The 71,889-nt window shown below is 46.5% G+C and overlaps 3 long non-coding RNA genes across 3 annotated transcripts; 2 read left to right on the top strand and 1 right to left on the bottom strand.

Moving 5' to 3' along the window:
• Positions 1-30,280: 30,280 nt before the first annotated feature.
• LOC139078108 (uncharacterized) lies at positions 30,281-35,202 on the bottom strand. The gene is made up of 2 exons (XR_011530870.1): positions 34,834-35,202; positions 30,281-32,851 (listed from the first exon to the last, which is right to left on the bottom strand). It is a non-coding gene; the product is annotated as an uncharacterized lncRNA (long non-coding RNA).
• Positions 35,203-39,615: 4,413 nt separating this feature from the next.
• Positions 39,616-44,970, top strand: LOC139078106 (uncharacterized). Its single transcript, XR_011530868.1, has 3 exons — positions 39,616-39,798; positions 40,540-40,714; positions 44,760-44,970. It is a non-coding gene; the product is annotated as an uncharacterized lncRNA (long non-coding RNA).
• A 72-nt stretch (positions 44,971-45,042) lies between these two features.
• LOC139078107 (uncharacterized) lies at positions 45,043-62,997 on the top strand. The gene is made up of 3 exons (XR_011530869.1): positions 45,043-45,104; positions 46,144-47,506; positions 60,103-62,997. It is a non-coding gene; the product is annotated as an uncharacterized lncRNA (long non-coding RNA).
• The last annotated feature ends 8,892 nt before the right edge of the window (positions 62,998-71,889 follow it).

Genomic DNA, 71,889 nt, shown 5'->3' with positions numbered 1-71,889 from the left:
GAGTGATCCACCCAAATAACGGGATTGTAGTTAAAATGAGTTGATTACTGAAAGGAAAAATATTGAAAATAATTATGATGATGTAACCAAAGCGGGTTCATCATTCTTAGCAAATGAGACAGGAAAGCAGGCAAAAACCTCTTTCTATTATTAAATTCAACATGGACGATTTAGTTTCACACAAAACACGATCTATTATGGTAAATTTATGTTGGTAATTTGAATTCATTGGCTTTAAAGTTTTGTTTGTAATAAACATACGCATTTATCTGGCTGTCATTTGTTGTTTAGAAGCTGTATTTATTAGCTGTTTATTCTGTTCTACTTTTGTACAAATATACATGACATAAAGTAGTAATAATTCCATGAAAATGTTTTCTTTACAAAGGCTGGTACTTTTTCCAGGTTTGGTGGACCCTGTTGTAGAATTACAACCAAGCAATCATGTCTGGTTATCCACTGCTGGGTCCCAACACTGAGGACATAGCTGGATTTGGGCACTTAGCACAACATGTCACAGAAGAGGACAAGGCCAGGACTCCTTCCCCCCTATTAATAGACAGGAGCCCATGTGGGGACACGAGAAGCTGCAAAGGAGGAGCACAGGCTGACCTCCTGATCTCCACACGGGGTGGAACGGGTTCGCGGCCTGTGGCTGCCCTCACTGACATGCACAGCACACGCAGTGGGGGCCCCTGCAGCCTGGGAATCTGAGAAGCTAGGAAGGGTATTCATGTGTTTCATGCTTCCAGAGTTGGGCAGAGAGGTGCTGTCCCCTGTGTGGGCCACGTACAATCAGTCTGGGATGGACCCAGAGGGCAGAGGCCGTCACCTTCCAGTGTGCCCCCAGCTTTGCTTCCCGGACGGCCCCTCGGCCCCAGCCCCATTCTCACTGACTCCACTCGGAAACACCTTATTAGAAAAACCAAACACCTTTTGTCCTTGGCCATGCCGAGAGCCCACGTTGGAGCCACAGTCCACATTTAGTGGGTCTGTGTCATCCGCCTGACGAGGCCAGGGATGTGGTCTTTTTTCAGGAAAATATAAACTGAGGAATGTCATGGTTTCAGACCAGAACCTCAAGCACAAGTTCTGGATAAAGTGATGCATTAGATCAGGGGTTGGCAAAACATAGCCTTTGAGCCAAATCCAGCCCACTGCCTGTCTTTGTAAATAAAGTTTTATTGGTACACGGTCACACGTGTTCGTCTTCATTTGGTCTGTGGCTGCTGCTGTGCTGCCATCACAGAGTCGAGCAGTTGCTACAGAGACCTACGCCCCGCCAAGCATAGTCTGTTTATTCTCCAGCCCTTGACATAAACAGTTTGCTGGCCCCTGCACTTTAGAAATAAAAGGAAAATAACCCCTGCCCAGGAGACCCTGGGAGGATTCCCAGACAACAGCAGCACAGGGAGCACTCCGGTCCTGCTCTGGCTCCCAGGTTGTGAAGCCGTCGAAAGCTCTCTGAGCGTTTCTTGCTAAAGAACTTCAACCTTGGCGAAAGGACTGAGAGCAACTGAGTGACAACTCTTTCCTGGAGGTTATGGGTGGTCAACGAGGTGGGCTTCGGGACTGCACGGCCAGCCCAATGCCTCCTGCACGGCTTATTAGTTGAGGGAGCCCGGGCAAGTTACAGCCCCTCCCCTCTGCGCCTCGGTTTCATTCTACACAAGATGAGCATGAGAAAAATGCGTGTCTCATGGGTTTTTATGAAGACAAAATGAGAATTTAAGAGTAAAGTGCTCAGAACGTGGCCTGGCATTCAGCAGACATGAGAGTTCCTGAGTTGGTGGGGACCTCGGAGAGGGCACCGTCATTCCATCTATCAGAAGAGGAAGTTGAGTTCAGAGAGGAAAGGTGGGTCTCCCAAGGGGACACCCTCGATTTGTGCCCCACTGGGTCTGGGACTCAGGGGCCAGTCACGGAGACTGCTGAGGTCTTTCGAGTGTTCGCTGTGCGCTGGGCCGGGGCTCACACTACATGTTGAATTGCCCTTAATGCTCCCAGCCGCCCTGTGAGATGGGAACTTCGTTCACTCCAATTTTACAGATAGGGACACAGAGATGAAGTAACCTGGAGGTTCTGGAAGGCAACCTTGTCCAGGGTGAGCTCAAGGAATTTCCCAGCGCTACCCTCCACCACCCCTCCACACAGCTCCACCTGCAGATTCCCTGGGGAGAAATGTAGCACTTCGGAGTCCTGGGATAAGGGAGGTCTGCAGGAATTCAACTAGAAAATACATCTGGCATAAACTCTCCCTCTGGATTAACCGGGCAAATTGAGCCTTCCTGGCTGCCCTTCTCCTAGGTCTGGCATTGCAATGGGTCCATCTAGTGGTCAAAGGCAAGGATTTCCAACCGTTAGTTCTCTGAAAAGCAACTGGACCAGAACCCTCCTAGACTGTGTCTAGTCTCACTGACCCCAGTATCACCAGGTCAAAGGTAAACTAGCCAGATGCTGGCCTTGGTGCTACCTGGCAGTGGCTGTGACCGTGAATGTACTATGAAAGGAGGACATTTGAAGCGGCCAACTCTCCATCCTCTGACAGGTACTTGTCCTTGCAGAGCCTCGGTATCCCAGTTCAACCAGAGGCAATTTTGTCCCCAAGGAGACATTTGACAACGTCTGGAGGTGTCTTTGGTTGTCATGATTGGGAGATGCTTCTGACGTCCAGTGGGTGGAGGCCAGGGATGCTGCTACCACCCTATGGTGCACAGGATGGCCCCCACCATGAAGAACAATCTAGTCTTGGACGTCAATAGTGTCTCCCGCTCTTGAGAAACCCAGCTGTGCCCTCCTCATCAGTGGGAGTGGTGTGTGGGTAGGCAGGAGGATTGAGTGAGGCCGTGTGTGCTCAGGGCCTTTGCACGTGTTATGCCTCCTGCCTGGATGGCTTTTTCATCCTCTTCACTCTCTTCTCCCGTAGTTTTCCTTCAAATCTCAGCTCACGGGCACATCTTCAGGGAAGCTCATCTGCTTTCCTCTTTGTCTCTGTCTCGTCTCCCCATGGGGGGCTCTGAGACAAGGATTCGGGGAAGAAGTTTATTTGGGAGGTGATCCCAGGACACATCTGTAGGGGAGTGGGGGAGAGAGCAGACGTGGGAAGGGGGCAATGAATGGGGAGTTAGTGAGCAGTTATGACTGCGAGCAGCTGATCCCTCCTCTCTGGGGAGAGGGGTGCGAGGGCTCATGCCAAGTGAGCCTCAGAACCTCCCCTCTAGGAGAGGAAGGCAGGTATCCATCCTGCAGCTGCTCCCGGGCACCATCGCCCACATGGCAGCCTGCCTGCACGCCGACAGGAAGCGACGGGTGCAGCCGTGTGTCGCCGGCCTGCACGTGGCTCTGCACTTTCAAGGGCATTCAGGCTTGCGCCTCCCACTTTGTTCCTCGGAAGCTGATGGCTCACTGTTCTCAGCTGAAGCTCCAGAGACTGGCAGCCGGGGGCCTGGCACAGTTGATGACCACCCAACAGGATTCTGGAGCTGTGATATCACCACAGAGGCAATTCTAGCTCCTTGTTCTCTGTGGCCACAGTCTTAGGGCCGTGGAAGTCTGGAGGTTCAACGGCAGACCATCATGAAAATTGTTACATCACATCCCTGGCTAGACCCAGCTTAGTTTGCTTAGTAAGAAAAGCAATATTTTTGTTGAATTTCACATTTTCTACCAAGTAATGAATTAACCTTTTTGAAACCACAAAGGGGACTACAGTAAGAAAATGAAGCCATAGCCTGTCCGAGCTGGCTGCAGCACACAGGCCATCAGAGAGATAGAGGGAGAGGCCTGGATCAAGGGATGGAAGCGAGAACACAGGAGCATTGAGGACCAGCTGATCCAAACCTGTGATGACCCACCGGGAATGGAACGGACCAGCTTGTCGTCTCAGCTGGAAGGATTCCATTGTGGGTGAAGTTAGTCCTGACCTAAGGAGCCGGATTCTAGGGGAACTGGGCCTACTCTCGTCCTGTTGTCATGGGGACTCCATCCAGCTTTTAGCCTCAGGGGACTAACTGTGGACACCATCTACGAATGAGCGGCTAAGACAGTGTGTGAGGAGGCTTACAACTCTCTGTGTCAGTGATATAAACACAAGTCTGATTAATTAGGTAAGCCGACTAAACGACAGGGCGGGCTGGCTGAGGATGTAGAAGACTGTACTGATTATTCTGATCAGTGGAGGACTAACGTCCAAGACGTCATTTACTCAGATTTTTCTAATTTTGTGAAAAGTCGACAATCCAATAAACATTCATTAAGCACCTAATGTGGCCATGAATCCAGGGCTGCGTGTATGGAATGGAGCAGGAATAACATGCATCTGACGCAGGTGCTGCCCCGGCCCCGCCACCTGCCCTCTGCACTGGGGGAACTACATTTCCCAGGCTCCCTTGCCTTCCTGGTAGGCTTAGCCAATGGGAGGAGGCATGGCCAAAGACTGGCAGGCAGGAGGAGGAGATAGGCCAGGGCATGTCTCGCCCTCTCTTCCTGCTTCCCTAGGGCAGAGGCCATCTCACCCACAACTCCAGCTCCTGGGACAGGTGGTCCCTCTCTCTGTGCTGCCTGCTGTGCCAGGCTCGGCCTGGGCAGAGATCCCAGGCTGTGCTCACCCCACGTTCTCCCTCTGCCCCTCCAGCGAGGGGTGATACCAGCTTACTGGCGTTGCTCCTACCTGGGTTTGTCACCGTTTCTTGGTTGGCTCCTCTGCTCTCCCACCCCTTGTCTAACAAATTCCCCATATTAAATCCTCTCTGCTTGAAATGCCCAGTGTGGTTCTGTTTTTGTGGAGATCCTGTGTACCCTCCCAAATTTATATCATATCCCTACCCTCTCACCAGGGTTCAGACTCCCCAGCGTCCTCTATGCTCACAGACATCTACTTCTTTCTCACCCCAGGCCCTTTGCATTCGTTTCCCCTCTGCACGAAGTGCTGTTGCCCTCCCTGGCTTTCTCAGTGACTGGCACCTTCTCATGCCTCCAATTACAGCTAAAATGTTACCTTCTCGGAGGCCTGGACCCATCCTGCCCCCACTGAAAGTTACTCAGCTCTCTCATGGCGCTGTTTCTTTCTTTCACACCACGTAGCACAATCTGTAATGATTTTATTTGCTTGTTTGTATAGTTATTTATCGTCTGCCCTCTCTACTAGAACATAGGCTCCATGTTCCCAGCATTTAGCCCTGTGCCTGGCACATAGCCGATACTGAATAAAAACCGTCACATGAATGAATAAATCAATGTTTTGAAACAGTGTGAACTCATAACAAAATCAAAATTAGAGAAGTTTCAAAAATGGTGATATTCTTTATTCATTTTGGAGATGAAGCTGGGGCCGGGGGCATCAGTGGTAGAGTCTGTGAATTCACCCGCTCAGAATGGAGCGGAGTGGATCCTCACGGACACGCCTGCTCCTGGACCAGGTCGTGTTTATGCTGGATGGTGAGGTCTCCCCATCTTTAGCGCCTGGTTTTCTCTGGGCTGGCCTCCCGGCAGCGGCCGTCTGAATGGCGATGGGTACCTGCCTGTCCACGCGTCAAGGGTTACAGACATCTCACTGAGGAAGGGGCCATGGTTCCCGTCACCTGAGTGTCAGTCAAGCCTGTAGCAGAAACTGTGGGCGCCCCACCTGCTCCCATCCGCCTGCCTGTGCGCACGCAGCCAGGAGGCACGGTTCCCAGTAAATGCACAATCGCCCCCTCGGGCCCCCACCCCTCTCTTCTCTGCCTGGGGGCTCCGGCACCGCAGAAGCCAGAAGCGTGAGTCATTGCCAAGGGGCTGGGTGGGGGCGAGAGGTGGGGTGGAGTAGGAGTGCATGACAAAATGCCCTCGCCTCCAGCTCTGGTGGGACTGTCCCCAGGGTGGCCACCATGGCTTCTCAAACAGTCCTTGCAGGAGTAGGCCGGCTGCCCACAGCGCCACCAGCTCAGTAACCCAGGGTTATCCTCTTCCCTCTCTGCCTGTCTCACTTGCCTTCTCCCTTATTTGTGCCTCCTGGGGCCACCTCCCAAGTATGCTCCCTGCACCCGAGTCCTTGTCTCCAAACCGAACAGGACCCGGTCCGTCCCCAATTTCTTAGCAGCCCTTCCTCTTTGTTCCATGTAAAGATCTGCTGCTGTGGAAGCGGGAGGTGGGCACGAGCCATTAGCTGTCCCTGCTCCGCTGCTCAGCGTCTTCCTCACCAGGAGACAGAATCCGCCCCTGGCAAGCGTGTCCACATCTGGACAATGAAAGTAGCGGTGCCCGCGCAGGCTGGCCTGCAGTAGCAGCAGGAGCCAGTGAGCATGCGCGCCTCAGGCCGACCCCGGAGCTGGGAGTGAGAAGCAGGGGTGGGCGCGGCGCGGTGAGGTGGGCCACCCCCCTCCGGGGCCTCCTCAGGCTCGCTAGGTCTGAGAAGCGCTGCCCTAGGGCCGGCTGATCGGCTGATCGTGACCGGACCGGACCTGCAGCTCACAAGCCCCTCGTTCCGCCCCTAACCGCCGGGGGAGGGTTCCAGTGGCTGATGATGTAGCAGTGTAGGATGGTTCTTATCAGTTATGATAGATGCCCCTGCGCTTACCAATTTCTTCGTATTAGTTGGCCAAATTGATTCTTAATGTCACAAACCAGTTGTTGAGAAGAACAGAGGAGCCGGAGGCACCTATGCAGACAGCCAGCCCTGATGGCAACGGCGGCCTCATCAACACTCTGTGCATCCGTCAGATGCTTCCCCACTCTGTGCACGCTGTTCCCCGGGGAGCTTCATTCCCAACGCCAGCACCTGCATCTTCTCTGCTCGTCCGGCTTGAATGGGGAGCTGGGACATCTCTCACCCAGTGATGGACAGATGCCTGGGTCCCTGAGACCACACTCAGGATCAATGCATCACCAGAAGGATTCACAGGACTCAGAAAAGCCGTTATATTCATAGTTATGTTTCCTTACAGTGCAAGGATACAGATTATCAGCAATGGGCAAAGGCGCCCCCAGTGGGGTCCAGGAAGGCTCCAGGTGTAGGCTTTCCCCTTGTCCAGTCCCTGTGGTGCTGTGTGGACAGCACTTACTGTGCCAGCGATGATGTGCTCGACATGCATGTTTGCTGACTGACTGGGGAGGCTCACCCGAGCGTTGGGTTAGGGTTTTTAGTGGGGGTCCATCACTTAGATGTGGTTGATTGCCCATGTGGCTGACCTTAGTCTCCAGCTCTCAGAGGTCAAGCTGATACATGTGGCCAAAGGCCGCCCGTAAATCACGTCACTAGCGTAAACTGTCTGGTGTGGTCCAAGGCCAGGCCAACAATGGCACTCTCACCAGCAGGATGTTCCAGGGCTCAAAAGCTGATTCCAAGTCACTGTGTCAGGGCAAAGCTTCCCTCGGGAGAGCTCAAGGCTTGACTGCACACGGGCCATAAATACTTCAGCGCCCAAATCCCTACTGAGGGCTCTGGAGGTGTGACCAGCTCCACCCTGCTCCTGGCAGGACTGAGCTGACAGTACCCGCCATGTGACCCGACTTGATTCTTCCCCTGGCTCAACCCCCTTCCCTTGCCAGTCTCCCCTCTCCCCTCCTCCCCTCTTGAGCTCTGGGAACACTTCCTAATGAATCCGTCTCACGCAAATCTTTGTCTCAGGGTCTGCTTCTGGGAATTCCCAGAGAAGACACCACAGGAGTCTGCCAAGTTCTAAACTTCCCACATTTTCTGTATTTTGTGGCTTTGTGGGTGAATCTCTATGGCTTTAAAACCTCCAGGGGCAGTTTCTCCACACCTCACTCCTGCAGGTATCACTGAGTCATGTTGATGGTAATGACCCCTTTGCCAGCTTTTAGCCCCCCTGCTCACATGGAGTGCTACTCCCTGCAGTCCCCTCATACCTGGATCTTTCCAGGAGTTCCCAGCAGCATCTTGGTCCCATGCGGTCACAGGCATCCTTTGGACCTGGCCATTTCTGCTGTGCGCCACTCCCGTATCTCTGCACCTGCTGCTCCGAGCCCGCAGCCTGCGTGGGTACCTTGGACATCACTCCAGAAACCTCCAGGTTTGAAGCCGAGCCAGCTGTGAAGCAGCGAGGGCTGCCTGTCTTCTCTCTGGTGTTACCCTGTTAGAGACAATGCCAGTTCTGAGATCTTGCTAAGCTTGTGAACTGACTCCTTCAGCTCGTCCTTGAGGCTGGCCTTCTCCTGCAACCCAGCCACTCCTGCCATCCAGACTCTGGTGGGGGGCCTCTTTCTTTCTGGGGCCTTCACCCTCCCACAGACAACTTCTCCAAAGGCCCAGGGGTGGCCTGGGTCTCATCTCAAACTGGGATCTTCACAACATAGAGTGGGCATGACCCTCCCCTTCCTGTTTTTGTCACATTTCCCTCCCTCCTGGCCAGCTCCTCGGCTCGTGCTGGGCAGCTGTGCGCCAGGCCCTCCAGCCACCCCTCGCAGCAGGGGTGTCTCCCTTTTGCAGCTTCTGCACAGCAGAAGGGAGCCCCTATCTTCTTTTGAAATTACGAAACCACTGTGAGTGTGTGCCCTGCTTCATGGTTACAGCTCCTTTCAACCCTGAGAAATGCACAGGCGGGACGCTCCCTGACTTAATGGTGAGAAGAAAACCCAGATCAGACAGGGAGTGTCCTGTTCTATGAGCTTCCTAAGGCAACCATAACAAAGTTCCACAAACTGGGCAGCTTAAGGCAGCAGAAATGTACTGTCTCCCAGTTCTGGAGGCCAGAAGGCCAAGAACAAGGTGTCGGCAGGCCGTGCTCCCTCTGACAGCTGCGGGGGAGGATCCTTCCTTCCCCTTTCCAGCCTCTGGTGGCTGCCGACAATCTTTGGGGTTTCTTGGCTTGTAGATGCACAGCTCCATCTCTGCCTCCATCCTTGCATGCTGTTCTCCCTGTGTCTCTGTCTTCACATGGCCATCTTCTTATAATAAAGACACCAGTCATATTGGATCGGGGCCCACCCTACTCCAGCATGACCTCATCTTAACTAATACACCTGCAATCACCCTGCTCCCCAATAAAGTCACATTCTGAGGTATGTAGATTACGACTTCAATATACCTTTTGTAGGAGACACATTTCAACCCATAACACTACCTAAGGTCATAAAGCCGGTGAATGGAAGCTGAATTTGAGGGACGAGAACATTACTCTGGGTCCAACAATACATGTGGTCACTGCAGAGAACAAGGTGCTCTGATATGAGAGTGGTCCAGGTGCCAGTGGCTTCTGAGGCATTGGAATAATGAAGAGAAATCCTTCTGTTTTGGTGAGGAAGATTGTCCTTAGCTAACATCTGTGCCCATCCTCTTCTACTTTGTATGTGGGACGCCACCTCAGCACGGCTTGATGAGCGGTGTGTGGGTCTGCACCCTAGATCTGAACCCATGAACCACGGGGCTGCGAAAGTTCAGTGTGCAAACTTAACCACTACACTATGGGGCCAGCCCTGAGAAACCCTTTTTAAAGTCCAGAACTTTAGGGTCTGGGCCCTGTGGCCAAGCGGTTAATTTCACGTGCTCTGCTTTGGCTGCCCGGAGTTCGGTGGTTTGGACCCTGGGCACGGACCTATACCCTGCTCATCAAGCCATGCTGTGGCAGCATCCCACATGGAAGAAGTAGAATAACCTGAAACTAGGATATATAACTATGTACTGGGGTTTTGGGGGGAAAAAAAAGGAAGATTGGCAAGAGATATTAGCTCAGGGCCAATCTTCCTCACCAAAAAGCATACTTAAAAAAAGAAGTCTAAAAATTTATACCACAGTTATATGTTGTATCACTTAAGGTTTAGTCAGGAAAATAGCCCACGTCAGGTGGCTCATAGAAGAAATTCAATTTGGGGAGCTAGTTCCAAATGTGTTGGAGTAGCCAATGGGTAGGTGAGCATCCCAGAAATCAGCTGCAGCTGCTCGTGAGATTAGAGCTGGAGGAGCCAAGGCATGAGGCGGTGTTAGCACAACCAGAGCCAGGGCTTCCCAGCGGCACCTGGGACTAAGGCAGGGCCACCTGGCTGGAGCTGGACCAACGAGGAGAGGCAGCCACCACCGGGGTCTCCATCAGATGCAAGGCATAGAGCAGAGGGGAGAAATGCCCCGGCTTGTCCCTTCCTCTCACCTGTCTCTTGGCAGATCTTCCCATTGGCCAAACCTAAGTGGAAACTAGCTGGCCAGAGAGCTTGAGAAATACCGTGTGCTGGGAAAGATTGTGGAATGGATCTGAGAGCAAATGGCGAATGGTGGGCACCTGTGTTTTGTAATCACTGATAGAGAAAAGACAATGTTAAAAAACCTAATATAAACTAGTTGCACTTTGGGTGATTAAAAAGAAAAACTTGAAGAGCTATATGTACTTACAAACAATAGTGCAAATGCGTGAATGGCCTAGTATTTGTTTAGTCCACTGTCGAAGCTTGGTGGGTGTGTGAGGAGGTGAGGAGGCCATGGCATGCATTCTGGGTCCCTCCCCAGAGGTGGGCAGGTTGGTACTTTCTCTGCTAGAAAATTAAACAGCTGAAACCTCACCCCTAACAGCTTAAGATGATGCACAGAGAACAGAAAGCGTAATCCCCTCTGTGCACGTTGTGCTGGTGCCCTTTGAAAATCTGATGAGCTTTTTTAATTACCATGGACCCTTCCGGCACTTAGCTGGTAAATAGCTAAGTCTAATTAATACAGTCTACGTGCCTGGGAACACTACTTATCTCACGGTCAGTCCTCTTGGCTGCAGTGGCCGCAGAGCCCAGCCCCACGGGACTTGCATTCTCCCCTGGCCGTCCCTTCTCTTCACTGTAGTATATCTCCACCTGGGAAGAAAGCGGATGCGTGCTGGAGTTAGGTAAACCAGAGTGGAGCGCAGGTGAGGGGGCCGGGAGGCTAGCTCTGTGATGGGGGGTCATCTTCTCCTTGGGGCTGTGGTTGAACCACTCACTTCCAAGCTTTTGGGAGCTCTGTGTCTCCACCACACAGAACCTTCTGGAGAGCTGGCAAAGTCTGAACAAGCTCCCCCGGGGCTGGCGTTTGTCTCTGTTTTGAACACAGTCTCATTCCCAGTGCAGGAGTGATGCCCAGCATGTAGTAGGACTATGATGTGTCTTTGGGGACAGGATGAACCTTAGTGTTTTGGCCAAGCAGCCAAATGATCAGCTGATTCTCTCACAGAGGAACAGAAGTTGCACCGGGAGGTGGCGGGGTCTGTGCAAGCCCCCCAGTGGCTGGTGGGGAGGGAGTGAAGAGACTGTGTCTGAAAACAGCTCATGCAGCCATAAGTGCTTGTTATCCTGCTGTCAGGAAGGAGAAGAAACCCCTAAAGTTTAATTTTTAGCGTCCCAGGTGACCCTGCACAGAGAACTGGAAGGCCTCGGGAGAGACCTACGTTCAGACCAGTGCTGACGTGCTTTCTGACTGTGCAGCTGGCTTCCTATTGCACAGGCTTGCAGGTGCTGTGCACCAGACCACGTGCCCTGACACTTACCAACACGTCGGCACAAACTTCGTGAGGGCAGTTAGCCAATGACGCCACTGCAATCCCTCCGCCTGGCGCTGACCCGACAGGGGCTTGTGCTTTTGCTTCCCATCGGTCCACGAACCCTCAGTTTCTAGGAAGTGTCATTGACATTTACACAATGTATTGTCGTTTTGATGATCTATGCTAATAAAGTGATGCCAGACGCATAGAAGCGGGTGGAAGACCAATTACACAAGGCGGAATGCTCTTGTAGCTCCCCTCTGAACCAGCTGCAATGAAGCAGCATGGGCAGCAGAGGGCAGCAGAGGATGGTGTTTCATGGTTCAGTCTGGACCTGGCAGGGCTCCCCACCCAGCCCTGCAGGAAAGCCCTGGTTCTCCCACAGGCCAGCTCCACCAAAGTGTGGCCTCATGTCCACCGGGCACTGAGCTGGAGAAAGTCTGCTTGTCCCCAGCTCAGGCCTGTGGAGAAGCTTGCTGTGGGAACTGCCTCTAACTCCGACTAAGGGGAGACAAGTTACAGGTGTCCCCGTTCCCCATCCACATGTCCAGGGAGTAGACATCCGCACGTCCAGCTGGGGTTATCGTGGTGGACAGGCCTCCTTGTGCCCCCTACAACTGGTGGGAGTGCCTCGGGCCCTCAAGCAGCTGCCTGTTTGATGAAGATGAAGAGTCTCATCTTCTGATCCCCTGGCACCCCTGGAATCCTTGCCTGGAAGCTTGGGGTCCTGCCCGCACGTGTGCCTTGGACGTCCTCCATACTTGGGATGGCTGGATCCGGTCAGACCCACCTTCCTCCTCACCCACATTGGTGCTGAGACAAGCGCTGTGAAAATACTAACGTGGGCAAGAGAAAAGATGACGGCGACATACACGCCCCCAGAAGGAGGAGAGGTCCACGGCAGCCTAGCAAGAAAGTGACTCACATTTTGAGCAAAGTTCATTGGGTTTTCCCCCAGATTTATTGACGTATAATTGACAAATAAAATTGTATATATTTAAAATGTACAACGTGGTGGTTTGAAATACATACACATTGTGAAGTGATTACCACAATCGGGTTAATTAACACATTCATCGTCTCACATACTTACCCTTTTTTTTTTGTAGTGGGGATGCTAAAGACCTACTCGCTTAGCAGCTTTCAACTATACAATACAGTGTTGTTAACTATAATCACTATGCTGTACACTAGACCTCAGAACTTATTCATCTCATAACTGAAAGGTGGTGCCCTTGGACCAAATCTCCCCATTTCCCCACCCCCGCCCCTAGCAACCATCGTTTACTGTCTGTTTCTATGAGATCAGCTTTTTAAAAAACTTGATTCCACGTATCAGTGAGATCACATGGTATTTGTCTTACTCTGTCTGGCTTATTTCACTCGGCATAATGCCTCCAGGGTCATCCATGTTGTTGCAAATGGCAGAATTTCCTTCTTTTTATGGCCAAATAATATTCCACTGTGTACACTGCATCTTCTTTACCCATTTATCTGTCAGTGGACACTTACATTGTTTCTATATCTTGGCTATTGTGAGTAACGGCTTCATTGTTTCGTTTCTGAGGCTGCCTCGGCCATTGGCTCCGATCTCCAGTGCTCCTAATGACCTGTGGAGCCCTCAAGGGTCATAGGGCCCTGGTTCCTTGCAGACACCTCAACTAACCCAAGCAGTTTCCTTCTTCGTCCGGACTTTGTGTTTTTATCCATGCCATCACCATTTTCTGCAATTTGTCCAGCCTTCCTCTCTGCCTGGAAGGAGGGCCTGCCTGGTCCCCACCTCTAGACACTGTTACAGTAGCTGAGCTGCCATCTTGATGCTGTCCTCTTCTTCCCGGCCCTCCCTGGGCAGTGAGGACACGCTGTGCCCAGGCTGCCAGACGGGATGCCAGAAGCTTGATGGCTCAGGATCAAGTTGGTCCTGCCACTGGTCTTGGTGACCAGGAAGTAGCTTGTACCCCTGTGTCCTGTGGTTGGATGTCTTGTCCTACACCCCAACTTCCCCATAACCCTGTTCTTGCCTGGGTACCAACGTGCACTGGTTCCATTCTGCCCAGGTCATGTGTCTTCATGCCTTGATCCAGAATGTACTTCTCATTATTCAATGAACATTGTTTCATTTACAGAGCTAAAGTGGGTGCCAACTGTGAGGATGAGGGCAGCTTCTACTTCCTGGGGAACTCAAAGCTTTCCTCAGGCCACGGTCTACTTAACAGGGGTCAGATTTGGGGGTGGGTCACAGATCTAGAGAGAAGGATGCCCAGAGCCCTAAGGAGGAGGCTGGGAATTCTAGCCCAGTGACCCCCACCAGTCTAAGCTCAGAGGAGTGAGGCTCCATGCTGAATGCCTATCTGGCAGCAATGATCGTCTATCCTTTCTTTGCAAAATAATTCGGAATTCCTCTCTGGGCCACCCTATCTTCCATCATTCAAGCAAGTTGAGTTAAACTGTTCAGTTTAACTTTACATCTTTGATCCCCTCGTGCCACCATGTTTTCACAAGGCTTTTGGCCAAAAGCTATCCTGAGACGTTCCGTCGTAGGTTCTGCGTCATCATAAAGTCCTCAGTGCAGCTTGAGGGTTGTCTCAGCTCAAGGTAAATCCAGGACTGCCTAATGCTCAGCCCCTCCTAAACAGTGTGAGGGTATCCGTGCTGGTTCAACAGTGCACCGGAAATATGCAGAAATTGACATGCTTAAAGACGTGAAGCCCAAGAAATGCTCCATTAAAAATGGCGCATTCTAAGACAGCTCAAACTCAAAACAAATGAAAAGTTCAGGCTGGGATAATCCACCAACATATTCAAGAAGAGGGCTATTTCTGGATTGGCCACACCTGACTACCCGCTTCGTTTCTTGCTGCTGCCGGGACCAGAGAGGCAGAGTGAGGAAAGGGGGCAACCTGTTGGCGGCTAAGTCCAAGTCCTTTGCCCACATGGTTCCCAAAGCAAGTCCCCTCAATTGCTGCTGCCTTTCTGTCCCCCTCCAGGTCTCTGCCCCTTGTTTTAGGCCAGCGCGATTTGACAGACTTGCTGCCATTGTAGAAATATTGCATATCTGCATTGTGCGATGTGGGAGCCATCTGCCACACGTGGCTATTGAGCACTTGGAATGTAGCTACTGCAACTGAGGAAGTGCACTAAGTAATTACCATTTGCTTAATGGTCATTGATTTAAGTTTAGAAATCAAAATGGAAATACCCATGCAGGGCTAATAATGTCATAATGGCTAGTGTTATTTCAGATGATTAACAATCCTTGTTCACTGTCATTCGCTCAGGTGTTACATCTGTTTTAATTCTTGATAGTTTCAATGTGCTCACACATGGTCCTTTCTGCAATCTGACCTTTCAGTTCTTTTTTCCCCAGATTTGTTGAGATATAATAGACATATAACATCGTGTAAGTTAAGGTGTACAGCATGTTGATTTGATGTTCTTAAACATCGCAAAATGATTCCCACCGTAGCATTGACTGACAGTTCCCTCATGTCACATAGCTACCATTTCTTTTTCGTGGTGTGAACATTTAAGATCTACTCTCTTAGCAACTTTCAAGTATATAATACGATTTTATCAGCTATAATCACCCTCCTGTACATTAGGTCCCAGAACTTATTTATCTTGTAACTGGACATTTGTACATTTTGACCAACATCTCACCATTTCCTCTACCCACCAGCCCCTGGTAACCACCACTCTACTCTCTGTTTTATGAGTTTGGCTTTTTTAGATTCCACAGGTAAGTGATATCATACAGTGCTTGTCTTTCTCTGACATTTCACTTCACATAATGCCCTCAAGTTTCATCCAAGTTGTCACAAATGGCAGGATTTCCTTATTTCTCATGACTGAATAATATTCCACTGTGTGTGTGTGTGTGTGTGTGTGTGTGTGTGTATCTCACATCTTCTTTATCCATTCATCCATTGATGGATACTTGTTTTCATATCTTGGCTATTGTGTATAATGCTGCAATGAACATGGGAGTGTAGGTATTTCTATGAGGTCCTGATTTAATTTTCTCTGAATATATACGAAGCAGTGGAATTGATGGATCACATGGCATTTCTACTTTGAATTCGTTGAGGAGTCTCCCTACTGTTTTCCACAGTAGCTGCCCCAGTTCACACTCCCACCCGCAGTGCTCAGGGCTCCCTTCTCCACACTCTTGCTGGCCCTTGTTACCTCCTGTCTTATTTTGATAGTGTTGGCCTTTCAGTTCATGAACTCCTCTCCTCTGCTGGTCTTGTCCGCTCTTCTGTCATAGTTTTACTCAAGACATTGTTGTCATTAGCAATAACTACAGCTCTGCTGCCATCTCATTTTCAAACACCCCACCTTCTGACTGCCACATGCTGTATTGCTAGCCTACTCTGTCTAGAATTCCAAGCCAAACAATCCTTCAAGCCCACTGGGATATCCATTCCATTGATCCTATGACATTTTACCTTGTTGGTGCTGAATATTCTTGTATTATTTTACTATCCATTTTTTTTTTTTGAGGAAGATTAGCCCAAATCGTTAAATTGTTAGCCACCAATCCTCCTCTTTTTTGCTGAGGAAGAGTGGACCTGAGGTAACATCCGTGCCCATCTTCCTCTATTTTATGTGGGACACCTGCCACAACATGGCTTGACAAGCAATGCATAGGTCTGTACCCGGGATCCAAGTCAGCGGACCCCGGGCGACGGAAGCAGAATGTGTGAACTTAACTGCTGCACCCCCAGGCCAACCCAGCCTTATTTTACTATTCTTGAGCTTTGTTCTGGGATAGAATTGAGGAGCCAGCCTGATCCTTTAGGGTCTTGCTTTCTTAGATGAGGCCGGAGCAGCCTATTTTGCCCCACTACTGAGGCAATTCTCTTCTGAGCCCTCGAGGGAGGCCCTCTGTATTGTGAGGTTCCCAGTCTGGCTGTGGGTCACAGCTCTTCTTGGCCGTGTGTGAGCACCCTGAGTTGTTGCCTCTCCTCCTTCTGATGGTTCTTCCTCAGGCTGGGGCACTTTCCTCATATTCAAGTACAGTCAGCTGAACTCTTAAGGGACCCTCTGCAGCTCTCTGTAGCTCTCTAGAGTCTTGTCTCTGCTCAGCAATCCTCTCTGGAACTCTGCTGCTGTGGTCTCCCCAAACTCTCGGCCCTGTCTCCAGCTCAGGGAGGTAGCTGCATTCTGCCCTGCAGCCTGCCAGTAAGCTAGGTGATCATTGACTTAATTGGTTTTTCATCTCTCAGAGATTCCTGCCAGTGCTCCCTGCTTTCCAATCTCTAAACACCATTGCTTGAGAATATATGTGTGTGTGTATATATATATGTGTGTGTGTGTAATTTCTTTTTGGTGGGGGGAGTCCAGTTTTTTAGTGGTCAAGATGGGAGGGCAAATCTGGTCCCTTTACTCCACCTTGGTGAGAGGCAGAAAACCTCAGTTTTACTCTTCTTCACTCCCCTCCTTACTTAGCTCAAATCTCATGGTCAGTCACTACAAGCATTACCTTTGTCGGTGAAAATAATCCACAACCAGTCTATTAATGAAAATTTGGGTGAGTTTATTCAGAGCTGAAATCAGAGGACCATGACCCGGGGCCTTTCTTCCCGAAGGAAGAAAAGGCACCAAAGAAGTGGGGTGTACAGAGTGGTTATATACCCCCAGAGAGGATGTTTCACATAGGATTGAAATGTCCCTTTTACAATAGTCACGAGGCTGCTCTGTCGGCACAGCGATTGATGAAACAGCAGGTAGGTCTTCTGTCTCAGTGAATGCAGCAGGGTGGCAGTCTGTTGTCTCCAGCTGGGTGGTCACAGGTGAGCTGGGTGGTCAAAGGTGAGTGCAGCAATCAGTTCCTAGCCTAAGGAAAGATGCTTATCCCTAAGGAAATGCCAATGTCGGGGGAAGTCGCACCTTTATCTCAAGGGCCTTTGTTCTGGCCATAGGAAATGTCTAAGCAGATATACAATGCGTGCTCAATAGCCACAGTCAGGCCCTTTTGGAAAAACAAAGTCAGGCCGAATTAGGTTTATACCAAATGGCTTCCTCATACACTCCAATATATCCTATTGCTTGCCATTTTTATTTGTCACCTTCTTCTAGCTTGGCAATCCCGAACCCTGGCTAAATCCAGCTCTCTGCCTATCCCTTGCCTGCCTCTGTGCAGGTGAACGTGCCTGCTGGGAAAGGTCTGTCTTTAAATTCATGGCCGTGAGCCCCTGTGGGCCATTCACGCTGCCTGGAAATCATATTATAGTTCTCTCGCCCCGTCTCTCTCACGCTCTTTTAAATGGCCATGTCTTGCCATCTTCTGTCTCTTCAAACCCCAATAGCTCCAGCCCCATCCTCTCTCTTAGCTTTCAATTTCACTGGAAAAGTTTAAGCAACCAGAGAAGTTCCCAAGTCAGTCCCTGCCATCTTTACTGATCCACCTGCCCTGCACTCTCGCCTCCACCGTGCTGCCTCCTGCAGAGGTGAACACCACGCTCCTGTCTAACGCCTTTCTGTTCATCTGCGCACGAGGTCTCAGGCTTCTCCTTTAGAAGGACTTTGCCCTACTGATTCTACCTTCACTCCCCTACATAGTCAAATGTTTGGTTTTCATTGGATCATTCCCATCACTCAACAAGTGTGTTATTGTTTGTCTCATCTTAAAACAGCTCACGACGCTGCTTCCTCCTCCAGCTTCTGCACCATTTCGTTGCTCCCCATTTAAAGCAAGACTCTTTGAAAGACTTCACTCACTGTCACTGATTGGTCCCTTCCCACTTTATCCTGATCCCACTCTAATCAGGCTTCAGCCCCCAATACCTACCTAAAACTGCTCTTGTCAGGGTCACTGTGGCCTCGATGTTGTTAAAGCCAAAGGTCAATCTCAGTTCTCATCCTACTTAACCCATCAGCAGCATTTCTCTTACTTGAGTACTCCCTTCTTGAAACATTTTCTGCACTTGTTTTCTGGGCCATCACATGGTACTTGGCTTTCCTTCTCAGTCATCTTGCTCCTGTTGGACATGAGGAGTGCCTCAGACTCAGTCCTTCATTCTCCTCTTTATCAACACCCTCTCCTTTGAGGATCCCATCCTGTCTCTGGCTTTAAACACCATCCATATGCTGTGACAGCCCCCCAGTCCATTTATATTTTTAACCCCAAAACTCCAGACTCATGAACTGAACTACCTACTCAACATTTCCTCTTGGGTGTCTAATGGACATCTCCAGTTCACCATGGTTGAAGCAGAACTCTTCTGGAGATGTTAGCTCAGGGACAATCTTCCTCACACACAGACACATACACACACACTCAAACACACACATACACAAAATTGTCATGCCAAAGAAGCTGAGTTTAAGACCATTGATGACAAAGTCCCATTTTCCCTGAACCAAGATGTCACTAATGTCACCTCCCATTAGGTTGGCAAGAGTTTGTGCTGCTCTTTCCATAAAGGTGATCAGTGTGCGCTGACTGTCCACCTCTCTCTCCACCCTCTGGACAATAGACTGGGTTTGGTCAGTCTGTTCCCCAGTTATGACTCAGAGACAGTCACATCAATTGAACCCCAATTTTGATTTATTAGCTTAGTCTCCAACTTCTCTGCTCAGCTTCCACTTGATAGTTAATCGAAAGAAATTATGCTTATGGTCTGGCCACAGATTATGCTCTGAAGGTTTCCCATCTTTGTTCACTCAGTGCAGGTGGAGCATTAAATGTCTCAGCTCTGTGGCTTGCAGGTGAGACCTGTGCAGCCAAAGGCCTCACCTCGTCTGCCTCACCCCAGTGCCCACTGATGCAGCTGTGTGCATGTGTACCTGCTCCATGAGGCTGTGAGCAATCTTGAAATAAGATTCTTTGAGGCAGGTTTGTAGCAGCTAGACCCAGCCCGTACCTGGTCCAGCACAAGTGAGAAACTATCACATAATGAAATGGGGGTGGCCAATTTAGCAGCTACAGTGCCATCGATGGTTTAATGTAAAGTATACGCGATATGAAAACAATGCCGTACAATTGTGCTAACATCTTCACACAACAACCTCTCTGTTCTCCTGGATGGATTTCTCTCTTTCCACCATATGAGTTAGGGGCTTCAGTCTCTTCTCCCCTTTCCAGAAGGAATTCAGAGCCCTTACAAACTTAAATAGCCATTAATTACTCATGGACATGTTGTCTGCCAGAGGCTTGAAGGTCAATGGTATTTTAAACATTTTATCTCTGTCATGAAGACTGGACCCCAAAGTGTCTGGACAGGACAGAGAGGGAGCAGCTGCAGGAAGATGCACCCCGTCACTGTGCAGGGTACAGTGGGAAAGTGAGACCCCTGGTCCACACAGGCACTTGGGATGAGCACATTAGTGCCTGTGTGTGCATGCATATCTGCACGTGCATGCATGTGTGTGAGTGCATGTGTGTGAGTGTGCATGCATGTGTGTGGGTTCAGCTGTTTGAAAAGAACAAAGGGGTAATTACACCTGAGGAGCTGGGCAGGGGACCCTCACTTCTCAGGAGAGACTGCCACTTGAGACTGAGTGTGGCGGAGTAGGGGTGGAGAGCCCTGGCACCAGCAGCTGCTTTTGATAATACTGCTCACCTCTGCTGATTAATATGCTTGTGAAAATAAAAGGGAAATGGACATGACCCCGCAGCTCAGTGAGTGGGACAGGATTGGCAAGCTGTCTAGCCCCACGTTAATTGCTGGTGCTCTCATCTCCCTCGGGCTCCGGACAGAATAGAGGGATCACAGAGGAGAAATGCACGCAGACCTGTCTATCTTGCTGGGCCCAGAGCCAGGCACACTCTGCCGGCGTTCAGTTCCCCAGGGGCTTGGAGCCTGGCTTCTTTCCCAGAGAACACCCTCCACAAGTAGTTTGCAGCTCTGCCAGCTCCATCAAGAAGGGCACCAGAGACCAAAGCAAACAGTTTCCCACCTTAAAACAAAGGTAACTGGAAACCTCAGAGAGAGTTGGGTTTGCTCTACCTAGAAGAAAGGTAACTGAGTTGGAGACCCCAGATAAGAGCTTGCCAGCAGCCCAGAGGATGGACGGGGCCCCCAGGGCAGATTGAAATGGTTAGGATGCCGTGGTCTGCACAGATGAGTGTTGAATTGCACTAAATTGTACATAATATGGATAATGGAAATAGTTACTTTCATCACACCCGAGAACAACAGAACCGGGACTTATCCCAGGAAGTTCCAAAGGAACTCTTCTTTCAGTTCAAAAGACAGCTTTTGAGTTTTGGGGCAGATGCAAAGCCATGCAATGTTTTCACCAAAAATGCCTCATTTTCCTCCTAAGTATACAGAGAGATGATGATTCCACCTTCCCTGTGGTTGAGGGCACATGACCAATGGGATGTGGGTGCAAAGCAATGTAGCTTGGTCTTCAAACCTCCTGTGAGGCCGCCATGCTCTCTCTCCCATCACTGGTCAACCAGCTGCAGATGATCTTGTGAAGGCCCTAAGTAAGATGGAAGGAACCTGGGTCCCTAACTGACTGTGGAGCAGAGCTCCTCCCACCCCCAGCCACTCCACTGACCCAGACTGAGTGGCAAACAAGGCAGCGTCCTAGTGGGCCAAGCCTCCATATTAGTTTCCTAGGGCAGCCATAGCAAAGTACCACAAACTAGCTGGCTTGAAACAACAGAAGTTTATTGTCTGACATTTCTGAAAGCTGCTCTGGGCCATGGTGTCTGTGAAGGCTCTAGGCGAAGATGCCTCTTTGCCTCTTCCTAGCTTCTGGTGGTTGCTGGCAGCCCTTGGAGTTCCTTGGCCTGGAGATGCCTCACTCTAATCTCTGCTCTGTTCCGTATGGTGGTCTCCTTATGTGTCTATATATATGTCCAAATTTCCGTCTTTTTATAAAGACACCAGTCATGGATTATGGCTCACCTTAATCCAGTGCGACTTCATCTTAACTTGATTATGTCTGCAAAGACCCAATTCCAAAGTAAGGTTACATTCACAGGTACCAGGAGTTAGGACTTGGATATACATTTTGGGGAAACTCAACTCAACCCATTATAGTCTCCAAAATCTGGAGCTTGTTTGTTACAGCAGCTGTGTTACTTGCTCTGACTAACAAAGTCCGGCATGGGTCCCAGCAGAAGGATAACTTCATCCAGGAAGCCCTTCCTAACCTCCTACCCGCAAACCTGGAACGCATGTTACTTTGGTAGCACACTGTCTGTATTGGCCTGAACTTCCCTTACTACAGCACTTATGCTGTGCCGTGATCTGTTTACTGAGATAAGTAATCCACTCGCCTCCTCCTCTGCTGTACTGCTGGTGTCCTAGAGGCAAGAATCCTACCTTTCCTGTTCTCAATGTATCTCTTGTGCCTGGTGCAGAACAAATTCCTTAATAAATACCCTTCAAATAAATGGATAGATGATGCAAGCAGGACTTGGATGCTCCCGCACAGGCAGCATCAGGCTACTCTCTGCCTTCAGGAATGTGGCAGTGGCTGATGGCGCCCTTGTTGCCAAATCCTCTGCTTCTTCTCCTTCTCACCTTCCTGTCTTCCCTGCTTCACGTGCTGCAGTTGATGTCCTCGAACATACCCGTGTATTAATGCCATTTTAAGACTCTGGCTCCTCTAGGTTGTTGCTTCAAATCTCTAGCTCTTGGCTGAGCATCAGTTCCATCGTGAAAACTGCCTGTTTCTCGTTTCTATCTGAACTCCTTCCTTATCATCTCAAACCCCACCCTCTAGCAGAAAGCATTTCACTCACTCCATGGATGGAAGTGGTTGGTTGAATTAAGTTGAATTCCTCCAAACTCCAGTTCCCAGCCCAGGACCTGCTTCATAGAGGCCACTCGTTGTAACTGTGTCTGTCCACCCAGGCTTGAAACTTGGTTGCCCCTCTCCCTTATTTCCCAGGATTGCCACACCTCAGACTGTTAGAAGGTGTTCCCATAGAGCCATCAGGAGCCTTTAGGGATGGCAGGGCCCTAAAGGTCACCTTGTCCCCTAAGAATTGCCAATTTTTGAAAAACAGAAAAGATAGACTTTATTTTTTAGAGCAGTTTCAGTTCACATCAAAATTGAGCTGAAATTACAGACATCTCCCATATACCCTCTGCCCCCACACACGTACAGCTTCCCCGACTGTTATAGACTGAATGCTGTGTCCCCCTGAATTCTTAGGTTGAAACCCTATTCCCCAATGTGATAGTATTAGAAGGTGGGGCCTTCGGAGGTAATTAGGATTCTATGAACCCTCAAGATTAGTGCCGTTATAAGAGTCCCTAGAGAGCTTGTTTCCTTTCTCTGCTCTCTGCCATGTGAGGATGTAACAAGAAGTCAGCAGCGTGCAACCTGGGAGAGGGCCCTCACCAAACTCAACCATCTTAGCACCCTGATCTCAGACTGCAGCCTCTAGAAATGTAAGAAATAAGTTTCTGTTGTTTATAAGACACCCAGCCTATGGTATTTTTGTTATAGCAGCCTGAACAGATTAAGGCATCCACTATCAATACCCCTACTAAGGGTGGTTCATTTCTTACAATCAATGAAACTACATCGACACACCATTATTCCCAAACTCCATAGTTTACATTAGAGTTCACTCTTGATGTACATTCTGTGGGTTGTGACTCATGCATAATGACATTTGTCCACCAACGTAGTCTCATACAGAATAGCTTCACTGCCGTAAAAACCCTCTGTGCTCTGCTTATCCTTCCCTCTCTCCCCCTTAACCCCTGGCAACCACTGATCTTTTTCACTCTCTCCGTAGTATTGTCTTTTCCAGAATGTCACATAGTTGGAATCATAGGATGTAGCCTTTTCATATTGGCTTCTATCACCTAGTAATATGTATTCAAGTTTCTCCATGTCATTTCATGTCTTGGTACCTCATTTCTTTTTAGTGCTGAATAGTATTCCATCATCTGCAACATACTGGTTTATTTATCCATTCACTCACTGAAGGACACCTTGATTGCTTACAAGTATTTGCAAATATAAACAAAGCTTCTCTAAACATCCGAGTGCAGGTTTTCCTGTAGATATAAGTTTTCAACTCCTTTGGGTAGATACCAACAAGCGTGATTGCTGTATTTTATGGTAAGAGTATGTTTAATTTTTAGGAAACCATCTCACTGTCTTCCTAGGTGGCCGTACATTTTGCCTGCCCACCAGCGATGAATGACAGTTCCTGTTGCTCCACATCCTCACCAGCATTTGGGGCTGTCAGTGTTCCAGATTTCGGCATTCTAATAGTCACGTGGTGGTACCTCCTTGTTTTATTAATTTGCGTTCCTTGAAATGTATGCTGCAGAGCATCTTGACAGGTGCTCACTTGCCTTCTGAATATCTTCTTTGGTGAGGTGTTTATTTAGGTCTTGGCTCATATTTTAAACAGGTTATTTGTTTTCTTATTGTTGATTTTTATAACTTCTTTGTATATTTTTGATAACAGACCTTTATCAGATATGTCTTTTGCAAATATTTTCTCCCAGTCTGTGACTGGTGTTCTCATTTTCTGAACACTGTCTTTCACACAGCAGCAGTTTTTAATTTTAGTGAAGTTCTGCTTATCAATGAAATCTTTTGTGGATCATGCCTTTGATGTTATATCTAAAAAGTCGTCACCACATGAAAGGTCATCTAGATTTTTCCCCTTTGCTACCTTCTAGGAGTTTTATGGTTTTGTGTTTTATATTTAGGTCTATGATCCATTTTGAGGTAATTTTTGTGAAGGGTGTAGGTCTGTGTCTAGATTCATTGTTTTGCCTGTGCATGTCCCCTTGTTCCAGCACCGTTTGTTGAAGAGACTGTCTTTGCTGTGTTGTATTGCCTTTGCTCCTTTGTCAAAGGTTGGTGCACTATATTTATGTGTGTGTGTTTGGGCTCTCTATGCTGTTCTATCAATCTATTTGTCTATTCTTTCACTAATACCACACTGTTTTGATTACAGTAGCTTTATAGTAAGCCATGAAGTAAGGTAGTATCATTTTCCAACTTTGTTCTTCAATATTGAGTAGTCTGTTTTGGGTCTTTTGCCTCTCCATATAAACTTTAGAATCAGTTTGTTGATATCTATAACTTCCTAGGATTTTGATTGAGACTGTAGTAAATTTATAGATCAAGTTGGGAAGAACTAATATCTTGACAATATTGAGTTTCCCTATGCATAAAAAATAGAATATCTCTCCATTTATTTAGTTCTTTGATTTCTTTCATCAGAGTTTTGTAGTTTTATACATATAGATTTGTACATATTTTATTAGATTTGTATCTACATATTTCATTTTGGGGGATACTAACGTAAATGATAATATGTTTTCAATTTCAAACTCCACTTGTTTATTGCTGGTATATAGGAAAACAGTGGATTTTTATGTTAACTTTGTTTCTTTCACTTATTAGTTCTAAGAATTTTTTTGTTTATTCCTTCAGATTTTCTTAGACAATCATGTCATCTGTGAACAAAGACATTTTTATTTCTTCTTTCCTCATCTGTATACCTTTTCTTTTCTTGTCTTGTCTTATTTGATTAAAAGGACTTCCAGTAGATATTTTAAAGGAGTGATGAGAAGGGACATTTTTGTCTTGTTTCTTATCTTAGTAGGGAAAGCTACCAGTTTCTAATCATTAAGTGTGATGTAGCTGTAGGTTTATAGATGCTCTTTATCAAGTTGAGGAAGTTCCCTTCTACTCCTAGTTTTCTGAGAGTTTTATCATGAATGGGTGTTGGATTTTGTCAAATGCTTTTTCTTCATTTATTGGTGTGATCACGTGATTTTTCTCCTTTAGCCTGTTGATATGTTCGGCTACATTAATTGATTTCAAATGTTGAACCAGTCTTCCATACCTGGAAAAACTCCCACTTGTTTGTGGTGTATAATTCTTTTCATGCATTTTTGGATTTGATTTTCTAATATTTGGTTGGGGAATTTTTCATCTATGTTCATGATATATATTGGTCTGTAATTTTCTTTTCTTGTAATGGCTTTGTCTGGTTTTGGTATTAGAGTGATGCTGGCCACATAGAATGCATTGGAAATATTCTCTCTGCTTCCATCTTCTGAAAGGGAGTACAGAGAATTTGTAGAACTTCTTCCTTAAGTGTTGTTAGAACTCACTAATGAATCCATCTGAGCCTAGTGTTTTCTGTTTGGGAAGGTTATTCATTATTCATCCAATTTCTTTAATAGATATAGGCCTATTCAGATTGTCTATTTCTGTCTGTGTGAGTTTTGATAGATTGTGTTTTTCTAGGAATTGCTCCATTTCATCTAGGTTATCAAATGTGTGCATAGAATTGTTCATAGTATTCCTTTACTATCCTTTTAATATCTATGTATATATAGTTATGCATAACTATATGCTTTATGTATATACATAAGTAATAACATATAGTATGAATATATAAATATATAAATATATGTATGGTTATGTCTCCTCTTTTATTTCTGATATTAGTAATTTGTGTCTTCTCTCTTTTTTTCTTTATGAGCTTGACTAGAAGCTTATCAATTTTAGTGGCCTTTCAAAGAACCGCTTTTTTGGTTTCATTGATTTTCTCTGTTGATTTCCTGTTTTCAATTTCATTGATTTCTGCTCTAATTTTTATTATTTCTTTTCTCTATTTACTTTGGGTTTAATATGCTCTTCTCTATGTAGTTTCATAAGGTGGAAGCTTACATTATTGATTCCATATATTCTTTGTGTTTTAATATATGCATTTAATAACATCAATTCCCCTCTAAGTACTGCTTTTGCTGCTTCTCACAAATATTAAGTTGTATTTTTACTTAGTTCAAAATATTTTAAACTTTCTCTTGAGATTTCTTCTTTGATCCATATGTTATTTAGAAGTGTGCTCTTTAGTCTGCACATATTTTGGAATTTTCTGGTTATATTTTTGTTAATGGTTTCTTGCTTAAGTCCATTGTGGTCTGAGTGCAGACATTGTATGATTTCTATTCTTTTAAATTTGTTAAGGTGTGTTTTATGGCCCAGAATGCAGTCTACATTGGTGAATGTTAATGTTACATGAGAGCTTGAGAAAAATATATTCTCCTGTGGTTGAATTAAGTAGTCTTACATCAATGGATAGATCATGCTGACAGAAAGTCAACAAGGAAACAGCACCCTTAAATGAAACACTAGACCAGATTGGCTTACTAGATATATATATAGAATATTCCATCCAAAAACAGCAGAATATACATTCTTCTCAACTGCACATGGAACATTCTCAAAGATAGATGAAATGTTGGGAAACAAGGCAAGCCTCAGTAAATTTAAGAAGATTGAAATCATATCAAGCATCTTTTTTGACCATAGTACTGTGAAACTAGAAATAAACTCAAAGGAAAAAGCTGGGAAAGTCATATATATGGAGAGTAAACAACAAGCTAATGAATAACTATCAGATCAATGAAGAAATCAGAGGAGAAAACGAAAAATACTTGGAGTCAAATGAAAATGAAAATACAACATACTAAAACCTATGGGATGCAGCAAAAGTGATACTAAGAGGGAAATTTATAGCAATACAGGCCTACCTCAACAAAGAAGAAAAATCTCAAATAAACAAGCTTACACTATACCTAAAAGAACTAGAAAAAGAAGAACAAACAAAGCCAAAAGTTAGTAAAAGGAAGGAAATAATAAAAATCAGGACAGAAATAAAAGATATAGAGACTAAGAAAACAATAGAAAAGATCAATGAAACTAAGAGCTGTTTCTTTGAGAAGATACATGAAATTAACAAACACCTAGACAGACTCACTAAGAAAAAAGAGAGAAGATTCAAATAAATAAAATCAGAAATGAAAGGGGAGAAATTACAGTGGATACCACAGAAACATAAAGGATTATAAGAGAATATTATGAAAAGCTATACGCCAAGAAACTTGATAACCTAGAAGACATGGATAAATTCTTAGAATCATAGAACCTCCCAAAACTGAATCGAGAAAAAGTAGAGAATTTGAATAGATCAATCACAAGCAAAGAGATTGAAACAGTAATCACAAATCTCCCAAAAAACAACAGTCCAGGACAAGACGGCTTCTCTGCTGTATTCTATCAAATATTCAAACAAGGTTTGATTCCTATCCTTCTAAATTATTCTGAAAAATTGAAGAGGACAGGATGCTTCCTGAGTCATTTTATCAGGCCAACATTACCTTGATACCAAAATCAGACAAGAACAACACAAAAAAGGAAAATTATAAGTCAACATCAATGACACATATAGATGCAAAAATCCTCAACAAAATATCACCAAATTGAATACAACAGTACATTAAAAGGATCATACACCGTGACCAAGTGGGATTTATTCCAGAGGTACAGGGATGGTTCCACATCTACAAGTCAATCAATGTGATACACCACATTAACAAAATGAAGAATAAAAATCACATGATCGTCTCAATAGATACAGAGAAAACATTTGACAAAATCCAACATCCACATGTGATAAAAACTCTTGGTAAAATGGCTATAGAAGGAAAGCACCTCAATATAACAAAGGCCATATATGACAAACACACAGTCAACATCATACTTAACTGTGAAAAACTGAAAGCCATTCCTCTGAGAACGGAAACAAGACAAGGGTGCCCATTCTCATCACTCTTCTTCAACATAGTGCTGGAAGATTTAGCCAGCACAATTAGGCAAGAGAAAGAAATAAAAGGGATCCAAATTGGAAAGGAAGAAGTAAAACTCTCACTGTTTGTGGATGACATAGTTCTATATATAGAAAACCCTAAAGAGTCCACCAGGAAACTTATTAGAAACAATCAACAGCTATAGACAAGCTGCAGGGTTCAAAATAAACATACAAAAATAAGCTGCATTTCTCTACACTAATAACAAACCAGCAGAAAGAGAAGTCAAGAATACAATCCCATTCACAATTGCAACAAAAAGAATAAAATACCTAGGAATAAAATTAACCAAGGAGGTAGAAGACCTACACACTGAAAACTGTAAGATATTGTTAAAAGAAATTGAAAGATAAAGAAATGGAAAGATATTCCATGCTCACAGATTGGAAGAATAAACATAGTTAAAATGTCCGTAGTACCTAAAGCAATCTATAGATTCTATGCAATCCAAGTCAGACTCCCAATGAGATTCTTCATGGAAATAGAACAAAGAATCCTAAAATTTATACTGAATAACAAAAACCCCCAAGTAGCCAAAGTGAACCTGAGAAGAAAGGACAAAGCCAGAGGTATCATACGCTCTAACTTCAAAGTGTACTACAAAGCTGTAGTAATCAAAACAGCATGGTACTGGCACAAAAACTGACACATTGATCAATGGAACAGAATTGACAGCCCAGAGATGAAACCTAACATCTATGGACAGCTAATCTTCAACAAAGGAACCAAGAACATACAATGGAGAAAATAAAGTCTCTTCAATAAATGGTGTTGGGGAAACCAGACAGCCACATGCAAAAGAATGAAAGTAGACTACTACCTTACACCATACACAAAAACTAACTCAAAACGCATTAAAGACTTGCATGTAAGACACAAAACTGTAAAACTCCTAGAAGAAAGTATATGCAGTGTGCTCTTGACAGTGATCTTAGTGGTATCTTTTTGAATACTATGTCTACTCAGGCAAGAGAAACAAAGGAAAAATTTTAAAAATGGGACTACATCAGACTAAAAAGCTTCTGGAAAGCAAAGAAAACCATCAACAAAATGAAAAGACAAACTATCAACTGGGAGAAAGTATTTGCAAATCATATATCTGACAAGGGGTTAATTTCTAAAATATATAAAGAACTCCTACAACTCAACAACAAAAAAACAAATAAACCCAATCAAAAAATGGGCAAAGGATCTGAATAGACATGTTTTCCAAAGACTATATACCGATGGCCAACAAGCACATAAAAAGAAGTTCAACATCACTAATTGTTAGGGAAATGAAAATCAAAACTATACATTACCTCACATCTGTCAGAATGGCTATAATCAATAAGACAAGAAATAACAGTTTTGGAGAGGATGTGGAGAGAAGGGAATCCTCAAGCTCTGTTGGTGGGAATGCAAACTGGTGCAGCCACTATGGAAAACAGTATGCAGATTTCTCAAAAAATTAATACTACATGATCCAGGTATCCCGCTACTGGGTATTTATCCAAAGAACATGAAATCAACAATTAAGAGGATTTATGCATCCCTATGTTCATCACAGTATTATTCACAATAGCCAACACGTGGAAGTAATGCTTGTCCGTCAAAGGATGAATGGAGGAAGAAGATATGGTACATATATATGCAATGGAACACTACTCAGCCATAAAAAAGACAAAATTGTGCCATTTGCGACAATATGGTAGGACCTTGAGGGTATTATGCTAAGCAAAATGTCAGACAGAGAAAGACAAACACTGTGTGATTTCACTCATATGTGCAAGATAAACAAACACATGGATAAGGAGAACAGATTAATAGTTACCAGAGAGGAAGGGAGTGAGGGGGAGGATGAAAGGGATAAAGGGGCACATACGCATGGTGATGCATGAAAACCACACTATTGGTGAACACAATGCAGTCTGTGTAGAAATTGAAACATGATGATGTACACCTGAAATTCACACAACTTTATGAGCCGGTATGACCTCAACAACAAGAAAAAATAAAAACAAAACAAAACAAATTTTGTTTGTCTGAGAAAGTTTTTACTTCTCATTCATTTTTTAAGATAATTTCACAGGGTACAGAATTCTCAGCTGGTGGATTTTTGCTCAACAGGCTAAACATGTCACTCCATTCTCTTCTTGCTTGCTTGGTTTCTGAGAAGAAGTCAGACAATTCTTATTTTTGCTCCTCTATAGGTAAGGTGTTTTTTTCCTCTGGCTTCTTGCAGGATTTTTTCATCTTTGGTTTTCTGCAGTTTGAGTATGATATGTCTTCGCACAGTTTTGTGGGGCTTTTTGGGCATTTATCCTGCTTGATGTTTTCTCAGCTTCCCGGATCTGTGGTTTGGTGTCTGACACTAATTTGGGGAAAATTCTCCGTCATTATTGGTTCAAGTCTTTCTTCTGTTTCTTTCTTTCTTGTCTCTCTGCTATTCCCATTACACATAAGTGAGTCACACCTTTCTTGTCCCGCAGTTGGGATAGTCTGTTCTTTTTCTTTTTGTTTTTTAAGTCTTTCTTCTCTGATATTTAGTTTTGGAAGTTTCTATTGCTATATCCTCAATCTCAGCGCTTCCTTCCTCGCCAAGTCCAAACTACGAATGAGCCCATCAAAGGCGTTCTTCACTCCTCTTGCAGTGTTTTAGATCTCTAGCATTTATTTTTGATTCTTTCTTAGAATTTCTCTCTACTTATGTTACCCTTCTGTTCTTGCGTGTTGCCTACTTTGTCCATTGAAGGCCTTAGCATAGTATCATAGTTTTTAATATTCTAGATCTTATAATTCCCACATTCCTACCGGATCTGACTCTGGTTTAGATGCCTGTTCAATTTCTCCAACTGTGTTTCTGCCTTTTAGTATACTTTTAAATTTTTTATTGAAAGGTGAATATGTTCTAGTGCGGGAAAGGAATTGTGGTAAATAGACCACACTTAGCAGTGAGGAGGTGAGGTGGGGGAGGGGACGTGCTCTAGTCCTGTGATTAGTTTCAGTCCTTAGTGAGTTCTGTGCCTCTGAGCTGTGACCTTCACAAGTGCTTTTCCTCTTCTTAGGCGGGACAGGATGGCTAGAAAGGGCTGGAGTTGGGTGTTTCCTTTCTCCCAGGTTAGTTGGACTCGGTAAAACAGTTTCTCTTGAGGGCAGGCCCTGTTAAGAAGAACAGCATGCTCTGGTGTGTTTCACAACGGTTCCTTTTCCCCCTCCCTGGCTGGAAACGCACGGGGATCTTTCTGAGATATTCTCTGTGAGAACATGGGAGAGCTCTGGGAGGTAAAGCTCACAATATTTTGAGAGCCCCCTCTGGCTGGTCCCTTGGAGTTGTTAACTCTCGGACTTGTCCACACTGAGCCTCCAGCAGTCCATCAATCCCAGCTTAGGTTTTCCTGTCCTGGTCCTGCTGCCCGCGGGGACTCTGCTCCAGGAAGTCGTGATTCTCAGTGTCTGCTGCCTGGCTCTCCCACTTGGGGGGCAGCAGTTTTCCCTGTGACCTTGCTTTTCTGAAGGCTCTAAGAAAAGTTGATTTTTCAGTTTGTTCAGCTTTTGACTTTTCTTAAGATGGAGTCACAATTTCCACACCAGACCGGAAACCAGAAGCCAGCACTGCCTAATGTGAAGTTGAGAAAGCATGGCCCAGAGGGCTGGCTCGCCACGGCCCTGGGGGAGCAGCAGAGGAGCCTCTAGGAGGCAGGTCTTTGACTCAGGGCGCGCGGACTGCATGCTTTCTCTCAGCTGTTCCTCTGAGCTACCAGAGGGCAGAGTGCGGGAGTACATCTTTGGCAAGGGGGTTGTGATTCCATTTTGCACTGTGGTCGGTTGTTGGTGGGAAGCTAATTTGCTCTTTGGGTGCTTGCTTAGTGAGGCTGATGTGAGCACAAGAGGCAATGTTTACTGAGCGTCCACCACGTGCAGGAGACTGTGCTGGGAACTTTCAGGCACTCTTTCCTTCAACCTTCCCCAGGGGTCCATTTTAAAGATACGGAAGTAGGTTTAGAGGTTGAACAAGGTGCGTGTGGTCTTATAAAGGATGTTCTTTAAGTCTCTGACCCCCAAGGCCTCGTGCTTGGTGTTTGGGGTAAGGCTGGCAATGTAGCCTTGGTGGAAATGTACCAGGTAAGGAATGAAGCCCTCTGGCCCTGACCACAGCTTGTTTGAGGGATAGCGAGAAATATCTTCTGAATATGGCGGCTCTATTAGCGAATCTATTGTTGCATAACAAATTACTCCAAAGCTCAGTTGACTAAAAGAACAAACATCTATTATCTCTGTGGGTCAGGAATCCAGGTGTGGCTTTGCTGGGTGCCTCCGACTCAGGGTCTCTCATGAAGCTGCAGTCACACTTAGGCCAGGGCCGTGGACTCATCTGAAGGTGTGAAGATGCTGGTGTGGGCAAAGCTCACTCATTGGCTGTTGACGGGCTTGGCCCCTTGTTACACGGGCCCAGCAGCTGGCTTTCCCGGGGGAGCAATCTGTGAGAGAGGGAAAGAGAACACTCAAGATGGAAAGTGCAGTCTTTTTGCAACTTACTCTTGAAAGTCATACCCATCACTTTTGCCATATTCTGTTCATTAGAAGTCAGTCACTTGGTCCAGGCCACCTTCAAAAGGAGGCTCTTACACAGGGGTGAGAAGATCAAGAAGAGCCGTTTTGGAGGTTGCCAGCCACGAAGACCATATGTCTATTTGCTCAAGACAGTGACAGTCTACGTCTTTGCATATTTGTCCTGGTTAGGCTCCTCCTTTTCCTCTTTCACTTTATTTCCTTTCCCTCTAGTGTTTTCACAATTCAGTACAAAAGCCGTCAGTTGAGGTCCAGCTTAGTCTGGAAAAAATTTGATAGATACAAGATATTTATGAAGTCAAAATTACTCCTCTCATTATACATATTTATTACAAAGGAGGAAAAAAAAGTAACTTTACAGTGGAGAAGTCTGGCAGACAGTACCTCATTTAGGTGATTAAAGTTACACCAACAGGGATAGGAGAGGCTGAAATCACGTGTCACTGGATAGCATGTAATGAGAGGAACACAGCGTCACTTACGTGATATTCCCACCAAAGAGGTGTGCCTTGCATTTAATCATGACAGAACATTAGACTAATACAAATTGAGGAATATTCTATAGCCTGTTCTCTTCAAAACGTCAGAGTCGTGGCTGTTAAGGAGAGACCAAGGAATCTTCCAGATTGCAGGCAACTCAAAATACACGATAACTAAATGCAACATGTGATTCTGAACTGGATCCTGTTTCTGTAAAAGACACTGTTGGGAGAATTGGTGCAGCCTGACGGGAGGCTGAGGGCAGGATGGGGTATCAGCATTCATCTCCTGATTGTCATGGTCTCTTGTAGTTAGGTAGGAGAATGTCCCCACTTGTAGGAAAGACACATTACTGTATTCAGGAGTAATGAGCATCATATCAGCAACTTACTCTTAAACGGTTCTGGGGGAAAAAAGGAGTTCTTTGTACAGTATTTGTAACTTCTCATAAGTTTGAAATTGCTTCAAAATATAACGTTTAAGTGTCCCTGTTAGGATAGAAAATTATGATTACCCCCACTTATGGATATGAGTTCCTCTAAAAAGTCACTCTCCATACTTGTTACTGCCCCAAACACTAATTCATACTCATAGTCATGCCTTTTCCTCTGAGAAAAATCTTCTCCAAAGCAACACAGAGAACACAGCCCTAGGACAGAGCTTTGGAAAGTCAAATCTAATTAAACTCTCCTCAACAAAGAAATTGGAGGAGTAGAAATAAATCTCAGGTTTGGAACTTGAACGTATATCAAGGAAAAGATGAAAACAATTGCATTGCCCAGCAAATTCTTACGATATTGGTTCAGTCTAAAAGCAGAAGCCCTGATTCTTTGTGGGGCCTTTAACAAATTGAATTACCCTCATGTATTTCCTTATTTAGTCTAGAAAATGGAAACAAAAAAGCATTTGTTATGCTACCAAACCATCTGCCAACTATCACAGCAAAACCTTTTATCGACATAGGTTGTCAAGATTGTGGGACAAACGTAGATGGTGTACAGCCACCAAGGATTCATGGGGCCGTGCACAAAGGAAGAGGGCAAGCGATGGAAAGAATCGTGACTGCTGGATAAAGATTCTCTAGAGCAGCAGAAATACTGAAACCCAGGCACATGGAGACAGACCAAAGAACGGGAGGAATCGAGAAGAATAAATAAAAGTTTGTGCTTCTGTGAAACCGCTATAAAAACTATCCAACACTTGTATAAATGTGACGTGTTGGGAAAATAATTATAAAGACCATAAAAGATATAAACACCTTTTGTCATTTGGGGGCGGGAGGGGAAGTTATGACTGCTGGAGTCTCCTGGGTTGAAGGCATCTCATTCAGAGAGAGTGGCAGAGGCCACGCCTCCCCTCCCCCACATCCTGCAGGGCTTCTGGCTCCTCTTACCTCGTTGGACACACTCCCTTCCCACTGACCTTTGCATGTCAGAATAGACCATTTGTAATTTACGCAAATGAGAAACATGAAGGTCAGATGCAACATTCACCAATTTCATCTAATCAAAGGCATACCCTCCCCAAATCTAAAATATTTAACAGTCTGCAGCCTATGCTCTGTTGACTCTGGAAACTACACCAAACACAATTTTAAGACATGAGATATTTCTTTTCTATCTAGGATCATTCTTTGATCTCTTCATATTTTCCCCTGAAGCTGTTGGACTTAAGCTCTGTAATTTTGGCTGGGATAATTCACATCTCAAGCAATTTTTTTTCCTTTTTTATACGTTTCTTGATATATTTTTCAAGGAACTTACCCATATCCTCTAAGTTGTGAAATTCATTGGCATAACATTGACCATAATATTGCCTGATGATCCTTTTGATGACTGCAGGATCTATAGTGTGGCTCCCTCTTTCATTCCTGGTGTTGGAAACCAGAGCTGCCTCCTTTTTCCCCGATCAGTCCACTGAAGGATTTGCCCTGTACCTTTCAAATCAATGCTTAACTCAGACCGTCTCTGACCTTTTCGCTTGTCCTGAAACGCAAGTCAGCAGCTGGTCAGCAGCTGGTAAACTTACAGGATGGGTGAGGTCAGGGTCAGATGAGGGGGTAAAGGTGCAGGTGAGGTCAGAGGCAGGGTCTGTGGAGGGTGGGGAGGCTGATAAGAAGGGAGTTTTGTGACTCAGAAGCTGGGTGGGTGCAGAATACAAGTGCAAAATAGCACAGCTACACACCCTTCCGCAGTTATTACAGGCAAACTTCCTGGTAATGTATTGTTGAAGGACCATTTCCCAGTACTTTCTGCAGAGGTCTGTCGTGCTCCACAGCTGTATGTTAAACTCACAGGAACCTCGGGGATGTTGAACTGCATATAGAGTGTCTGGTTCCCCCTGTAAAATGGGAAGGAATAAACACAGGACTTAAGACTCCAGAGAGGGTCAAAGGGCTCCATTTTCAAATCTCTCTTTATGTGAACCAGTTACCTCTGAGAAGTTTGAATTATGGGAGAGTCTTCATTTCCAATTTCCCACAATGGTGTGAATTATTAATTATTTAATAATAAAAGTGCATATTTTATTACTATATATGCTGCAGTTGGGAAAACTCAAAAGTGCGCTAAACAGCAAAGAAAAAGTCTGATCAAACGAGTCATCAAGAATAAAAATTTAAGGCCAAGCTGAAGACCAGTAAAAAGCAAACTATGAAAGCCTCAAGTTCTTGTGGAAGGTGTCAAGCGCCTGCCTCGGCTTCAGGTCAGACCCAGCACAGAACCCTGTCTGTGCTCTCAAGCACCAGGGGCAGTTTGAAAACAGTCCTTCTGTTCAACAACCACCTGCTCACATGGGCTGTGCAGTGAACCTGGAGCCATTAGCCGACCCTCCACAGAGACACACAGTGGCATAGAGACAGTCAGTTTAGCCTTCAGCAGAGTCCTGAGTAGATGAAAGAGCCAAGCGGAAAGTTTGCCTAATGTGAGTCTCAAGCTCCCTCAGGTTAGCAATGTGGGTATGGAGGATGGACCACCCCCTCTCCTCCTGTGTTCTTGATTTGACCACTTGCTTTTCAGGAATCATTTGCTCCTGGTTTTAAAACGGGAGCCTGGTCTGTCTCATAATCTGTAAGACAAGATCTTCAAAGTGACAAACAACCCTGAAAGAGACTTTTATTCAGATGAGATAATTAACACTCATCAAGGATACAGTAAACCATCACTTGGAAATCCCACTGAGTGCAGGAGTTCCTATTCCTTGCAAGGCCCTGGACCCCTTTGTGAACTAAGGGTGCCGTGGACCCTTGCTCCATAAGCAGGCACGTCCAGGCATACAAAATGTGATCTCAGCTGGCTCACCAATCCACCAAACCCAAGTGTGGGTCCTGCTCAGAACATCTGCTCTAAGGGGTTCACTTCTGGGCAGTGCTCCCCAATGGGGATTCTGAGGAGGATTGGATGGATGCTCCAAGGTTCTCCCTCACTACCCGCTCTGTGCTCACCTGTGTTCAGGGGTGAAGCCATTTGTCTTAATACGTTTTCTCTAGGTCTTCGCAGAGCCTGCCATATGTTAATATTCATGGAGAATCTTCTCTTGGTTATTTCCCGAACATCTTTCCTCCAGTCAAGGAAGTGTGGTCTATGGTCACACCTCCCATGAGGGCCTGCAGCTTCCTGACTCATAGCAGACGCCATGCAAATGTCTTCAGCTGGAAAAAGCATAGCGCAGAGATGGTGGGGGGAGTGGGAAGCTACAGGGCTAGCGAGCTAACAATATCCGCCACCTCCTGTTCAAGGACACGGGAAGCAGGGTGGAGACAGCGAAGAGCTGAGGGGAATGTGTAACCATCTCAGGGAGGTCCCTCCCAGGAGACTTCGCTCCGGGAGCCCCGGGAAGAGTTGCTTACCGCCAGCCTCGGGAGCATGCTGCCGTGGGAGGTGGCAGCCTCTGCTTCCTCCTCATCCTGTGGGGTCAGGTGTGCTGGATGGGCAGGCAGGCTGGGGGCAGGGTGAGGTGCAGGGTTTCACATACTCACCTCACACCTCACAGCACGAGGAGGCAAAGTCAGACTTTGATAAAATTTGATAAAAATCTAATTTCATTTAAAGGTTTTTATTTTTTCCTTCTGGCCTTCCCCAAGGACATATTTTTCTTTAAATAACGCTTTTGTTTTTAAATGTAATACTTTATTTTTTAGGAAGATTGGCCCTGAGCTAACATCTGCCATCAGTCCTCCTCTTTTTGCTCAGGAAGACTGGCCTGAGCTAACATACGTGCCTATCTTCCTGTATTTTGTATGTGGGACGCCTGCCACAGCATGGCTTGATAAGCAGTGCGTAGGTCCACACTCGGGATCCAAACCGGCAAACCCTGGGCCACTGAAGAAGAATGTGCAAACTTTACCGCTGTGCCACCGGGCTGGGCCCTAAAGAAGCTTTTTTATTGTGGAACTTTTCCTACAAACTCAAAAGTGAAGAGAATAGTACGATGACCCCTGTGCCCATGGTCAGCGTGGCCCGGACCTGAGCCCTATACCACCCACACCCCTCCTTCTAGACCCTCCTGGGTTATCCTGAAGCAAAGCCTAAATATCATACCGTTTCAGCCTTCAGCATGAATTCTAACAGACATCGGCATAAAAAGTATGTCTTGTGATACTATTAGCATATGTGAAACATAATTTCTTAATTTCTTATATAGTATCAGCCAGTGTTGCCATTTCCTAATTATGTCACGAATGCCTCTTTTCAGATACTTTGTTCAAAACAGGATCCAAGCAAGTTCTGCATATTTCATTCAACTGATATGTCTCCTCTCTCTCTCTCTCTCTCCCTCTTTTTTTTTTTAACTGAGGCTTAAAATACATGCAGTCAAACACACTGGTTTTAATTGCGTGACTTAGTGAACTAATTGTGTGCACATCTAGACCCACAGTCCAGGTCAGGTTGTGGGGCATCGCAGCTCCCCACTGCCTCCTGCCTCTGCCGTCAGCCTAGGAGGAATTTCTCGTCTGGTTTCTCGCAACACAAGTTTGTCTGCCTGTTCTTGAACTTCATATAAACAGAATCATGCACACAGTATGTGCTCGTTTGTGTCTGGCATCTTTTACTCAGTCTCCTGCCTGTGAGATTCACCCACGTTGTTGGTCTTTTTGTTCTTTTTGGTTTGTGTGCGTGTGCTCTTCCATTGGTAAATGCCAAAACTTATTTTGCCATCTCTGTTTATTCGGGTCGTTTCTACACTTTGGTGTGATGCTGTGATGAATATCCCTGTGTGCATTTTTTGGTGAGAGGAGCACTCTTCCGTCCCCCACGTCTGGAGAGTAGGGTAGGTGTAGTTTAACCTCTGGAAATATTCCCAAAGAATTTTCCAAACTGTATAAATTCCGGCTGTCCCACATCCTTATAAACACTTGATATTTATTTATTTTTAACCCATTTTGATGTGTAGTCATATCTCACTATGACTTTAATTTATATTTTCCTGGTGACTAATGATATTAAGCATCATTATTGGCCTATTTTGATATCTTATATTGTGAAGTACCTATCCAGGTACTTTTGCCCACTTTTTAAAAGTTGGGTTGTTTGTTTTTGAAGTATTTTTATATGTACAACAGTTTTTTCTCCCAAAATATTATGAGAAGAACAATTTATCTACAGTGGACTAGAATGGAGTAGGTTGGGAGTAGACAGTTGGAGAGCGGGAGAACGGAGATTAAGCACAGTGAAAGTGCTAAAAATATGGGGCCTTTAGCAGATTCAGAAAGGATGGGATTAAGCAACGTGTCTCTTGCTTTTCAAAATCCATTCCTTGGGAAAAACGTGAACATAAAAATAAAACAAAATGACTCAGTGATTTACAAGTATGATGCAAAAACTGATGATTATTGAAAAGATCTTATACCAATGGATAATAATGAGTAGCAAATAAAAAGAGTAAAAATTTGGAGGAGAATGTCATGGCTTCTATGTAAAACTGTTTCTCGAAAAATACTACATATTATACTCTTTCTATGCCATACTAGGGCTCACACCAATACGTGACATAAGATAGCCTTATTTTATCCATGGGCTTTAAAACATTTAGAGAAATCCTCACCATTCTCTTTAATGATGACCTTTTTTTGGTGTATAAATTGCAAGTGATCATTTCCTTATCATCTTATCAGCCTGACCCACCTACTTCCACACGTCCCCAAGTCCCCGATAATCTGTCCCTGCCTCCTTTGAAGCTGACAGCACGCTGAGGGCTGGTCCCATTGGGTGTGGAATTTCCTGCCCTGGGGGCCTTGCCTTTCCTGAAGAAAAAGTGAGACCATCCCAACGGGAAGGAAGAGGCGCTTAGAGCTAGCGGAGTTGCCCACTCCCAGGGACATCTGCAGGGGACCCAGCTCAGCAGGCCTCCCGGAGGGCTTCTGATGGGCCAGTCCACCTTACGATCAGGCTGCAGCCATCCCAGGGCAGTGCCAGCCACAACCATCTCCCTCCCGGCAGCTGTGTTCAGGCCTAGCTGATTGGGAGGGCCCATTGGCAGCACAGGGCTGCCGGGGGGCGTGGCTGTAGAGCCTAAAAGGCCCCGCCCTGCAGGCCTGCTCCAGCTCTCTCTGTTGCCTGGGGCAGGCTCTCAGGAGCAGCTCCGAGAGTGTGGAGGGAAGAGAAACGAGTTAAGGAAGGAGACAGGGCTCAGGTCATGAAAGGGAAGTCTCCAGAACAGGGAGAGAGTCCACAGTGGTGTGTCACAAGCACCAATCCTTGGACCATTGGGGAAACGGCTTTGCCTGTGAGGTGAGAGCTGGGGTGCTGGGTACAGGGCTGTCTCGCCGAGATTTGCTGGAACAGAACACAGAGGTGCCGGGCAGAGCATTGACTCTGGGGTCCAGTGGACCCCTTCCTGGGCCACCCAACCCTGGGCAAGATGTCTAATCTCTCCGCAGCTCAGCTTCCGGGTGCCAACATGCTCGCAAGCTGAGTGGACTCAGGGTGATTGTCAGCAGCACATACATGAAGGGCTGACTCCGAGAAGGTGCTCAGGAAGAGGAGACTCTGCTGAGCTCTCAGTGGGTCAGGCAGCAGCTGGAGAAGGATCCCAGGAAGGATCCTGAGGAAGGGTGAACTCTCTTTTTCAGGGAAACCTCACTCCCCTCCCTGACTTCCCTCTGAAATACACAGGACGAGCTCCAGAGAGAGCGCTCGCCCATACCTCCTGGTGGTCACTTCCCAGATGCATCAGGGCACGAGGCCCAGGGTGCCCTGGGTTGATCTGGGCTGGGTGCCGGCCTGTTAAAATCACTGGGATGAAAGGAACACTGTCTGGGACTTCACGTCAACAAAGGCAAATGGATAGATAATTCTGGCTAAAACTGATGAGTTATTTTATCTTTTTTCAATTGTTTTTTAAAATATCCGGTCGCTTAATTCATTAGGCTGTCCAACTGGCATGGTTGATTTGGTAATCTTTCCAAAATGTTGTTTCTTTAGAGTTCTACTCATGGACTTAACTTCACCTTATTCTTCTCCTACTCCAAGGAATATGTAAATGAGAAACAATGTTCAGAACCTTCCCTGCTCACCTGAATGCATTCAGTGACCACTCGTTCAGTTCGTCACCCATCGTTCTTTCATCTCACAATCCTCATTGGGCAGTCCCCCGGCCAGGTGGTGTGCTTGTCACGGTGGACTCAGGACATGCAGGTCTCTGAAGGTAAGGAGCCTATGGTCTTGTGAGGGGAATATCGCCAAACAGGTCATCACACAGGATGACGGGTGCTTCAGGGGGTCCTTGTGACACTTAGAGTGAAACACTGGAAACACTCCAGGCTTAGCAGTAGAGAAGAGCTGAATCAGCTGTGGGGTCACCATGCCATGCACTACGAGGAAGCAGTTAAAATGAGAGGGGAGGATGTAAATACGGTGACAGAGAAGGACCCCCGAGACATGTGGCATAATATACTCTTCAGGAAGAACATATATATGCTTTCTCTGTGTATGTGGGCATCGTGTAAAAATATTTTATCTTGTATACTGTATATATTGTTCTGAAACAATTTTTATGTAGCCATAGATACAGGTAAGGCACAGGTACAGATAGAGGTGCAAGTCGAGGTAAAGGAAACACAGAAAAATCGAAATACTTACGCTAGGTTAGGGCCAGAAGGTTGAGATTCAGATTGTTTTCAAAGGGGAATTTAGCTTTGTCAAATGTTCAGGTGTTTACAGGGAGAATGTATGAATCTATTATTTGTATAACAAAATTGTAACTAGATATTTCCATTTTGCGAAAATAAAATGGAGAATTAAAGATATAGTCTAAGAAACTCATGTGACAAACGGAATAAGAGAACTGTACAAATTTTGAAGAAGATTTTGTGTGATTTCTTTGTTGGTGTGTAATTTCCCATTCAATCATTCAAGGTTATCAACCTTACTTCTGCAATTATTTGAAGTTGCTTACAAAATTCTCAGTATATAGGTCCTTATGATTCATCAAAATAAACTATATTAAAACTATGTGTATGTTGTACGTGTGTGAGTGTATTTGTGTCTGTGTATAATATATGGCAGATGTCATGCGGCACTGACTCAGTCTTGAGTTTGAGCTTCCTGGTAGTTAAAAGACAATCTTCTATACTGATATTACCACAAAGATACAAGCAATCTCCTCTGAAGAGTAACCTTTTTCTTGAAACTGAATGCAAAGAGGAGTTCATTTAAGGGACCCTGATATCAACCACATTGGGGTAGAAGCATGGGCATTATCTTCCTATGGTTTTTCAAGACTCATTAATATTACTCAAATGGATGCTTCATTTAGGCTGATGGCTCTCAACCCCATAAGATGCAATATTTTCTGTTTACAACAAATATTTTGTAACTCCTTTTGCACTATCAGGGAAAGAAATTAATGGATAATATAGCCTGCTGAACTTCATAACCGCTCCAATCGTAATATTAGGGAGAGGTAAAAAGACTGTAACATGTAATAACAGATGAGTTCAATACATACGTGCTGCAACATGAATCCAGGATAAGACAAAAGAAACAGCCTGGGCCTAAGCATGTGGACTCATCCGACCGCAGAGATGCCAGCGGTTCTGTCAGCTTCCTGAACCCGTGGATGGTGTTGCTGTTTGTGTTCTGCTTTTTCCAAATCATTGGAAAACGCCTGGTCGAGTTCTGAAAGAAAACCATGTCAGCTCCTCTCCATTTGCACAAAACTGGATATCCTGGAAATTTTAATGCATATTAAAACTGTGGCAAATACCTTGTTTTTCTTTGTAAGTCAGATTTAGATTCTTGGATAAAATAGTTATAAACAAGTTTCTCACCTACAGAAATACCCAGAGGGATATCTCCAAGTAGTGTGGGACCTGGCGCGGATTGTTACTGATATGGGATCTTCTTGCACATTGAAAACCATTAGACATCCATGCGATCTTCTCACTAAAGCCAGAACTATCCCCACTGTTACAACCAAAAACACTTCCAGAAATTTCCAAGGCCCCCTTGGAGAAGGTCCCATTCCTACTGAAAACACTAAGCGGGGCACGCAATAGCCCTGACTCATGGTCTTAGATTGAAGTCCTCCAAAAGCCAATGGGGTAAGGAGGAGTGTGCAGGGGCTTGTGTGTGGGGCATGACTCCAGGGGCAGGAGGGGTGTGACTGTGAGCCACAGCTTTGATTCTGCTGGGACCTCCCAAGAGGAGTACAGAAAGTCACCAGAACCTTTGACTGGAAGGAGAGGAGGCAGGAGCATTTACCCACCAACTGCTGGCCCCACTGGTCAAGGTGTTGCCTCGAGATGCTACGGGCTTCACACTTCTGGGCCCACCGGTGCATAAGATGAGGGTGCTCAGGCCTGGGGCACTGAGACACCGTCAGCGGGAAGGAAGTCCCAGCCCACATGGGACTGTGCCCTCTTGCAGCGGGACGGTGAGGGAATGTGGGTCAGGGCGCAGAGGCCTCTAATATACTCAGTGATAGCTCTTCCTGGGGTGCACACTGATTGTCTAAGGGGACCTCAGGCATCCTGTCCACCCAGCATGCGGCCACGGAGAGGAGGCTTTGGACAGGCCATCTAGTGGGACAAATGTGAAAATGTGGAGTGTTTCAGACCTGCATCCACGCAAAGCCAAGACTGCAGCCACTGGGATAAATACTGGTCACATCTTTGAAGGCACAAGGGTTGGTCTGTTTGACAAATTAACTTTCCAATTCCACCTTCCTGGCAAGCAAGCCTTCTTTTCCTGTCCCTGTGTCCATCCTCCATTCCTGAAGAGACATGTGTTTCCCAAATGGCTCCCAGGGGAACATGAGCACTTGTACCAGAACCTCACTACTGACCTGCTAGTTAATGCGGATGCAGCTGGTCTATGGTTCAAAGTCAAGGTGTGGCATCTCTTCTCTCAACTAAGTGTAATGGACTCAAAGATGCAGAAAACGGGGCAACTGTCTGCATTTACAGTAGAGAGAGTTTATGTAACTACAGCACCAGCCTTGAGCCCCAGTCCTCAGAGCAAGTTCCTGACACTCCCACCTTGAAGAAGCTGAGATACTTAACATGGCCATGGGTGCCTGCATGCATCACCCGGCGGAAGGTGAAATGCACTCCCTGTGGTTTTGCTCCCCTCCAGGCATGCTCTGGGAAGACAAGAAAGGACTGGCTACACTGGGGCAAGCTGGGCTTTCTGGTTTGACCAGAGAGTGTGCTCAGCCGACAAGGAGTTGATGGCTGTCTATAGAGTGACACCACGTGTGTCCCTACAGCAGTGCTGTGCCACTCGTTTACCTCCAGACACCTTTGGAACCTCTGAGTTAAATGCAGCAAACTTCTTTTGGGCACTGTCTAAGCTCAGGTCTCCCTAAAGCAGACCCTGATACTATTCTGGAAAGTGGTCCCAGGGCCCATGAGTCAGGGGAGGACTGGGAAGAGGAAAAGAGGCAAGGAGGGAATTCAGGTGTAGCTCGCTTGTTGCACTGTGGGAAGCTGGGCTCAGATCCACTAGGGACCTACCAAGAACCAGTTTAGACTTTCTACCAGAGACTCGAAGGAGGAAACTACGCATCCATGAGCTCCTGTCCTTACGGGTCAAGTGTTACCTTGAAGGGTGTTGGTTTCCCCACACAGTAGCCACCAACATAGCAGGTGGCCCCACAGTTACGCAATTAGTTCTAAGCAGAGCTATCGCATGCCAGAATTCTCTTGCATAGCTATGGTGTCATATACTTGCCCTTTACTGAGTCCGTGATAAGTCCACGTGCTAGGCTTGCAGAACCTGTGACTCTCACCATGTCATTTTTAGAAGAGGAGATGCATGCAGCCTGCCTTTTCAGGTCTGTCATCTGTAAAATGACAAGGAAGCTGACAGGGAGGCGATGGAGGGATGCTAAGGCTCCCTAGCATCTCCTGCTTCCAATGCCCCAGCAACCTTGCTCAGGAAATGTTGAAGGCTGGGATGTGTGGCCAATCGAGACCTACTGTGGCGCAGTCACCGTTCCTCTCAGGGACGCCCCTCACTTTAACTCCTCCTCCCTAGAAAGGCATTTGAGATTCTGGACAGACACAGGCATGTGACAAACATGGCTTGCTCTTTGCTTTTCCTTTATTTAAGGCAGGAATTCATTCTGTGGCTAGCTGCCATGGGTTACTCATTCTGTGCGTTACACTGAACTTCATGGAACACAAGTGAAGCTTTTCTGAAAGTGCTTATAGAACATGAATGCTAAAAGCTCCACTTATATCTCATAGGTGCCAAAGAGCCTGCAGTCACGCCAGTGGTGGAGCACTGACTGAAATCGTTTGGTCTCGTTTCACTACACCATTGCATCTGTAATGGAAACTGTGAAAGGAAACCCTCCGCAGACAGCTGTAATCATCCTCGGTTACCTTGGATTTGTTTGTTATTGTTTTTTGTTCCTTCCATAAATTGTGCAATGCCTCTTATCAGGCAAGGATTAGCTAATGGACGTATTGTTTTATCTCACTGAATAATAGTGGGAGTTAGAAAAAAGGGAAATGTTCCCCAACCTTCCCCCACTGTGTAGGCATCAGCCTTTCTGAATGTGAAGGAGCACAAGCCTGCATTCCTAAAAGGTACCTGACACATATTAACAGTTTTCTTTTTTTTTTTCAGATAGGATGAATTTGGGAAAACTTTGGCAGCTTTTGGGTGATGAAGTTAAGGATTATTTCTATGTTTTATTTTTTTCTGAAATGCTCTGAACTTTGAGGAGTTTAGGAGTAATAATAATGGTAATATACCACATTGGCCTCATGCCCTTTGATTTTCAAGCTGAGTCCTTATATTATTTTTACTTTACCAATGAGGAAATCAAGGATGAGAACATGATTTGCACCTGGTCAACGCCATAGGAAGGGATGGGGTGGGACTCACGTTCAGATTCTCTGATTCCAGTTGGATGCGCTTTCTTCCAAGAATTTAACAGTTCAACCTGTATCTAATGGGCCAGAATAGACCCTTACATCCACTTAATCTCTTCATTAATAAATCTGACCAATTTGTGTGGGAATCCCACTCAAGGTCAAGGTTCCTGGTGACCCTTCTGCCACTCTTACCCCATCTTGCTGACTTCATTTCCTAATTAGAACCTTTTTCCTGTGATTTTGATTCCTTTTTATGATGAAAACACTCTGGGGAGAAGTCATACATGTAGCGTTATCAGTCATCCAAATTGTAGTGTAAAGTAATTCACTGGATTTCTTCCTGAGAGGAGGCTGAAGAAGGGTGGGAATGGAAGGACTCTGAGGCCTCCGTGTGTGTGTGTGTGTGTGTGTGCGCGCGCGCGCGCGTGTGTGCATGTGTCTGTGGAGAGGGTAACAGGTTGCTGGTACCAAGAAGAAGAAGATAAAATTTTGTCAAAAACCAATGTTCAGCCAGTCGCCTCCTCTGTCCCAAGAATGCAACCTGGAGATACTTGATTGAATTTAAAGTTTTTACTTTTATGGTTTAATCGTGCCAGGTGGGTTTATCTTGATATCTTGGTATAGTCCAATTAGTTAATTTCAGATGCATCATATAAGGTGAAGAATAAAATACTAAGTAATGTCATTTCAGATGAGGATTTGATTTGTTTACTTTCCTCCTGATTCACTTTGGTTTATTCTCAATCAGCCCAGGCCGCTAAGCCTGCAAGCATTCAGACAAGATGTATAGGCGAAGAACAGACAGCAGATGTGGATAAAAGCAGCAGAAATATTGCCAAAGGCACTTTTCTCATTCCCATTGACCTCCCACACCATGTTGGAAAAGTAACTACTCTTTATTCATTACTTTTCTCCTGGGTAACTACCAGGCTTTTCCTACAATGTCGATGCCCCTTAGGCTAGATTCTTCTTTCTCAATGTAGATGCCTCAGGGAAGGGAAGACAAGCTCATTAGCAGTTGGAGACAAAATCAGAAGCTAATTGACAGTAACTGAGTATAGGAATGGGCTCTAGAATGGATTCCTGGTTAGAAATTGGACTAATGGAGGAGGGGGAGGAAGTGCGCACCGACGAGAGAGGTGAGAAATGGAACAAGAAACCAATGCACATCCCAACATGGTCTGCTGAGAAACTTAGGATAATGATCATTGTTTTCCTCGGGGTCTCAATGGCTGGCTTGTTACTCGGGAACTGACCCTCCTCCCTGCTTCTCAACCAGTCTGGATACGGGGACAGGCTTTCCAAATCAGATCATGAGATAAACACTTGCATGACAAGGAAAGCAGCGTGCTTCTCTGTGAAGGAAGGACTAGTTCCATAGCTGAGCTTCAGTTGCTCCTTCGGAAGCAGAACGGACTGCCATCTGCATCAACTGGAACCTTCTGGAAACCACGCAGTGCAAAGATTCCCAGGGAAACCTACCTGAGATTCAATTGTTAACAAAATGAAGGCCGGCTACACTCAGCTGGGACTTTTCAATCATCCCAATAAAAGGGAAGATTCGGGTCCTGCTCTGACTGTGGACTCCATCTTGGTGTTTTTAAAGTCTGTGTTGGTCAGCATTTCAAATCTAGCCGCATAGTTGTCAAAGAATTTGGCGTATGTGATGATTTTAAAATATGTCCACAGATTGTTCAGTACTCCTCCCTTCAAGAGGTGGGCCTTATTTCCACTCCTCTTGAGTGTGGCCTAGACTTGGTGACTCATTTCTAACAAATAATATAAGCGGAGCTGTTACTTCCAAGGTTAGGTCATAAAAGACGTTGTGCTCTCCACCTTGCTCTGCTTTGTCTCTTGGGTCACTCATGCTGGAGGAAGCCAGCTGCCACATCGTGAAGACACTTAAGCAGCCCTCTGGGGACGCTCACTTTGCACAGAAATGAGCTCTCTGTCCAACAGACAATGAAGAACTAAGGCTTCCAGCCAACAGCCATGTGAGTGCACCATCTTGGAATCAGATCCTCTAGCCCCAGTAAAGCCTTCAGTTGCTACAGCCCCAACCAGCATCTTTTCTGGATCCTCTTGAGAGACCTTGAGCCAGAATGACCCAGGTAATCTACTCTCAGATTTCTGACTCTCAGAAATTGTGTGAGATAATGAATGTTTGTTACTTTAAGATGCTAAGTATTAGAGTACTTTGTTACCCTGAACTAGGTAACGAACACAGAGTGCAATATATACACTCAGCAGGGTCTGTCCCTTGGCTTCTTCAGGACTAGGAGAGTGATGGATCTCCACTGTTATTAGACCTCTGGTGTTGTGGTCAGGATTTAGAAACTTGCTTTTTCTACCTTCTGTTCAAACATTTGCCAGCAGTACATGTGTTAGGCTCTCTTCCATAGCCATTTTGAGTGTGCCATTTTCCCTGCCGGGTCCTCATCTGAAGCAGCTGCCATGTAAAGTCTGCAAAAACTCCCCATGAGCGGCAGCAGCATTGCTTATGCTGTTGACACTCCAAGTGCAACTATGCCTGTCGTGTCTGATGATGCTATTCAGTCCTGCTAGTCTTGGTGTCTTTCAAAGCAAGGCCAAGAGCCAGGTTCTGGGGCCTTACCCATATCACAGGTTCTTTGTTCTTGTCACTGGTGGCTGTGCTGCTGAGGCCTCAGTCTCTCCATGTCACACTCAGTTTTGATACAGCCTCTCTCACCCAGGGCCTCAGAAATAAGTCACAGGGGACAGGCTGGAGAAGAAAGAGAGATGAACAGTTAGGATGACCCTGAAGCACATTCATTTTCCTGGAGGCTTCCTGGGACTTCTCATGAACGCCTCGATGGTGCCCCAGCGCGCTAGAGATGCACAGCAATTCCTGAGTCCAGTGTGAGCAGAGTTTGGGTCTATCTGAACCTTTGCTGCATAAACACAGAAATTAGCTGAAGTGAAAGATTTAACCTGACCATATATTGTGATCTGTGAGTCATTGTTCCCATAAAGATCTTAAGTCAGATATTCAGAGACTAAAATACAAAGAATCAGACATCAGCCTGGGTTCCCAAGCAGGATGCACATTTAAGACATGATATCGAGAAATGACAATCAGACACTAGACTCCAAAACCCCACCAGGAACTGTTATGCAGCCCATGGCACTGCCTAGAGCACCCCCTTCCCAAGACTGGGGGCCATTCTCTATCTCCCTGAGTTTATCTCCAACTGCACTTGTTTCTCTTTCCTCCAGACTCCTCCACCTCTAAAAGCATGTGGAAAACACTGCTCTATGTTTGGAAATACTTGCATGAATGTGTGAAAGGGTAAAGAATTTTGTCTCAATCCTAGCAAGGCTTCATTTTTTGGCTGCCTCTGAGGCTGATAAAAATAAAGCTTCAGAAACAGACGACCGTGTTTGTGGAGGCGGCTCTGAAGAGGAGGTGGGTCTGAGATAGTGTTGCTCAGGGCTTTTCAAGGAGCCCAGGAGTGTGTCCTCCTCTGTTTTTCTTGGTTTCATTTCTGAAAAATGAGGGCTTTCTTTAAACCCCCTAACAATGTCAGAGACGCTATGTCTAAAGTCTATAACCGCATTGTTTTCTTTACTGCAAGGCTGAGAGATTTTTCTGTCTCAAGATCTCGGCAGTGTCCTTATTAAACTAGCAAAACGTCTGGAATGGGGGCAGAGGCCGTGATTCCTTGAACGTCAGTAGCTGTGGCTTCAGTTGCAACCCATATTTCATGTTTTTAATTATTGACGGAAACCTTTAGTTTAAAGATACCAAATTTGTTCTTTGAATTGATTATGCTGATAAAGGTCACTGAGCATCTTCTAAGTGCTAGGCCCTGTGGGAATTTCTCTGTCTTATCTGCCTCCTTGACCTTTCTGAAGCCTCCGCCTGTGGACCAGCTGCTCCTCCAGATCTGAATTCCACAGCCTTGTGTCCTCTCTTTGGGGGTGAAGCGGTGGGGTCCTCACACAGCGTCCTTCTCCCTTCTGTTCACTAACCTCGCTCACCTGGAATGTCAGTGCTTCCGGCTCTGGGGACTCTGCTCTTCTCGTTGTATTATTTCTCTCTTCTTCGCCACACCATGGGCCATCACCCCACACCTGCGTTCTTAACCCCTCCAAATGCCAATGACCTACAGGAGCACAAATCCCATGCAGCTTGGGAACCCACACTCCAGGGCTGTGGGACAGCCCCCGGGATCTCCCAGGTCACTCAGAGCAGAGCTAATTGTCCCAGTTATCAAACTGTTTGCATTGGGTGAGTTTTGGAACTGGAGGGCCTCACCTGCCCCCTCCTCCCTAGTCCTCAACCACTTGCTCAGTGGAGACACCCACCACCACATCTGCTGTCTTGTTACCTCCTAAGCTGACGATTCTCTCAGCCTGCCCTGGACTGGGCTTTACACGGCCTCCATTGCACCCCCCAAGGAAAAACTGCAACTCCACTGTCGCCCAAACTCAGACCACTCAGACTCTGAGGCTCTGCTCCTACCACCATCTCTGGACGCTCACAGGCTCAGGACCCAGACTGCACCACAGGATACAAAAGTTGGCTTCCCAGAGGCACCTGGAAGAATCAGGTAACACAACTCAGAGGAGTAGGGGAGTCAATGCTCCATGGAGTAGAAGTTGACCTGTAAGAGAAAGGATGTAGACAGGATCCACAAAATAAATCCCTCCCCTTCCCTCCCTCAGAGGCCGTCCTGGGATCAGGCAGCTCCACCTAGTTAGACCAGAAGTTGCTGTTTGTGACTGAGCAACCAGGCGTTCCTGATCCGCTCCGCAATGCACCACCTCAACCTCTCCCCTTCTCTGCCTGCCTTCACTCTCTCTCACGCTGCTGCCCTGGAATTGCACCTCCCACGAAGCCTGGTGTGTAAGCTTAGCCCAGGTTTCCGAGTGAGTAGAGTCCCTGGTGTAGACACTGGTGTTCCTCAACTAAACGGAGTGCATCCCAATTCCATAGTGTCCCAAACAAGAAGACTGGGAGTTAGCCAATCTTCTCTTCATGCCAATCAGCCATGAAACAACTTTCTGTCTCAACTCTTAAACATCTTGGAAGTCCCTTTCTCCTTGTCGTTATCACATCCCTCCTTAGATTGGTCCCTTTCCGTTATTAACTTAGATTATCACCAGAAACTCTTGTTGGGCTGGCTGCCCTGTGGTAGCAGCCTCCAGGTGGTCCTCACACATTCGCAGAGGCCTCTTTCTACAAGGTAAACCCAGCCATCTTCTTTCCTGCTTAGAATCTTCTGTTGGTTTCCATCTTTGTCCTTGAGGATAAAATTCATGTTTCCTAGGATGAAGGCCTTTAGGACCCATCCCCTTCAGCCCTACCTCCTGACAGCCCCTTCCTCCAACCCCCTAATCTTCAGGTCCCAGCAGCAGGAGCTGCCCTCAGCTCCCACACCACGTCATGCTCTCTCACTGCTTAGTGTTGCAAGCTGGGTTCTCCACAGGAGTGACTGAGATGGAATTTGGAGTGAAAGATACTTATCAGGGATAAGACTGTCAGAAAATATAGGATATCCAGTTAAACTGAATTTCAGATAAACAAAGAATAACTTTTTAAATGTAATTGTCTCCCATGCAACATCTGGAATATGCTTATATCAGAAAGTGATTCACTGCTTATCTGAAATTCACGTTTAATTGAGCACTCTGTGTTTTTATTTGCTAATCTGAGAACACTAATTAAGAATCAACACCTGTGAGGGGAAGAAGGAGGAAGCAGGATCAGGCAGAGGAAGAACCTGCATGGAGTGCAGGACTGGCAAAGCCATGGCCAGCCCCACAGTGAGCGCGGGAGCCACTATTCCTTGTCATAGTGTCCAGGATCAGGTCAAAACAGCCAGGCCTTGATACCCCTGTCTCACTTAGTTACCAGTGCAAACCACTCCAGGAATGGCTTAACCTTGGCGAGATGGCTCTCTGCCCCTGAGGCAGACCACGAAGGAGCAGACAGCTGTGGTCGGCCTGACCACCACACTTCCTGCAGCCTGGCAGCACGTCCTTTCCTGAGGGGATATTGGGCAGCACACCCTTGTGTCCACCATACCTGACCTCTGCTCCGGTTTCTGTTTGAACTTCTTCCCTGTTTTCCCACCTGGTCCAGTCAGTCATTTAACACCCGGAGGTCTTTCCATCGGCACCTTACATACAATGAATCACTCCCCGTTCTGTGTTGCCTTTGGGTGTGTTTTCATTGCTCCCCTTATTTCTCTGAGTTGTCACCTATCTGCCCATGTCTGTCTTCCCTGCCAGATGGTTAAGCTCTTCCACAGGCTATACTGTGTCTTCTTCAATCAGATAATATTTATTGGCACTAATCATGAGCAGTATGTCAAGCATTGTGACACCATTGTGAACAAGAGCACCTCATTCACCCTGACTTCAGAATGAGGCGGCGGATGCACTCAATTTAGGTAGGCGACTATAGTAAGTATTAGGAGGGTGTCTTAGAGTTGCCCCAGAAGCAGACCTTGAGACAAGGATTTGGGTACAGTAAGTTTATTTGGAAGATGATCCCAGGAAACCTTGGTAAGTGACTAAGAGAGTGATACAAGGAAAGGAAGGGAAGGTGGCCAGCACAGAGTGTGTTATCAAGTCAGTCGCCACTGTGGACAGCCGGAGAACAATCCTGCTGGGAATCTCTGGGCGCCCCTGTAGACCACGCATCTTCAGAAGAATCCCACCTTAGATGCAAGGGAGTTGGGGTATTTGTCCACCAAGCCTGTCAGCCATCGGTGGAGAGCTGCTGTGGGTGAGCGTGGATGGGCGGTCATTCATTCTCTAGCACCTCCAGTTTGGGACGCGGTGGCTCTGGCTGCTCTGGCTTCAGATCGGTAGCGATCAGGCCATTGTGAACTGCACTGGGAAGGCCTGAAGAGCTATGGGTGGGCCACCAAACATGAATGATACGACTAGGAAGAGTAGAACAGTGAATGAGAGTCTCCAGGAAGACTCCCACCTCACCCAGATGTAGGGGGAGGAGTGACCTGTGCCCAGAAGGAAAGGGCTGAGTTACAGGAGAGGATACAACATGTGTGAAGCCCAAGGCAAGAAAGAGCCAGGTGTCTAAGGGAAGAGGAGGAATTCAACATTGATCTCAGGAAGCACTGGGAGTGGGCTGAGAGGAAGCAGGAAACACATCCTGGGAGGCGCTCAGAGCCGTGACACGTGTCTGAGGCCGGACTCTCCCAGCCATCCAGAGCGCTTGGGAAACATCGATGAAGAGAGGTCTGGGTACCGAAGGGTCTCAGACAGTTTTGTTGATGTCATAGGATGCATGGCACCACTAGTTCCAATATGAATATTCTGAATAGGGCTCAAAAAAAGAGTTCTGCCCTAATATGGGCAAGACCCACTGGAATTATCGCAGAAAAGTTCGCCAGCCCTGGATGCTGTCCTTAACTCAGAGGTGGAGGTCAGGCCTGGGAGCACCTCTCCATGCTCTCCTGGGCCTGTCGAAACCTGCCCTCTGAGGGACGGGCTTTCTCCCTCGTGTCTTGGCTCAGGAGATCAGCTGAGTCCCAACGCCGAGTGGATCCTTCACATCAAAGGAAAATATTTTAAAACAAAGGAAAGGACATACGGAATGAGAAAAAGTGTCTGCCACACTGCTGAATTCTGGAAGGCAAGGGGAGCTGTGCCAACGGTGACCCTGAAATGCTTCCCACCTAAGCTGGAATTCAAAGATCATTCGCAGGGAACAAGCAACCTCACCCTAAACCTTAAGGAATTTAGACTCTCGCTCAGGGTCAATGGTAGAAGATGCCTACAGTGCTGAGGAAAATGGTCTGCTCGTATATACTGGAGAAATACGTGGAAGTGAATGGGCATGAGAATGGCTGTTTCTTCACGAACACAGCAAGTTGCTCTCTTTCACACGTACCCTTGGAAGGAGGGCCTTGGGTTATTTTCTTGCTCCAGGTCCTGTCCGGAATCTGGACACAGATCATGTTCGCACTGTGTAAGCCCACGTCAGCTCCCTGCTTCGCAAACCTGCAAGCAGAGTGATGTAGGGAGAAATACCAGCCCTGGAACTAGAGTCAGAAGACCCAGCTTTGAGGTCTGCCTCGGTTTAGGAGGCCTCAGAAATTTATTTAGCCCTAGGCAAGTCACTTAGCCATTCCAAGGCCCTGTTTTCACATCTCTAAAATGGGTACGAAATAATGTTTCCTTTGCATCGCTGTTATATATTTGATCTTGCATATGTACACATCTGACATAATGCCCAAGACGAGGCAGGGTGGGACAGGGGACATGGCATGGACTGTGAGATCTGAGAGACTTACCTTCAATTTCTGCTCCACCACTTGACATCTGTCAGCGGTGGGCAAGGAGCTGTGATTCTCTCAGGTGTAGCTTGCTCGTCTACACTGGAAGGTTGTGAGGATCAAATAAGAAGATGCCTGTAAAGCACAGATCAAGTGCTCAGAAACAGTAGCCCCATGAACCTATTCTAGGTCAATGAAGATGCAGTTGCTCAGTAAGTGTCTATGCATTTCTTTGTCCAGACTCTCGTTGATGAGTCAGATTCTAAGTTGCAGACGACATTGCACCGTCTAGTGAGTTTGAGTGAGAGAGGCTTTAGTAAAGGGTACTGGGATGCTCACAGACCTCTGGGAGGCTGCTTATTTAGGTATGGAGGCTACGTAGCCACTCACAGAGCAACTGGAGGTGCAAAGAAGCCTCCCAGCAGTTCCTGCAGAAGTGCTGCTGCCTGCCACCCACCACTCATGACATTAGGGTTGGAGCCCGCAGCCCCAGCACAGCTACCCTGTCTCTGTGCACAGGCTCTCCACCTCACCTCAGGTCACATGCTGAGCCGGAGGGAGTTGAATAGGAGCCAAAGGGGCTAATTCGCAGTGTAAGCTCCTCCACCCTGGATGAATCCTATGGAAGAGGAATCATCTGGGTTTCAAAAGCTTATTCTGGAATATTCTATTCAGAATTGCCTGCAAAAGGATCCTTATTAGTTTTCTAAAATAATGATATTTCAGATCTGAATCTGAACACATAAGAATAATATTGCTTGAAATTGTTTTTATTCCTAGATATCTTTTATTTCCAAACTAAGAGGAAACGTGATTTATCTTGAGTGTCAGCCTAATTCTCCCTGGAAAAGCTGTGCGTCTTGAGGGAGGAAAGCACCTCCAGAATACTGCTATTTTGGGGAACCCCTAGAAATAGCCCTGACCAGAGGCTCAGGTCCGAGGGCCGGCGGCCGTTTTGAGAAAGGGAGTCCGCTTCCCCGTGTGCTCCTGGGCGCTACCTCCTGCCTGAGTGTGCCAGCTGTCTCGGCCAAGAAGCAGAGCCCCAGGTTTGTGGGGAAGCATTTGGTTGGGAAGAGCTCATGTCCAGCAGGACATGAGCGAGGGGGACCCGAGAGGGAAGCAGAGCGAGCCAGGGTGCGGTGTCCAGCACAGTCCCGGGAGGGGAGCACAGGCTCAACCCCACAGGGACTCTGAGGGCCATGCAGGCCACCCCCAGAGCTGTCCTCCCATAGGCAGCCACAGGCGCTGGCTGTTGGGAGTGAGACCACCAGAAGCAGAGGCTCATGAGAATGGCAAAGGCACCTGAGGGGCATCTGACAGCCTCGAAATAACCACACATCACATAGAGTAACCTGCGTATCCCATAGAATGTGTGTGTCTGCGTGCAGGGACAGTGGAAATGCTGTGACGGCCACCACTCTGCAGCACCCAGCACTGTGGAAAGAAACCAATACACATGTGTCCTTTAATCCTCCCATCAGCCCCGCGAAGGGGCCGGTTGTACACATGAGGTAACTGAGGGCACGAAGGGACAGAAATTCGCCCACAACTAGCAAGGAACTGGCTCCACCGCCCATAAGTGGTGAGTTTGGATTTGAACCAGCAACTGTCTGACTCCATCTGTATTCTCCTAACCACTAAAATATCCTCATAGATGATAGACAGATGATAGGTTGATAGACAAAATTTTTTCTAACTCGATCTCCACATGTAGACACAGATATACGTAGATTTGGGGCCTTGCACCTGTTTTGACACTGAAGAAGTGAAAAATCACAGGGAAATAAATACTGTCCCTTCTTGCCTCCATATTTCTTGAAAGTCCTTTCTCCTTCGTCACACACTAGCAAGAGTTGCAAGAGCTTTTGGTCACACAAAGGCAAATAAATTAAGCCCCAGGACCCTGCCCATGTTTCTTTATCAGAAAGCGAGCCCGTGCGCAGAGATCCAGGTGGAGGGGTATCCTGCAGAATATGCCCACAAGGTCCAGTTAGGGAAGGCTTAGCCTCCACAACCGTGACAGGGGGGCCGAGGCTGTCTGGGGACAGCAGCCTGGGCTGACGGCCTGCCTGAGCTCTCACCCTTCATGGCCCGCTTAGGGGAGTTGCAGCAGGGCACATAGAAGCTCTCAGCAGAGCCATGTGCCTCTGCGTTCCCTTGGGCAAGAGAGTTTTAGGAACTGTGGTGAGTTCCCTCTTGATCCTCCTACCTAGCACAGGGCAGAGGGGCAAAGTGGCACTGGATGGGCAGGAAAGTTGAGTAGTGCCCCTGGGTGCACCTGTGTGGGCACACACACAGGTGCACGCCTGTGGACTGACGTATAGCCAGCTGCAGAAGCTCAGGCATACCCTCAGGTTTAAATAGGATGCCCAATAAGGCATCGTGGCGGAGCCTGGTATTTCCTGGGTACCTGGTGCAGGTGAAGCACTGGCACTTACTCCATGTCTTCATTGACTGAGCTTACTAGGTAATCTTCTTCGGGTTATTGATGCTAGCGGTTCCCTTTGATCTCAAGGTGAGCGAACGTGAAATCTGAGCAGTTTACAGGAGTCACTGCAGAGTCCAGAGGCAGCAGCTCCCAGGCAGCTGGAGGGCAGGGAAATTCACACCAACTGTCGGGTCAGATGAAAAATGTGCCCCGTTTCCCCCAGTTCCATAAGCTTTTGTCAGATGGGGACACACGTTCAAGTGATGAGTCAAGGAGGGCTCTCAGAAGGACAGTGAGAGAGCTAAGAAAGTCTGAGCTGGAGTCTGGCTTCAGCCTGTTCCCATGGGGAGCTCTGGGACACAAACTGTACACAGGCTCACCTAGAGGTGAGGGGGCTGGCCTTTTGTACCCTGAGCCAGTCATTAACTAAGGTCCTTGGCGGTGGGTGGGCTGTAATCTCCTGGGAAAGGTTCTTCCTTCAGCCAGTAACGATTTTCCAGAGAAGGGGAAGCTCTGAGCTGATACAGCTGACTTGCTTGGCAGATTAGGGATGGGCGCATCAGTCAGTAATGGGATTTGAGTGGGATTAGCATCAGAATGGCTTTGCAGTTAAGGACTAAGCCAAGAGTGATCATTGAGACTGGGAATGGTGGTTTTGGTACAACTTTATGGAATCCCCAAATAACCTGTTAATTTTTATTAATTGCAAAAGCTAAGAACTTCCTGGGGGACATTTTCTCCTATTATTTCATCCTCTCTCATCAACAGTGTAGGAGCTGTTCTAACAACATTCGTCTCTCAACCTCTAGTTTATTGACAGGAGAAGCATGATTAATTAAAACATCCAAATTCCCTCTTTAAAAAGAATGAGGATTCTCATTTTAAGAAGGCATGCAGGGGCAAGGGGTGAATTAAGACTCCTTGTAGAATTGGCATTCTAAATCCTCCTTTACAGTTTGTTAATAGCCCCAGGAAGTGCAAGTGACTTGTTCAAGGTTGTCGTATATGGTGAAATTAAATCCTTTCTTATTTTTCTAAAAAAGCTTTATTGAGATATAGTTCACATAGAATACAATTTTCCCATTTAAAGTGTTTAAAATAAAAATAAAGTGATTAAAACCAAATGTAAAACTTTTTCATCACCCCAAAAAGAAACCCCATGCCTTTATCAGTCACCCTCCTACTTTCCCCATTGACACCAGCCCTAGGCAACCACTAATCTACTTTACTGTCTCTATTTGCCTATTCTGTACATTTCATGTGAACAGAATCTTACAATATGTAGTCTTTTGTGAATGGATTCTTTCACTTAACATAGTGTTTTCAAGGTTCACCCATGTTGTATCAAGGATTAGTACTGCATTGTTTTAAATAATGTTCCATGGTATGGATGTGTCATATCATATTTATTCTTTTATCAGTTGATGAACTTTTGGATTGTTTCCACTTTTTTGTTATTATGATAATGCTGCTATGAACATTGGTGTACATATTTTTGCGTGGACATAAATTTTCATTTCTCTTAGGTATATATCTAGAATTAGAGTTTCTGGGTCATATTGTAATTCTATGTTTAAACTTTTGAGGAAATGCCATACTGTTGTCCACAGTGGCTGCTCCATTTTTCATTTCCACCAGCAGTGTCTGAAAGTCCCAATGTCTCCACATCCTGACTAGTATACGTTTCTGTCTGTGGCCATCCTAGCGGGTATGAAGAGATATCTTGTTGTAGTTTGGATTTGCACTTCCCTGATGGCTAATGATGTTGAGTATCTTTCATGTGCATATTGGTTATTTGTATATCTTCTCTGGAGAAATGTCTATTCAAACCCTTTGCCCATTTTTTAATTGGTGTATTTGTCTTTATTATTGAGTTGTAAGAGTTCTTTAGATATAAACCCCTTGTCAGATATATGACTAGAAAATATTTTTCCCCTATTTCGTGGTTGCCTTTCCACTTTCTTGATGGTATCTTTTGAAGTACAAAGTTTCAGTTTGATGAAGTCCAAATTATACATATTTTTCTTTTGTTATTTGTGCTTTTGGTGTCATATCTAAGAAACCATTGCCTAATTCAAGGTCACGAAGATGTACTCCTATGCTTTCTTCTAAGAGTTTTAGCTCTTATATTTGGCTCTTTGATCTATTTTGAGTTAATTGTTGAATATGGTGTGAGGTAAGGGTCCATCTTCATTCTTTTGCATGTCAATTTCCAGTTGTCCCAGTGCCATTTATTGAAAAGGTTGTCCTTTTCCCATTGAATGGTATGGCATCCTTGTCAAAAATCAGTTGTCTGCAAATGTGAAGGTTTATTTCTGGATTTTCAGTTCTTTCCCTTGATCTATATGTCTATCTTTATGCCAGTACCGCACTGCCTTGATTGCTGTAGCTTTGTCATAAGTTTTGAAACAGAAAGTGTGAGCTATTTGACTGTATTCTTTTTCAAGGTTGTTTTGGCTATTCTGAATCCCTTGCATTTTCATATGGGCTTTAGGATCAGCTTGTTAATTTCTACAAAGAAATCAATTGGGATTGCTGTGACTCCATAGATCAATTTGGGGACTTTTGCGTTTTGAACAATATTGAATCTTTGAATCTACGAATATGGGATGTTTTTCCATTTTTTTAGGTCGTCTTTAATTTCTTTTAACAATGTTTTGTAATTTTCAGTGTGTAAGTTTTACATATCTTTTGTGAAATTTATTCCTAGATATTTTATTCTTTTTGATTCTAGTGTAAATGATTTTCTTAATTTTATTTTTGTATTACTCATTGCAAATTCATAGAAATGCAATTGAATTTTGTATATTGATCTTGCATCCTGCAGTCTTGCTGAGTGGAATAAAGTCTTCAAGCTAGTCCGAGTTATCCTAGATCTCTCTCCTCTCTGCCACATTGAGAGATATAGGGAAAAAGGTGTTGGGAGGTAGTGAGCCACTACAGAGCAGGGGGAGAGCATAACTGGGGTTGCTTAACAGCATTCTCCAAAAGCTCCTAGAGAATACATATGCAGCCAGACATCAAACTGGAGGCTACTTTTCTCATTGAAAGTCAATCAGCATTAACTACCCAACAAAGCATGAGGTCAATGTGAGGCAGAACTCAGAGGCTACTGGCCAGAGGAAGCAAAGCTTTTGAACAAATGAAGCTATATTATACAAGCCAAAGTGGTGGAAAATGGGGGATATATCAGTGTCAGGAGGTGGGTATAGAAGTGGTTTCTGAGCTTATAGGAGGAAAGCAAACCTGCTTAGAAATCACCTGTTGAAGACCCTGTTATTTGAGCAACTAAGATATGTAAAAGTCACAGATAATGAGTAAAAAGGGCCCAGAACTGGGGAGGTGAATATTCAGTTCACATCCTTCTAGACCACAGAAAACTATCAGCACAGCCTCGAAGAGAAGAAATTGGAGGCAATTGCGTACCTGATGTGGATGATGTCCTTCCTCTCTCATTCCTCAGTGAGGGAAGATTGGGCATTGCAAGAAGCACCCCCATAGGTACCTTTGGCATTTTGCTGTTATTCTGGCGAAAACAAACTGGGCTATGCTGTGAGGACAACCTCAAGATCTATAGGATTCAAATATCAAAGACATTTCTTTCTTACACTGTGTGTCCACCATGGGTGGGTGTGAGGCAGGGGTTTCTGTTCATCATAGGCACCGAAGGACCTAGGATTACAGAGGTTTCGTCTCCTGGATGACACAGGCTGCATCTCAACAGGTGCTTCCATCACACCGAGGCAGGGAAAGGGGCGCAGTGAGTCACGCAGCAGCCTTTAAAGATGCTGACTGGAAGTGACCTGTGATGTTCTGCTTGAATTCCATTGGCCAAAGCAAGTCACACGGCCTTGTCTGATGCCAAAGAAGGCACTCAACTTCTACCCTAACATGTGCCCCAAAGAAAGTCAAGAATATCTGTGACTAGCTCCAATGACCGCTAAAATCTACTCTCCAGCCGCTGAATATTTGATTCTCATTTCTTCCTACATTTTTCTCTCAACAGAAACAACTTGAAAATGCCACAGATATAATCAAGGTGATGCTAGAGAAGTGAGGATTCCAGAGGAGAGAGGTGGCCCGGGGCAGGGCCTCGTTGCTCTCTGCCTGGGTTTTTACCTTGATATGGTGCATGGGGATGAGCCGGATTCTCAGGTACCATCTTCAGCCAGAGGAAGAGCCAGAACCTGCAGCTACTACAGCTCACTCACTCACCATGAAAGCCTTAGCATAGGTCTTGGTCTCTAGAAAATTCTCTAGGAAAGAATATAAATTGCATTCCTATTGTCAGTTTGAAAAATTCCACAGAAAAATTTTCCAAGGTTTCTTGAAGTTACCAAAAAATGCAAAAACAAAACAAAACAAATCCCAGTTCAGTTGTGGGTGCAAAGAGAACCAGGAAGCCCTGGAAGAGCAAGAAATCCCAGCCTCCCAGAAATCTCAGGAGAAACCTGGTAATTGAGGTCAGGAGCTGGACCAACCCAGGCACCAGAGCCGGGACGGTGCTGGCTGTGACTTGAGCTCCAGTCGAGGTGGCTGGCTGCTCTTGTGTCCTTCCTCCCTCCACCTCTCTGCTCCTCTGTCAGGTCAGACCCAGATGGCTATGCCAGGGATTTCTAGGTCCGTCCGCCTGTTTCCCATGCGGCTGGGTGGGGCTGAGCTCACTGCTCACACATCAGTCTATACCCACCTCCTGTGCAGCTCTGATGACCCTAATGCTGTTTCCTAACTTTCCCACCTCAACTTTCTGCTAAAGGACTCCAACAACCTCGCTCCTCTGAGTGGAACAGTTTCGGTTAGTCCTCATTGTTGCTGGGTGGCTTTGACTGATACAACCAGATTCATGATTCGGATGGCCCTGGGCTCTGCCCCACATGACTAGGCTATGACACATAGCAGAGAAACAAAGATTCATTTAATTTCCTCAAATCCCTTGGGTGTGGACGTAATCATCGCATGGACAATCAGGGGAACCAGAACCCACCACTCTCCATGTGGCTGTGACAGGGGATTTCAGAGGATGTGGAGGAGCTTTTCATTTTCCAGGATCAGTTTGATCCGTTGATTTAAGCACTCGACAACAGGAGCCTGAAATGTTAGAAAACTCAAGCCCAGTTGAAGGATGAGGGTGGTTTCTCATAAATCGGTGACTTGTCCTGGCTCCTTGAGTTGGCCAAGAACAAGGAGGGGTGTTCAGCCAATTTTCTTTTAGCAGCTCATAAAAACTTGACCATGCATTAATAACAGCTGACATTTACATAGCACACTTGAGTTTCCAAAGTGCTCATAGGTTTATTATTTCAACTGTGGTTCCTAACAACTGTTTTGCAAATGAGGAAACTCAAGTTTAGTGAGGGTGCATGACTTTCCTAAGGTCACACGGCTCGTAAGAGTCAGACCGCAGCCTTGGATCCAGAGCCTTGAGCATCTTCGCATCATGTAAGGGAGCTGGATTCCCCTGGCATTCTGCTTCCCATGGCCGGCAGCTGAGTGGAGGCCTGTGAGTCCAGATGTGGGAACAGCTGACCAGCATCCCTCATGCTGTCAGGAAAGGTGGTAAACCATCCATGTGGGACTAGTTAGGAGCAACCTCAAACCATTTCTGCAATTGACAGCCACGTTCAGCCACTGTATACAAAAAAATAACAAGGGGTGGTGATGGGACAGGCGAACACAGCCCCAGCAATTCAGCTGTACCACATAGTTCTGGTGTAAGGATTAAATGAGATGATCCTATGTAAAAGTTCAATAAATATTGGTGCCTTCCACATACCCCTTGACGTCAAAGGTGAGAAATGGACACTAAGCAACTGTCAGGACTGTTTGCTCCATTCATAGAATAGAGTTTTGACTTAGCCACTCTCCTGAAACTTCTACCAACAGCGTTCCCATGTATCCCAGACCCTGCTCGTCCTGAAGCTCTGTAGCAACCTCCTGCTGCCAGAATGAAGTCCCCAATGGGTTTCTCTCCTGGACAGCCCTTTTCTCAGGGCCCAGAGTCTTATCCTTGGCCCTTTCTCATGAGAACAGGGAGAGGGAAAGACCTGACTAGAAGAAAAACAAGAGATAGTGGCAAGTTCTTGCCCTCGATACTTCTCCACACTTCCCCACCCCTGCCCAATCAAGGTGCCTTTTCCCTGAGAAACCCTGAGCACTTGGGAAGCTAGAGAGTCAAGAAGCCTCAGATCATGGCTGCTCCCGTGACTGAAACTGGCTGTGCTGAGCTCCCAGGAGCGGTAGTGACCAGCTGCTGAGGGTGAGTCTGATGCAGGCCAGAGCCAGTGTCAGTGACCACTGTGACAGCCACTGCCAAAGGTCAGCCCTACTTCCTTCATAGTTTCTGCCCACAAGAGAGGAACCAACAGAAGGGAGTTGATGCTTAAGAACCTTCCAGAAGACTGAGGTCAGATTTGCTATGTTCAGCCATCCTGAATTGGGAAGTGCTTGTGGGCAAAAAGCATCCACTTGGGATGCACATACTCAATGCCTGCCTTTAGGATCTCAGCATCTTCTGGAGAAAAGGCAGCTTTGGACTCTTGTGCAGTGTCTGTGAAAATGAACAGGGCTATCCAACAGCTTGTGGGCCCTCCAGGGCCCCCTGCGCCAGACTCATGCTGGAATCTTAGCCTCCCTCTCTTTTCCAGCTGACTTGCCACTTAAAGATGCTGCTTCTTACCTAGACAGGAAAGAAGAAAGATGACAGAGGACATTCGAGTTTAAAATTATTTCCCTAGGGCAGTGCTGCCCAGTAGAAATATAACCCAGACACATGTATAATTTTAATTTTTCTAATGCCACATTAAAAAAAGGTGCAATTAATTTCAATAATAGGTTGCATTTAACCCATTATAACAAAATCTTATTTCAACTTTTAATCAATATAAAACAATTATGAATGAGATAGTTTACCTTCTTTTTTTTTTTAAAACTACGTCTCTGAAACCTGGTGTGTATTTCACATGCACAGCACATCACAGTTTGGACAGCCACATCTCACGTGCTCAGTAGCCATGCGCAGAGAGCGTCCATGGTGTCTTATGGCCCTAGGTCTGGACAGTGCTGTCCTAGAGCACTATTTTCTTTCACTGGTGGTTGTTGATCCTGAGTAATAATCGTGACTTAAGCTTATGTTTATAGGAGGTTTACCATTCCTCAAAGAATCTTCACATTCTTCAAGCCATCGGATCTCATTTGAGCCACTTTTGACAGTAGAAAGTGAAGCCAAAAAAATCCGTCCGTGTTACCCGGGCAGTCAGTAGCAGACTCAGGTCTCCCGGTTCCTGGAGCGGTGGACTTCCCACCAGAACCACGAGGCAGGATGCTGCGGCAGGCCATGAGGTTACCGGGGATGCGGAGAAAGAGACAAGAAGTCAAGGTAGCCACAAAGGCTGTCAGCGAAGGGTCAGACCTATCTGTGACCTAAAACCTACTGAACTGTACACGCCAAGTGGGTGAAATGTATGGTATGGAAATTGTATCTCAATACAGTTGTTAAAGGAGAGAGAATGAGAGAGAGAGAGAAGCCAGCCAGTGTGCTGCTTTCTTTTCAGGAGCCCAAGAGTTAGAGAGGAGTGCCTCTGCCAATGACAGCACCATCTTTCATCTGTAAGTTTTTGTATTGTCAAATTATGTTAATCAAGGGAAGTAAACATTTTTTGACAGCAAAGTGAGGTGCCCCCAAGATCCTGAAATAAATCATCCCCAGAATTTGCATTATCCCTGATAAAAGCAGTACTCAACTAACGAGCGTGTGTCTAAATATACCTTGAAGGTACAGACAGGCCCCGGGCCTGCAGGACATTCCGTAGGCTGGTTGGAGAGGTGGCCTGGCTAAGGAAGTCTATGCCAAGCAGAAAAGCCAGAGCCTGGGCAGATGTCTCCTGCTCATTGCCGTCTCCCGGGTGTTTAGCCCAGGCCCGGGCCCATATGGCACACTCAGAGATTATCTGTTGAGTGAATATTAAGAGGAGAGGGTGCCATGGGACAAGAATTCAACCCCCTTGGGGCAGAAGCAAGAATGTCTCTAAGTCGGGCCTGGATTCATCTTACCTGAGTCTAATGTCAACAATGTCAGGGCCCCTCCCCCCGCCCTGACTCCCCCATAATTCTTGGACTTTTCCTGCACCTGTTAAAGGAAGGAAGTGGATGGATGGCATGCTGACATCCCCTTTGCCGTGCTGTTTCTTCGTGTAGGTTAAGGACTCACTGGCACACAGATTGGAACTTCTGTCTATTTTGCGTCTGCCTGTCTGCCTCTTTGCTTTTTGTTCTGGTGGTTGTTTTGTTGTAGGTGAGCCAAAATCCCCAGGTGTGAACAGCTGGAACCCTGAAAGAATGAGATGCCTAGCCCGGCAAGATGAGGCTGCCAAAGAGAGGCCATTTGGGTCTCCGAATTCTCAGGGAGAAGCCTGGAGCTATCTCCCTACCGTTCGTTATTCCAATGCCAGCGGTTTAACTGGAAAAGCCTTAGTTTAAGAGAAATTCTGAATCATATCCTACAGGTATGAAAGTGCAACATAAGAAAAAAATTCACAAATGGAGAGGGTGGTACTGAAGCTGTGACCTCGGACTCCGTCGTGCAGACGCCCAAGCCCAGGCCCAGCCCCGGCCCCACACCACGCAGCCCGCCTGTGAGGGGGCCCCAAAAGACCTGTCCATTCCGTTCCACCCGGGAGTCCAGGAAGGGAGGGGTGCCGCTCTGCTGGACACACTCAGCACCAAAGCTCCCGCCTGATGCGGAGGGTGGGCCGAGGGGGAGCTGGAAGAGCCAGGGGCCAGGCAGCGCCTGGGTAGAGAGCTGGAGAGGGTGCCCCGTGCCGGGCGGTTCCAGGAAATTCCAGACCGGCCAACCTAACTGGCCTTTCAGAGCAGCACTGCTGCTATTTTGAGGGCTGTGTTGAGGGGAAACAGCCCAACAAAAGCAAGACAATTGTTTGAGAGAAGGAAGGGCAGGCGGGCTCCAGCAGAGCGGCCCCTGTGCACGGTCTGGGCTGCAGCCAGGAGGAGGGCTAGGCGGTGACTTTGACACCCTCCAACAACTGTCCAACAGCTGACGGTCCCCTGGGGCCTGCACCGAGCCATTGGCTCCCTGAAATAACAACCAAACAGACAGAGGAGGCTCTATGCTCCTTGGGGTCATTTGAAGACGCTGGTCCCCCCTTTTGCTGGTTGCTGCACCTGCCCCCCAACTCTATACCTAGGCTCTGTGGAGCAGAAGTTCCCCAGTGAGGTGGCCCCACGGAGGCTCGCTTTCCTGTCAGTCCAGGCGTATGCCTTTGACCTCAGAGGCATGGTTACCCTGCCCTGTTTGCAGACCCAGATGGTGTGAGGCTTGGGTCCTTCTCTGGTGTCAGTCTGTACCACTCATCCTTCCTGGTGGCTCTTTCCTCATCTGTAAAATGAGGTTGGGGAAGACCAGTGTTCCATTCCCTCCAGCCTGGGATCCCGTGCGTGCTCACAGCCGCGTTGCATCATGACAGGCAGTGGGCAGGAGGAGTGAGCAGCCGCAGGAGCACACGTTCAGGGCTTATTTCCCTCTTGATCTTTGCAGAAGTTCCACACTTCCCACAGGACCAGAGGACACAGACTCCTTTATGACGCTATAGCCCTGAGTGTTGTAGTGGCTGCAGGAGCCGCTCAGGGCTTGGTTTGGGGGCTGGATCCGGCACCTTGTGGATGTTAGATGGAGAGAAATGCTTGGCCTCGGCTCTGGAAAAGCACAGGCTCACTGTACTCCTCCCACCGCAAGGACGGTTAGGAAGAGAGGCCGAGACCATCTTGTGGGAGTTCTGGGGATTCTCTGAGCTGGGGCTGGTGCCACACGGCCTTCTCAAGGATGCCCTGGCATCAAGACAGTGGGATGCGAGACACAGGTGCAGCTCTGCCTGTGTCCACTCACAGTCACTGACCTTGGAGAAGCCACTTAGCCTCCTGGAAATTTGCTGTCCTCGTCTTTGAAATGGACGTACTTAGATATACCTCTGGGCATTGCTGAAAGCAGGTGGCCATGGGTGGGCTGCCTTCCTCTTTGATGGGGACTCTGTTCAGACCAGGAGTGATCCTGTGGGGCTGCCCTCTGGAGCTCCGTTGCCCAGGCCTGGCTGGCACTGGCCTGAGGAGGAGCAGAGGGAGGATGCTCCTGTTTCAGGCCTGCTCCCAGCCCAGGTCCCAGGCTCCCATGACGTGGTGAGAGGCGGGGATGTTCCAGCAGAGGGTTAGGGAAGGTTGGAGTCAGGGGGAGAGCACTGAGAAGCTCAGTTCAATGAGGAGGATAGCGATGAATTTAAACAAGAAAAGAAAAAAGAGAAAAGGAAAGGAGAGAAAAGAAAAGAAAAAAACAAGGCTAATATCCTGAAAGGATTTGACTTGATGAAAGAAAGGATTTAGGCTGTAGGACAGTTGACAGATGTTCTGCCCGTGGGGCCATATGAGGAAAAAGAAACAAGTGAGACGAAAGAAGCAATGCCTCAGTAACGTCTGAAGGTGCAGCCCATTTTTAAAGAGGAAAATGGGTCTCGCATGTGCCTGGAGGCAGAATACAGACAGAAGGAGTTATGGTGTTTTGGAAACGGTGACAGGAGGGTCTCATGGTTTCCAGGGCTCTCCTGGGCCCCAATCCCCATGGAGTGCAGGATATTACTGTCCAGAAAAGGAGAGTGACCCAGACCACCTAAACTCAACGTCTGTTCTGGTCTCAGAGGACTCGCTGTCCTTACAGCGTGGTTCGACCGGGAAGGAGAGCCTTCAGGGGGACATGCATGTGGCCTGGTGCGTGGGAACAAGGCTGACTGGAAGCCTGGGGGCGAGCTTGTTTCAGGCCTGGTGAAGTGGCTGAATGGAGCCCTGTGTCTCCAGTTGGAGAGCAAGCTGGGGCTGAGAGAATATTTCACTGCAACTGGGAGCACCCATGGTGAGTGATTCAGGAATACACCCAGGTAACCTGGGGACTTGGATTCTTAACACAGGAAGGTCATGGTCACTCTTCAAAAGAAGCAGGAATCACTGCTGTACCAGGGATACGCGGACCCCAGTGTTGGCGAGGTGGCCTGCTCTTCGGCAGCAGCTGAGAAAGCCAGCTGTGGCTCCGAATGGTGGGAGACAAACTGAGACGAACACCCAGACTCCTCGACTGCCAAGGGACCAGAGCCCACGCCAAAGCCCATGAAGATAGCAAACCCCTAGCAAGGAGTGCTCTGCTGGCACTGGCCAAAGTTGGGGAGCTGCTTAGGAAGCCACCAGAAAAGACTGAGGGAGGGGTCACTGGAGCTTCCCAAGGGAAGCAGGCAGAGTCTCAAACTAAACATCTTGAAATTAGAGGAGTGGGCACATTCAAGAGAATAAAAGAATAAAAGAGAAGGAGAGCGGGTTGGGGGGTGGGCACGGAGGAGAGCTCAGAGAGCAGGAGAGTGCACGGGGATGCCTTCCTTCTAGTGTGCAAATCACCAGGGGCAGTGTCAAGGAACAGTAGATTAGGTAAGGCCCCTTGTGGTCATCCAGTCCCCATGGGTCTGCTCAGTGACAGCTCCCTGACTTGTCAGTACGACATTTGTGGACTTAAGACTATGTGCCAGGATCTGGTATGTAGGAAGCTTTATTCCATACATTTTTTTCTTTACTCCCAGTTAATCCTCACAACAGACTGCAAGAAGGGCATTATCTCCATTTTACAGATGAAGAAACTGGAGCTCAGAGAAGTTAAATAACTTGTCCTGGGTCACAGTCAGTTAGTGGAAGAGCTAAGTCTCAAGCTCACATCTTTGTGATCCAAGCCTTCGCGTTCCATCACGCCGAGCCACTTCCTCCCGGGGCGCAGAGCCCCTCCCTCCACACTGTCTGAGCTGCCTCCTCCAGTACCTTGCAAGGTCAACTCAGATGGCCTAGCAGCTTGAAGTCAGTCCTCGGGCTCCGTGGCAGATTAAAGATGACAAAAGTTCTTAGGCATGCCTCCACTGAGAGGTGGGATCTGTGTCCCCTCCCTTTGAATCTGGTGGCCTTTGTTGAATCACTTGTGGAGTAAGGGGTACTATGTGGCCTCCAAGGCGAGGCAAGAAGAAATATTGCGACTTTGGTCTCGGTCTCATGGTGCACTCACTTCTGGACATTCCTCTGGTGGTATCTCTGTGTGGAGCCAGCCCCCATGCTGTGAAAAGCCTGGCCCGTGGAGGGACCCATGGGGGTGCCCTGGTTGGCAGCCTCAGCTGAGCTCCCAGCTGAAAGTCAACATCACCTGCCAGCCAAGTAAGTCACCTTGGAAAACTAGTCTGCATGGGCATAGAATCCCTAGCAGATATCTGATAATAACCACTTAACCAATTCCCTGTGAGGGCTTCCCTATCGAGCCCACTCGAATCCCTGACCCTTAGACTGTGAGCAAAACAAATGGCTGTTTTAAGTGGCTGACTTTGAGAGTAATTAACTGCATAGCAATGGACAACCACCAGGGTGCCTCTGTGAATATCTGGGTCCAGATGAGCCACATGTAGGTTGTGGGGGTGTCATGTGATGCAGAGCATCAGAGGGGGGCAGGCTTGCCTGCTCTGCTCAGATAGACTAAGCGATTTCTCTTGACAATGCCACCTGGAGTGCAATCTCAAACTCATAACCAGTAAACTTCCAAGGAGAGAGTCTGGGAGCAGACTTTTAATTAGTGAGTGGTGAACTCATCTCAGAAAGAACGAAGAAGGGCAGCAGGACCGGGAGCAGAGATGAGTTCAGAAGCTGCCCAGATGGATTTCTGAGATGTACAAGGACCCAGGGACGGCAGGTGGAGAAAACAGAGGCAGAAAATCAAACACCGTGCGTACTGGCATGAATGGCACGGTGACATTTTACCCTTATTGTCAACTCTGCTTCTCATTTTGCCAGGGAGCTTGTTTCAGGATTTGAGCTCCCCTGGGACAGGGTTCATGTTAGTCATTGTCCCCGAGCTGAAGAAATGGGTCTTTCTCTTCTGAAAACCATCTCACAATTTACTGAGCTGCCTGGAAGTTGGCGTTTCTGTGCCCGGCCACTGTAAGCATCCATAGATTGGGGGATGCACTTCAATATGTCATGTTTTGTCCCCAAACATGGTTTTGCATAAATATGATTTAAAACTCGGCACAAGTTGTGTTTTGAAAATCACACATGTGGATTCCCAAAACCTTGTAATTCCCCAAACTTCATCTTAATGTCTTGAAATACAACTTGCCTGTCTTCCAAATGCTGAAAACAGTTGGTGGTGTCCTGCTGTGCAGGTGTAAGCTGAGTAGAATTTCGTCTTTTGGTTCCGAGTCTTGTAAGAGTCCAAACTTTGAAAATAAAGTCAGGCCTCCAGGCCTCAACTAGAGGAGAGAGAACGACAAGGCATGGACCAGTGTGCGCGGGCATGCTGTCCTCTCTGGTGGGCAGGGACAGCTCCTGCCCTGCGAGGAGTGTGAGGAAGGAAGATGGATTGGAGACAGGGGCTTTTGCTTTCAGACTCTGAGAGGCCAGCAGGCCACCTCGCAGCCTGGGAGGGAGCTCAGAAACGCTGGGGAGACAGCCCACTGGTCTCTGCTTCTTAGCCAGTTGAATGATTTGGTTGTTTGTACAGAGAAGAGAATGACTTGAAAAAACTCAAAGGTAAAGAATTGTGACATTTGCAGATAAACAACCAAAAAAGAAAAGGAGAAAAACGATGGTTCTGTATGCTGAGGGAAAGCCAGAAAATGATTATTTTTGAAATAATATTTTGAGAGGATAAAATCCATCTGTATGTAAAGAAGCACAAAAAATAGAAGCATGAGCTTAGATTTGGCCAGAACTGAGGTCATGTTAGGACGCTGGTGGGACCCGGATGGAGCTTTCTCTTCAGAAACCGGAGGTTAATATTCAGATTCTAAAGATGGTTCTATTCAGGGGAAAATTCTGATGGAGAGGGGCTATGTTATGGAGGGAATTAAAACAGACTGAACATATAGCTCATAACCTAGACTACCGTCAGCAAATCTACGGGCCAGATCAGACCACGCCCACTGTCTGTGGCGTACTTATATACGTTATGCAAAAGGCAGAGTCAAGAGGTTACAACAGGGACCCTGTGGCCCATGAAACCTAATAATATTACTATCTAGTCCTTTATAGAAAACGTTTGCCACCCCTTGGAGTAAACAGCCAGAAACACTCACTTTGGCACCACTTACCCTGTCATCATCCCAAAATTTTGTTAGATTGGGTTCTGTATGATTGCTAGTATAGTGAAAAATGTAAATACATCCATGCATACAGACAGACACATATATACATGCATATAGACAGACACATCCATACATATAGACACATACATGCATACACACATACGTAGATATGACGAAATAAAGAAGAAGAAAGAAAAGAAAAAGACTACATCATGGGAACACAGAGAGCAGGAGGGGATCAGCCTTCCTAGAGCCGGAGCTGTTGGCACTCACTGTGCTCTTCAGGGCTCATCGCCCCTGTATACACCGCAGGCAACTTTACTGCATGGAAGTGAAATTCCCTGCTTGAGAGTGTCTCTGGGTGTAGGCACGCTCTTGGTCCTTGTGCAGAGCAGCTAAAGATACTCTCACAATCTGCCCTGAATCAAGAAGAAATGGGTCTTAGCACATACATAGCCCAACTTCCTCACCCTGTGGGTGGGACAGCTCTGAGCTTGTATGTGTGCTGCCCTGTCACCCAGAAGTCCCCAGAGGGACCACAGTGGCAACCTGTCCATTAATGCATCTTTTATTGCCTTCCCTCCCTTCTGTCTCCCTTCCCCTGCTCCTACCAGTGCATCCTGGGATCACCTCCAAATGAGCTGCCTCCACTCACGTCCTTGTCTTGAGGTCCATTTCTGGGGGACCCAATGCATGACAATTCTGGCATACTTTGCTGCTGGCAGTAAGATACTTTACTCTGCTCCCTGTTTTCCTTTGCTTAATCCTATATTTTTAAATATAGGACTAATAACAAGAATAATTTAATAGAGTTGATGAGAGTATTTTGTTTTCTTACTCATTACCTAAAACCAAGGAATGCACACTTTGTATTTTGTATACACAAAAAACAAACCCAGATAAACAAACAATAAAGAATGAAGAGAGAGGCTAATCCCCTCTTCTCTACAGAAAGGTTTTAAGTCTAGTTAAGCTTTGATTGGGCACCAGAGGAGCTATTTATATAGACAGGAAAAGGAAGAGGAAGAGCCATTCTCTGTTTTCATCCTTCCAACTGGAAGTACTCAGTAAATGTCCGATAGCTAGATAGTTAATTGCTCTACCAGTTGCAAAATTTACAAGCGCATATGCGAAGCATCCTTTTTTTTCACGAGTGTGCACAGATCTAGACACAGAGCATGCAAACACATTTGTCTCGGAAACTAAGAGGGAACATGAGAGGCTCTGAGGGAGGAGGTCTCTGGGAGGAAGTTGCTATAGACACTGCCGAACAGCTCATTTGCCCACAGCCCTTAGGCTACCAAAAAGAAAGGCAGCATTTGCAAAATGCCAGATAAGTGATGAATAAAAGTGATAACAATCTTCAGAAGAGAAAGGGCTTAGGGCGCTGCTCCTGAGGAAGCAGCTGTTTTGAATAGCGTAGGAGAAAACTTAAAGAATCCCATGTCTGTGAGATGGGGGAGTGCTGTCACATGGAGGAGAAAGGGAAGGTGATGGGTGGAAGAAAAGAAAGAAGTCTTGAAGACCGAGTAAGAACTTTCTCCACTGGACATTTCCCAATGCCCTTTTGGGGACAGAATACTGGATTGAACAGACTGGTTATCTGCCAATTTGCATATTTGGAATAAGATTCATTT

Source organism: Equus przewalskii, chromosome 21 (genome assembly GCF_037783145.1).
Source record: "Equus przewalskii isolate Varuska chromosome 21, EquPr2, whole genome shotgun sequence".
NCBI lineage: Eukaryota > Metazoa > Chordata > Mammalia > Perissodactyla > Equidae > Equus > Equus przewalskii.
Note: the sequence above shows the minus strand (reverse complement) of the source record. Positions and strands in the feature narration are given on the sequence as shown.